We start from the raw sequence: 71,570 nt of genomic DNA on the forward strand, positions 1-71,570 counted from the left end.
CCCAAAAGTCGGGAAAATCGGGACCTGTTAGAACGTCGTAAGGCGTGGCTGCTATGGGGTTTTTCGGGGTGCTGATCACGAATATTATGTCAGTTTTGATCACAAAGATGTCGTCATGCATTTAGGCCAGGTGGGGTCAGGACGGGTCAGGTCAACCAGTAGGGGTCCTGCCAGGTATTCGTATTAGGTGTCAACCGCCTCTGACAGCTTCGTGACATGTTATGAAGGCACCAAAACTACTTCGTAAATGTTCATATGGTTGTTAAATTCGAATTCAGCTCCAAAACCTAGCCTGGAAACATGTAAAACTAAAAAAAAGTGAACCGAGGTCATCGAAGGTCAATGGTCATCAAAGGTCAATGACCAGACCTGACCTTCACGTGACCTTGACACCCACCCTAATGCATGGGAGCAACATCTTATCACATGTTTGAGCGCTTGAAACCACGAAAAGACTGCAAACGCGCGGCTAATGCGAGCCGACATACGCCAAATCGCGATTTCGGCCAAACATGGTCTCGAAAAGTAGGTCACAGGTCAAACTGGTCATTTGGGTCAGGGTCATGAAATTTCAAGGGTACCTAGGTGTAAAATTGATCAACGCGAGGGCACTACTTAAAGTTTCGTCGTGATCGGCCGCTTTTTATGCGAGTTATTCGCGAAAAACCGAGGGGGGATCCGTAACCGTTCGACCCCCCAACGTATACGGGCGAAGGTTAAAGCTCTGGGCACCACTAACCATTTTCACAAATCGACACCCCTGTCCGGCACAGTGGTGCCGTGGCGGCCCTGGTGGCCGCTTCCAGGGCCCTCTAGCGCCGTTAAAGGGACTATCCCACCTTCTAAAATGTTGTTAAAACCAGTTAAATTGTGCCCGACTTTATAGATTGGATGACCAGGAGCACGGTTCTGGCATTTATTTTTCATTAAACATCTTAGGCTTCCCATATTCCAAATACAAACTTTCAAATATGTGACGTCACAGCCCAAAATTACCTCCTTCCCCAGCCCACATTACTGTCATAAAGCTGATTCCTTTTACTCTGTAGGCACCACAACAAAGTTCAGACCAAGTTTTAAGCGATTTTTCAACGAACAAACCCATTTAAATCAGAATGACTAAACGAGGTGACGTCACACGAACGGTCGCTCCATGTTGAAGATAGAGCCTTGCACAAGGCCCATTTTCAAATGAAGGGAACGAATTTCTTCAACACCAAGAGGCCACGGGGGTTGCAACCTAGATAGATAGTGGTTTCTGAACCTCGCCGCAAACTTGGCTATCTCAACTCAAACCCCATGTTAAAGGTGGGATAGTCCCTTTAAAGCTACGTCGCTGGGACTACCCGCGACCGGAGGGAAACAACAACAACAACAGAGGAACACGACGCTGCAAAAAGTAATGTCGTTGCTCTCTTGAGTCAAAAGTTATTGACGAAAAACAGTTTTCGTGAAAACGGCTATTTTTACAGTTTTTGCCCTCTGGAGGCTAAGCCGTTGAACTGAGGTCAAATCTGAGAACCTCACTCAAGAAAGATCTGCAAAAGGGCTACCGTGTTCAAATACCCTCCTCAGCAGGGCGCGGGTTAAATGACAAAAACGATTTCCCTCGCCCCCCCCCCCACCACCACCTCAGACGATCACCCAGCTGGCCTGAGCACGGAGGCAGCTGGTTGCGGTACGTACCGGCGCGGGTGGCGTTAACAGTAGTGCTGAGTTGATGGCCACCCTGGTGGGCTGCATTAGAATACAGAGCCAGGAGGCCACGTGAGGACACGCAGCCGTGAGTAGCGTGGCCAGCGGCGAGCGGCAGAGCAGACACGTCCACGTCTGGGGAGAAAAGGCTGCCGTTACGACTTACGGGCTGGCGGTGAAAGCGACACACTGACAACACTCAACAACAAACAACCTCTTATGGCCTTCGGAACAACGCCCTCGAAGGTCGAGATAAGACCAGCTTCCTTCACCCGCGCCCTGGTCAGAGGGCGGGTTCAGTAGGCCATCGATCCCATTTTGTCGAAAAATAACCATCGCTAACAAAACACGGTCGTATGCTTGAGTCATTTTCTCAAAAGTCTACTGACTTTTCCATAATATTTTCCGTGGATATTGGTCAGAAAAGAGTGCGCTTTCCGAATATGTAGGTTTCATAGCCAATATATCAACGTTTTCAATACGTTTTGATGTTGTAAAGGACATCGCGCATCAAATTTTCAAACCTAAAAGTGACCAGCGCACACTGCAAAGCTGTCACAGCGATTAAGTCGACGTGTTTTCCACGATCACTGCCCGTCATGCCTGTTGCCAACGATACAGTTGAGGGTGCCTGCTTTGTCGGGAACATTTTTCTGTGCATGGTGATGGGCGCTCTTGATACCCCTGAATTCCCTCTGTCGTGGGAAGTCAAACTGCTGCAGATCGCTGCTCCAGTGTGGTTCTTTTTGAGCGGGTTGGATGCCACATTTAGAATGGGGAGATGTCACTGCGGACTTCAAAACTCCCAAGTGGCTTTATTAAGCGGAGTACGTGGATTTATTAGGCTGATTTATTAACTACGGAGATCTATGGATAAATTCCGTGAACAGCTCAAGCGGCCAATATAAGCGGCTGGATTCATTATCCGTGGATTTATTAAGCGGATTCCACTGTACTTTCAAGAGAGACTATACAATGGTAGCAAGCGTATCCGGTGGAGGCGCGTGCCTACTGTGGCCAAAACCACTTAGTAAGCCGGTGCAGCGCCGCACAACGTCATCCACATATGCCGAAAAAGTCATATTTCGGTCGAAAACTACGCCAAGGTTTTTGGCCGTGAGAGACCCGGTAATCGTAGCACCCATGAACTGAGCCCGTGTCGGAGGCATCGAGCGGAGATTTTGACCTGTTACGATGACGAGCAGCTTTGTTTTGTTGGCGTTAAGCTTAAGTCCATTTTTACGAAACCATAGTGACAACAGTTAAAGGTTGCGCTCTAGACCAGGGACGTCACTGTCACTGGGCCTTCCAAACACTACCAGTTGCACATCGTCAGCACTCAGCATACTGTACGAGACACATACTGTATGGCAGCATGGCCAATATAAATCCGGATGCCACCCCCAAAGGTGAGAAGGGCCACCCTTATCATGTACGAAGTGCCGACCTCGTTAGTTTTACCGACCCAGTGAAAATCCCTTATGGCACCATGGCAGCCGTGACAGAATCACTACCTACCTTAACTAGCAGATCTACGATGTCATCGTGGCTTTCCACCACGGCCCGCTGGAAAGTGAACCTCAGAGCGGCCTCGATCAGCTGTGGAGACCATGCATCCAGATCCTAAAACAACAATCATGCAGTTGTGGGTCTATGGGTAATGATGGGCGTGTTCGGAGGAAAGGAATTTACCCACAATGAAAGAACGAAATAAACAGCAAAGCGGAGGTTCAGATGGGAAAACTGGGTGAAAAACGTGAGAAATAAAACTAGGAACTCGTCGCGATACTCAGTCTCTCTGACACTCTGCGTACAAAACTAAATTGTTATATTTATACTGAGAACACGTGGTAAATCGGCCGAGACAAGAAACAGAACAGGAAAATCAACGGGGGCGGAACTACAATGCCAGAAATGAGAACTACTTTTTGTACATGATCAAAACGAATCGAGTGTATGGAAACAGCGGAAAGTCAATCTAGAAATTACAACATATTAAAGACAGATATTAAATATGATTGAAACAGGTAAAGCAGATGTGATGTTCATAACAAATTTACAACAATACACAGCAGGAAAACAAACGCTCTTGATTCATGGCGCGTGGCGACAATTGGCGGCGCAAAGAGCGGCTGGAATGAGAGGACACGCCGCAGCTAAATAGTCGGCGGCGCCACACAGTCATACGGAATGTTAGAAAAAAAAAAACAGTTTATTTTCGCATTACGAGAAAACAATTGCCTAAGGCACGACGATAATGACATGAGCAAAAAGAGTAGACTTCAAAGCAGTGGTTCCCAACCTTTTTTTGGTCAATTCCCAACTTGTCAAACTTTAATGTCCGCATCCCCCTCCCCCCGGTCCATCAGGGATGCGGAGCCGTGGAAATTTCAGACGGCTCCGGCTCCGGCTCCGGCTCCGGAGAAAAAAATCGGCTCCGGCTCCGGCTCCGGCTCCGGGTGAAATGTTATGGCGGCTCCGGCTCCGGCTCCGGCTCCGAGTAAAATGGTCCGGCTCCGGCTCCGGCGGCTCCGGCTCCGACTCAGTACATCCCCTATGCAATCAATTAAATACGGGTGGAAGAAAAATTGGATTGGTTATACGCGTTACTCTTTGCCAGGACCGGCTCACCGCGTCCCCGCGCAAACGCACCTCGGAGAGAACTGGCAGAACAAAGGACTAGGAAGCGATGGCATTGGAAACGCAGTCGCCGCGAATCGGAGTTCACTGAACCATCGTAAGCTGACGCCCGTCTCGGCTGCATTGGGGGGTGGGGGTGGGGGTGGGGGGTGGGAAGAGACGGTGCTGGGAGTTGCAGTCCACTGCACTGGCTTGAAAACAATGGCCGTCACCTGATGACCGGTCCTCATGTTCTGGGGATGCAGAAGACGTGGGGGGGGGGGGGGGAGGAGCAGACAGGCAGTTTATTGCGTACTGTGGGATACTGGGGATATTCGGCTTTTTTCATTCACTTGATGGCCCATGACGTAAGTACCATTATACCATATGTTTTACTGCCTTGTACTGTCAAACCGAACTAGGTCAATTATTTTTTTTTCCTCTTCAAAAAATAAAAAGGAGTCGGAGTCGCCCCCTTTTTGGGCGGCTCCGGCTCCGGCTCCGGCTCCGGGCTATATTGTTTCACGGCTCCGGCTCCGGCTCCGGCTCCGGGCAAAATATGCCGGCTCCGGCGGCTCCGGCTCCGACTCCGGCTCCGGCTCCGCATCCCTGCGGTCCATCATTGCAATTTGCAAGTCCGACCAAATTCACCAAAACAAACACACAAACAATGAAGGCGTCGGGCTTATAACCGTACGTCTCGTGGCGGTTACCAGGTGGGTACTGGGTGACAGCACGTGATCGGCTGAGGCGATGGGGGTAAACATATTTTCGTCATTTAATGCTCAATGCAATGGCTGCGACTTTTTACAAGACCTCCTCGTCGTTATTTCTTGCTTTCAACTATCGGTCCCCGAATGATGACTATCCTCTCGCAAGATAGGATGAATGAAGCTAGCAGTTAAAGCCCCAAAAACATATCGAGAATGTTACAAAACACGTCTTTTGAAGGAGATGACTTGAATGGTTTTGTAGCCTCACAAAACATGTTTCAGATATGACGCGCCACACAAACTGACGCATAAAGACTGTGTTAAAAAGTGTGAGCGGCAGCTCTGCAAGCACTTGTTGACGAGTAAAAAGTTTATACACTGCCCGGTTGCCCTAGCAACAAGTAAACGTCAAAAATTTCGAACACTTATCCGAGTGCGCCGAGTTCGACTACACCAAGGACGATGGGTGATGGTTGCCAGCTGATAAAATCAGCTAATGAAAAGCGAATAAATTAAAGTTTTGTTTGATATTGTGAGCGAAAACATGTTTTTCACATTTATTTCGTTCATATACGCACATATGATGTATAGGTACACTTGCATCGTGAATCACATGTCATTCATGTATATGGATGCACATTGCACATATTGGGCATGTACCAATGCGAGCGCAACAAACGTTCACAAACCTCGCCCTGTTATGGTCGGTAGTGGCGATTAGCACGGCGATATCTCTGGTGCGGCACTGGGCGACCGAAACACGATGGCGGCGACCATGGAACTGTTTATTGTTTCTGTGCTTCCATATGACCGGGGGGTGATACCAAATGAAGGGAAGGGAAAACGTGCCCCATTACAACACCCCCCCCCCCTCAAGACGCATGCGTCGGTACAAGATACGCATTGCGTCTACACATAAACAAAAATGTACACCATACACGGTGTGGACGCACGAACTCAGTCGTACGTCTGGTCCGCCCAGCGCACGGTCAGTCGGGCAGGACGGCGACGGCGGCGCGTCCCACGGCGCACTGAGCTGGGGTCGTCGGCGCTGTTCCGCAGCACCGGTGGTGCCGGCTGTCCGCCCGCCGGCGCAGCGGCGGCGGTCTCCTCCGTGCCGTCGGGTGCCGAGCTCGGAGCGGGCTGCTGCCGGCGCCCGGGTGCAGGTGTGGCGGCGCCCTCCGAGATGAGGGATCTCTGGGGTCGCAGATAGCGCCGGTTCCGCAAGTAGACTCGGCCACTGGGCAGCCAGACCAGGTAGTCGCGCCGCTGTCCGACCGCCGTGCTGACGCCGACGCGGTCCCACAGCCCCGACCGCGGGTCTTGGACGAGCACGCGCTGACCCATGGTGAGAGCGCTGTGCTGTCGGGCTGTCCCGTCGTAACGCTCGGCTGTTTTCTGTTGCTGCGCCGCGGCTCTGGCGTCACAGTCGTCCGCCGCCCGCTGCCAGCAGTCGGCGAAGGCCCGGTGGTGCGCCGGCACTGCCGATCTCAGCGGGTGGCCGAACAGGACCTGAGCCGGAAAGCGGCCGTCGGCGCGCGGCGTGTTGCGCAGTTCCAGCAGTCCCTGCGCGTAGGCGTCCGTGTCGAGCTCACCGCTGCTGGTCGCCTTCTGGATGAGCCGTTTGGCGGCCTTGACCGCCGACTCGGCGTGCCCATTAGACTGAGGGTAGTGGGGCGTGGAGATTTGGTGCTCCACTCCCCAGCGGCGCAGAAACTCGCGGGTGAGCCGGGCGGTGAACTGGGGTCCACCGTCTGTCCGGAGGGTGGTGGGCACGCCGGTGGCCGCGAACATCTGGCGCAGGCTGCAGACCAGGTCTCTGGCAGTCGCCTCGCCGGCCACGTGCGACACAAACGGCCACCCGGACAGCCGGTCCGCGTATACCAGGAACGTGCGGCCGGCCCAGGCGAAGTAGTCAGCGGAGACAGCCTCAAACACTCGTGACGGCGTCTTTTCCGGCATCAGCGGCTCCTTCTGCTGACTGGGCAGGTACCGCTGGCAGGCCGGGCACGCTCCGACATGGTTCGCAATGTCACTGTCCAGGAACGGCCAGTAGACCACCTGCCGTGCGCGCCGTTTGGTGCGCTCGACGCCCTGGTGACTGGCGTGCAGGCGCTCGAGCGTGGCGCGCCGGAGACTGGGCGGTATCACGAGCCGCTGGCCGCACACCACCAGGCCGTCGTCCACGGCCAGCCGGTCCCGAACTCCCCAGTACGGTCGGAGGCGCGGGTCCAGCTGTGACCGGTGCTCTGGAAATCCGTCCAGGATCAGGTCAGTGAGTGCGATGAGCTCCGGATCGGCGGCGGCGGCGGCGCGCACTTCTGTCAGCGCCGCGTCTTTGAACGGGCTGGGACCGTCGTCCGCCCCGTCGGTGGCCAGCCGTGAGAGCACGCTGGCGAGTTGATGGCTGGCGTCCCTCTCGGCTTCCTCGTCCTCAGGCGCCGGGTCATCCACCGGCGCGCGCGACAGCGCGTCCGGGATGGCGTGCAGCTTGCCTTGCCGCCAGGTGGCGAGCAGGTTGAACGGCGTCAGCCGTTCTCGTAGCCGCTGGAGCCGCGGATTTTCGATCTCCGCGAGGCTCTTACTGTTGAGGATCGGGATGAGCGGCCGGTGATCGGTCAGGACTTCAAACCGCTGCATCCCGCTGAGATAGATGCTGCATTTCTTGCAGGCCCAGGCCAGGGCCAGCAGCTCCAGCTCGATCACGGCGTACCGCGACTCGGCGTCCGATAGGAAGCGTGAGCCGCACTGGATCAGTCGCCACCGGCCTGCGGCGTCTTGCTGCAGCAGGCAGTAGCCCAGGCCGCCGGAGCGAGCGGCGTCAGTCTCGAGGACTGTGCGGCGGCGAGGGTCGAAGAAGTCGAGCACGGGAGGCGACGTGAGTGCCATCTTCACCGCGCTGAACGCCTGCTCGTGCGCTGGCGTCCACAGCCACGCGTTCCGCGGCCGCAGCAGCTGTCTCAGCGGCTCGGCGGCGGCGGCGACCTCTGGGGAGAAGGCGCCGAGCTGGGTCACCAGGCCGAGAAACGACCGTAGGTCGGTGATGTTGCCCGGCCTGGGGAAGGCCTGGATTGCACGGACTTTCTTGCCGTCGGCGGTATAGCCAGCTGAATTGATGCGGAAGCCGCAGAATTCCACTTCATCTTCCGCGAACTGACACTTGTCCGAGTTGAGTGTGATGCCGTGCTGGTCACATCTCTTCAGCATCTGCCGCACGTGCTGCAGGTGGGCGGCGTAGTCAGCATCATAGGCCAGGACGTCGTCCACGACCTTACACGTGCGCGGGATGTCGCCGAGCGCGGCGTCACCGCGCTGGTTGTACACGTCGCCAGAGCTGACGATTCCCATTGGAGCCCTCAGGTAGCGGTAGCGGCCCCACGGCGTGATAAAACACGTCAGGTCTCTGTCTTCTGGCCGGATCGGGACCTGGTGGTACTCCGCCTTGCTGTCCAGCTTGGTGAAGTACGCAGCGCCGGGTGAGACGGAGGCGACTGCGTCTTGAGGCGAGCGGACCGGGTACGTCGGTCGCTTCACGAACCGGTTCAGTTTCGTGAAGTCCACGGTCAGCCGGCAGCCGGACACTGTGCCGTCTGATGACCGTTTGGCAACAGGAACGATCGGATGACACCAGTCTGTGGGGTGCTCCACCGGCTCGATGATGTCCTTTTCCATCAGCTCGTCGAGCTGCAGTCGCACGTCCTCTCGCCAACAGAACGGGATATTCCGGGCCGTGGTCACAGCGTGAGGGACGGCGTCTTATTCGATTAATTCTTAGAATTAATTAATTAAAGAATTAATCTTATTCGATTAATTCTTAGCGAGTAGCGACCGGTGCCATCAGGTAGATCGCCTCCGAGAGCCCATACACTGAACTTTTTACGAAGATTGAACGATTCGTCTAGGCCCCAATAAAGATGTCTCGATTCGCGGCCAGCCATGCAAAACAAAGCCCGGAGAACGACCGCTCCGGTTGTTTTTCAATAGAAAAACACAATTCTAACGAATAATGTTTGTCTAATGAAACAACAACCTGCGGTTACCGGTTGTTTTTCAATAGAAAAACACAATTCTAACGAATAGTGTTTGTCTAATGAAACAACAACCTGCGGTTATATGGAATCGCACGTGCCACGCGCAAAAGAATTCTTAGCGAGTAGCGACCGGTGCCATCAGGTAGATCGCCTCCGAGAGCCCATACACTGAACTTTTTACGAAGATTGAACGATTCGTCTAGGCCCCAATCAAGATGTCTCGATTCGCGCCCAGCCATGCAAAACATAGCCCGGAGAACGACCGCTCCGGTTGTTTTTCAATAGAAAAACACAATTCTAACGAATAGTGTTTGTCTAATGAAACAACAACCTGCGGTTATATCGCACCCTTTTGCTTGGCCTTAGGAATCCTATCTTTCACGATAAATAGTGACTTTTTTTTAGAGTTTTTGACGAATGCCCGTCAATTACGTTGTGAGCGCGTAGAAGGCGGGAGATGGGTTCGCTTACTCCTTTCACACAAGGCATGGAGACATGACGAGGGCGGTTGGCGCCGGACGGCTGATTGGTAGGTGGCTGGTCCGACCCCGGTGGCGCTGGCTGACCGGTCCCGGACGGCTGGTTCGACCCCGGTGGCGCTGGCTGACCGGTCCCGGACGGCTGGTCCGACCCCGGTGGCGCTGGCTGACCGGTCCCGGACGGCTGGTCCGACCCCGGTGGCGCTGGCTGACCGGTCCCGGACGGCTGGTTCGACCCCGGTGGCGCTGGCTGACCGGTCCCGGACGGCTGGTCCGACCCCGGTGGCGCTGGCTGACCGGTCCCGGACGGCTGGTCCGACCCCGGTGGCGCTGGCTGACCGGTCCCGGACGGCTGGTCCGACCCCGGTGGCGCTGGCTGACCGGTCCCGGACGGCTGGTCCGACCCCGTTGGCGCTGGCTGACCGGTCCCGGACGGCTGGTCCGACCCCGGTGGCGCTGGCTGACCGGTCCCGGACGGCTGGTCCGACCCCGGTGGCGCTGGCTGACCGGTCCCGGACGGCTGGTCCGACCCCGGTGGCGCTGGCTGACCGGTCCCGGACGGCTGGTCCGACCCCGGTGGCGCTGGCTGACCGGTCCCGGACGGCTGGTCCGACCCCGGTGGCGCTGGCTGACCGGTCCCGGACGGCTGGTCCGACCCCGGTGGCGCTGGCTGACCGGTCCCGGACGGCTGGTCCGACCCCGGTGGCGCTGGCTGACCGGTCCCGGACGGCTGGTCCGACCCCGGTGGCGCTGGCTGACCGGTCCCGGACGGCTGGTCCGACCCTGGCGGCGCTGGCGGATCAGCCGAACATCTTCACAAAGAAGAAAAGACACTGCACGACATATTCGCCTTGAACGGCTACCGAGGTGACTTCATACGAAGATGTTCGGCTGATCCGCCAGCGCCGCCAGGGTCGGACCAGCCGTCCGGGACCGGTCGGCCAGCGCACAGTAGGCGATCCAGTATGAGTACGAAAAATCAGGCTTCTAGCTTTAAAAAATGTTTAGTGCAGAACAGAAAAACTACCTGGGGGAGGTCGCACCCCCCCCGGTCAAGTTACGCATTAGCCTGGGGGGATAATGCGTATGGGGGATAATGCGCAAAAACGCATTTGGACGCCCCCCCCCTCATGTGCGGGCGAGGGTTAAAATCTACAGAGACACCACGTGGCGCTACGGTCGGGGTAGGGCGAGTCCAAACCAAATCCCAAGGGGAGTGAGGCCACCGGTCATTTTGGGGGGGAAGGAGGCAGGGGAGTGACGCGCTATCGCGGCGTGGAGCGTGCGTAACGCCGAGAGTGGGCCGCCCGCCACTGCGCCGCGGCTGAGGGGAGGGGATGCTGGTTGCGGATGCGCTCACTCAGGTATGGTGGTATCCCGTACAAGTGGAGCCAGCAAGAATGCAACTGAAGGGAGTAATCATCTCAATCAAACGACAGCAGAGCTTGGCAGTCAGGCAGTGGCCTACCTGTGTGCCGACGAGCTGACTCAGTGTCTTCACTGCCGACCGGCGCACATTGGAGCTGGGGTGGCCCAGGAACGGCCATAGTCGCGGCACAACGTCCGGCAGCCACGTCCTGTCGGCAGGGAGAGTGAGAGTGAGAGTGAGAGTGAGAGTGATAGTGAGAGTGAGGGAGAGAGAGAGAAAGTAAGTGAGTGAGTGAGTTAGTTCGTGAGTAGTTAGGCTAATGCGCAACTTAACTTGCGCCCCGCTGGGGGGGGGGAGAATCTGCCCCCCTCCCGTTTTTTTTCACCAGTAACTTCTAAAAGCGTTACGCCAGTGACGTAAAACTTTCAGTACCTTATCATACATCAATTTAACACGATCCCTGAAAATTTGAGCGAAATCCGTCAGATTTTTTTTTGAAAATAACGTTTAAGTGACGTCATGTCACGCCATTTTCGCCTCAACAACGACAAAACTCCAAACGCCGCTAACATCTTTATTTCTAAAGGAATCAAGACGTAACAAAAAGATTATACGTGATTCTACTTTGTCTATCAAATGGCTATCTCGGTGTTTTGAAAATTCTGGATTTTGGCCGTTCTTTTCTTTAAATACTGACTTTTTTGGGAAAATCATTATAAAATCCAAAATTGTCAGTGTATCGAAAAAACCGGAAGATATCGACACCTTTTTTTTAAACCCCACATCTGTTCTCCGGTGAATTTCCGGGAAGTACGAAAGATCTCTTTTTAAACGTGTCCAATCGTCCGATCCTGATCAAATTTGTGTGTTCGTGAGCTTGCTCTGGCATTGCTTGATCTGCCAAGGCAGACAAACTTGAGAAAAATCGAGTGACTGTACCTTTTTGGAAGGTTTCTAAACAACTTATCTGAACTTCACGGGAGAACAAATGTGGGGTTTAAAAAAAAGGTGTCGATATATGGCAGAGAAGTGGTCTATGTGCACCTACATGCCAATTTTTAGAAGAATCGGTTCAAAAATGTGGGAGTTCTTCAAATTTTTATGACATCACGACCCACAATTAAAAAAAAAAAACAGATTTTTTGGAAGTTCGAGACCTCGTAGAGAACCAAAAATAGGACCATTCGACTCGCCGTGAAAAGCTGCATAAGATATAGGGTGTTCACTAAAAATTGACACAAACTTTGAATAACTGCACACCAAAAGCGAAGCAAGCTATTTCGATACAACTTTCCATAGAGATAAAAGGAACATTTCTCATCATATCGAGCATAAAATTTCACGGATATATGATCAAATCAGTCGCATAGGAGGTCGCATTAAATAAGGACCACCGGAAGCCTATTGGCAGGCTTTCCCAAAATAGTGCGTCAATGGGAGAGTCTCGGACGTACTAATGAAAACTTATAATGTCGAACTTAGTTACATACCGCAAGGTGGAAAGAAAGTTCTATGTGGGTGTGGGAGTCCGAAAAAGCTGAAGTAGTGTTATTGTGAAGATATTGACCTGAGGAAAGGTCGGCGCCCCGAAAATGCACGTGGAGGGGCTTTTTGGCACCTCACGGCGCAATGCTGCTGATCAGTAGGGTATCAGCTGTACCAACACGAAGAAGATAAACACACCTGAGGCTAGGCTGAGTAACAAACGGCGTAAATGATTTCTCGAAGCGACCGGGAACAGCATTAGGCAATAGACGTAAATATGCAATGGTCAAGAAAGGGCCAAAAAGTTCAGAAAAGGTCGAACTATTTAAAGAAGAAAAGTTATGTTTTTAGTTAAAGGGCGACAATTAACTAGACAATGAAGTGTTCTGTAGTGATGCTATCGATGACACAAGAGCTAACGTCCATTTAAGTGTCAGTATGCAAGCTAACGCTGGATGCTATGGTGTATGTGTCATTTTAAAGCATATCAACAGTTCGACTTCATTCATCCAGGCTGGTCCTATATAATATGATATTTTCGGAGCCAAGTGTATTATTTAGTACTGGAAGTTCACGCAGAACAACATATGTAACCAGAAGGTAGTCTTCTGGTCTGACCTCACGCCAGCACACTAACCAAGGGGCGCCTTGAGGACCCCGGCCGATGTAAAAATTCCACTTGGAACGAGGCCCAATAAGCCGTTTGCCGCGCCTGAAATTTAAGAAATGAGTATTAAATGTGTTTTGCCGAAGGCTATAACGTATGTTGGTGTCTTTAAATTTCATAGAAAATATCAACTGTTTGTTCCAGGCACGTACCCAGGATTTCGCCCAGGAGGGGGCCACCTGCTTTCGAAGGGGCCCCCCACAGTGTATAGGGCCCCCCAGGTTCCCCGGGGGCCCCCGGGAGTCATGAAGAACCTTTCGATGGTGGGGGGGGGGGGGCATAGTGGGTCCGGTCTCTCCTGCAGACGTAGGTGAGAAAACGCCACGTGTGTGGGAAAACGCAATTCAGTTCTTTACAACCTAATGTAGCATTTGGTTGTGATTTCTCGCGTTCAACTTCATCAAAGTCAATTAAAACGGTCTCTGTAACGGTCTAAGCCTTGAGAAAATGTGGAAATTTGGAAAGTAAAAATATTTTTGCTTGAGGAGTGTGCATGAAACGCACGGCATTTTATGAGCGAGCGCCTCAATTACTGAACATCCTCCAATCCGGATATGTAGGTATATAATATAATAGTGGGGAATAAATGTCTCGTTATCGGAATTCCACTATCTGGCAACAAGCCCTATGTAAACGCGGCTATTATATGTTTCACTAGGAATCGAGCGCAATTGTACTTTTAGCCAGAAAATAAATGTTTGGGTAATTCTGGGACACTGTATTAATTGGAGGAATAGGACTTAGGAGGAAATGCGATTGCAAATCGACCCACATCCCTGTGTTAGCCAATGACGCCTTTGGGGCCAAGGTTGGGGGGTAGCCTTTTTGTTTTTCTGTGATATCTCCGGCACCGTGAAAGATATTGGCTCCTTCAGATGAGTGCCTACTCCAGTCACTACTTATATCCAGCAGCCAGTAGCCACTCAGATGATTTGGGATCAATCAGGTGATAAGCGTACTTTCAGACGACCAGGGGCCCCCAGTCGACCAAGGGTTCCCAGGCGACCAGGTCCTCCAGATGACTAGGTGCCCCACTGCCCCAGGCGACCAGGGCCCTCGAGGCGACCAAGGGCCAATGCGATCAGGTCCCCAAAGCGATCAGGGGCCCCCAGGCGACCAGGGGGCCCCCATGCGACCAGGGGGTCCCATGCGACCAGGCCCCCGGCTACCAGGGGCCCCCAGGCGACCAGGGGCCCTCTAGTTGACCAGCGGCCCTCAGGCGATCAGGGGCCCCCAGGCGACCAGGGGATCCCAGGCTACCAGGGGCCCAAGGCGACTAGGGGCGACCGGGGGCCCCAGGCAACCAGGGGCCCCCATGCGACCAGGCCCCCCGGCTACCAGGGGCCCCCTGGGCGACTAGGTACCCCCAGGCGATCAGGGTCCTCAATATCATGCAACCAGAGGCCCCCCATGCGACTAGGGCCCCCTAGGCGACTAGGGGCCACAGACTATCAGGGGCCCATACGACCAGGCCCCGGGCTATCAGGGCCCCTAGGCAACTAGGGGCCCCCAGTCGATCAGGGGCCTCATGCGACCAGAGGCCCCCTATGCGACCAGGGCCCCCTAGGCGACTAGGGGCCACAGGCTATCAGGGGCCCCATGAGACCAGGCCCCCGGCTACCAGAGGCCCCCTAGGCGACCAGGGGCCCAGGAAACTGGGGGCCCTTGGATGACTGCAGGGGCCCCTCGGGTACCCAGGGCACATAAATGAAACTTAAATATCAATTTTTCTTCTGAGTAAAAGACGTTTTATCCAGTGTTTAAAAAAATATCCTGGGGCCTGAGGGGCCCCCCCCTTGGGTACGTCACTGGTTTGTTCGTTACCGCCATGAATTGGCCAAATTCACGGCCCACTGGTGCCAGAGAATGTGAAAACACAAGCAAACGTCCAAAAAGAGACATATGGGGATCAGGCAAATCTGTTGACGCTCTACAGCTTGCAGCAGGTGCAATGCGCTTTACAATAATGCCTCGTTTGTTTAAATCGGTACATTTTTACTGAAGATACAGTCCGCTAAATTTTGTCTCAATTTTTAGTGAACACATATTAGACACCTTTTTAGGGCTTAACAACCAACTCCAAAATTAGACCTCACTTGACCTGACCTTGAACTGGCCTTGACCAGAAATTCATCCAGATGTGGTCCATATCACTTATTGAGTGTGCCTATTGAATTCTATGAATAAAATGACCCATAAAACATGTGTCACGCATGCCTTTTCTATATTCCGTTTTTGGTGACCTGACCTGACCTTGACCTTGATCTTTTCATGATATAATATGCAACGAATATGGTCTTGGTAGCCTAAGAACACGTTTTGGGCAATCAGTCTCAGTCCAATCTTCGGCAACCACGGTGCAAGGCCGATACTGCAGAAACTTGCATTTTGTACCCTTGACCTGACCTTGAACTGACCTCTCACCTACTCAAGCAAAAAAAAACGGCTCTTTAGATCCGCCTTGTTTAGCTTTCGATTGCCGTTTTCCCCGTCTTTCTACGACCATAATTTCGGAAGTTAGACAGGGGGATCTGCCCCCCCCCCCCAGCAGGGCGCGGGTTAATTTGTGTTTCTTTGGTGCAAGAAAGCAAGAGTCGGGTCAACTGAGGTCAAATGCGGTCAAACTATGTTTTTGCTAGTAACTCGGCATAAAGCAGGGGTACAGCTTCAACAATGACGTCATTGTATCCCTTTCAATCAGCCGAGTCGAATGACTGCAGCATTAATAATTAAGGTGAAATTAAGAGCTTCAGAACTCGTAAAACAAATGTGAATATTTTGAGAACCACTTGACGGCGTGAAATAAGAACATGATTTTCGCGCAATCAGGAGCTCAAAATCTATAAGTTGCACAATTTTGAGCCAAATCTGAGGGGTCCGGGAATGTGCACGCGAATCTGAATGTGAACATAATGCAACTTTATGCACGTGCTTAACCCGGCGGCCGCTGGGCCTCCGCCCCACCCGCCGGCCGCTGGGGGGGGGGGGGGGCATATAGTTGCCCCCCTTTACTTCCGCGACGATATCGTCGCAACGCGAAGAGATAGAGAAGCGAAACTTTGCACACATCTTCCTGAATACCTAGCCGAGGTTGTGTCCAAATTTGGTGTCGATCCCATTTGAAATGACGTCACAGTGACGTCAGAAGTGAAATTATAGATTTGCGACTCTCATATTCCTCACCATACATCAGATATATGGGACCGAATATAAAGGGTCGATTATTGGTCAGAAACCAGATGGAAGTGTAGTTAGATGTTTTAGGATGACAGCAGGTGCTGTTTAGTTCATTTACAGCTGAGGTTCATGCTCAGCGTCATCAGAAACGGTCCATATCGAAAAACGACAAAACTTTATGACGTCACTGTGACGTCATCTTAGTTGATACAACCACCAAACTTTCCTCAAACATTGCCTAGGTATTCATTTGAAGCTATTCCAAGTTTCGCCTTCGTAGCTCATCAGGTTTCGGAGATATTTCACAAAACGTAAAGGGGGGCAACTTTATGCCCCCCCCCCCCCAGCGGCTCGTGGGTTAATTAAAGAGGGAATCGAGAGGCAGGAGAAAATTCTGTCAAATTATGCAATGTGAATTTTCGGGCATTTCATGCACACAATTTATTGTTTTTACAGTAATGTTTTGAGCATCTGCCAGAGGCGATGCCGGGGTCCAGGGTGAGCGATACGAGCATGACCTCTGGCCGGCCTCCAGACTGTTTTTGTCCAGTTGTCAGACACCGGTGCCTCCGTCATACGGCAGTTTTACTCCTGATGGTGGCATAGGACCCGATTGTCCTCCCCGTGGCCTAGTGGATAAGACGTCCGTCTCCTAACTCGGTGGCAGCGAGTTCGCGGCCGGGGAAAAATAGGATTTTGCTACAGCGTGCATCTTATGATACAGGACATGACCGTACTGCAGAGGCCCTAAACTGAATGGAAAGTTTCGCCGAACTGGACCACTGATGCCCATGCACAAGTAAATATTTTAAAGAATTAGACTATACATGTGTTCCGAAATTAAACATGTTGATAGGCTAATGTTATGCAAAATATCAATGGAGTTTTACAATGAAAATAGTTGTGGTGAATAGTAAATCCGAGAGTGTTAACCCGCGCCCCACTGAGGTCTGCGTATAGCGCGTCCTACTGGGGGGGGGGGCTCTTCATAGCTCCCCCCTCTTAACTCCGAAACTACTAGCCGATCTTCAAAATTTAAACGGCGTCTGATAGCCCCGGAAAAAAACTGTCGAAAGAAACCTTATTTAATTGACCTCGAGGTCAACAATGACGTCACAGGTCAGGTCAAAGTAAAAATTATTAGCATTTTGGCTTGTTCACATTTTGGGCTCTGGCTGCGGTCTTACAAGTCAGATCAGGCTCATTTTTGGTTCACACACTGGTGAACAGATGCTTTAGATCCCCTAAGGGTACCAAACTTGTACTCGTACTTTGATTTTCCGGTCAGCGTCAGGTCATCACAGGTTACGGAAATATTATATCATGCATCGGTCACGTGACACATGTTTATGGTCCATTTAGGCCATAGATCTCAAACTTCATGTCGTTTGTGTCATTTGAGGTCATTTTGAGTTTAATTTAGCTTAGGTCAGGTCATTTACAGGTAAAAAGGTCAAATTTTGAAGTTAAATTTTTTTCAGCAAAAAATGTGCATTTGATGGAGTTTGAGCTCAGGAACACGATGGTGCTATTTATATTGGTGTACATTTTCGAACAAGTACTGAAAAATTGATTTCAAAAATTTATAATTGTGAATTTTTTGCAATAATGCGTATAACTTGGCCATTTTTGAAGATTTTTAGCTAAAACTTGCTTAAGTTATAAGCATGTGTTCTAGGTATCACATATATTCCGTTTTTTTTTTCGAAAAGTCAAAAGGTTTTTGAAAAAAATAAAAATTTAAATTTTGAATTGTATTCTACTATTATCTACTATTAAAAATCTTAAAAAGTCCGCCGCCCACGCCGCCCACGCCGACGTCGGGGTTACTCCCAAAAACGCTCATTGCAAAGCCGTCGATTGACGCAGGAGGGTGAAAATTTTACCACTCGTGGGTCACGTAAATGAACAGGTCGTATTAAATTTTGGGCACGATGTGGCCGGGGGTGCGCCCGTGGCGCGTGCTCATGTGCGGCATAGGTTTAGCATTAGAATCGGCAAAAACAGGCTATTGCTCGGAAACGGTAATGGCTACGGGGGTGAAATTTCCATGCCAAGTCGAGCGCGTGCATTCATTTGTCGTATTAAATTTTCGAGGATGTGGGTTCAGCGGTGTGCACGTGGTGGGGCCGCGACCGGTGCCGAGCAGAGGGCACGTGCTTTAGGCTCAGTTGTTCGCTTAAAAAAAACTGAGTCAAAAGCATCAGAGCCGGGAGGTCGTTGACCTTTGACAACGAAGGCCGACGCAAGGCACCGCTCGCCAAGGGGATTCGCCAGTAAATACAATCAATTTGTTTTTGTAATATCTCAGCCGTTTCTGGGCCGATTTAGCTGAAACTTAAGCACTGTCGGTGGTAGTGCAGGGTAGGGTAGGGTAGGGTAGGGTAAGGTAGGGTAGGGTAGGGTAGGGTAGGGTAGTGTAGGGGTAGGGTAGGGTAGGGTAGGGTAGGGTAGGGTAGGGTAGGGTAGTGTAGGGGTTGGGTAGGGTAGGGTAGGGTAGGGGTAGGGTAGGGTAGGGGTAGGGTAGGGTAGGGTAGGGTAGTGTATAGAGATAGGGTAGGGTAGGGTAGTGTAAGGGTGGGGTAGGGTAGGGTAGGGTAGGGTAGGGTAGGGTAGGGGTAGGGTAGGGTAGGGTAGTGTATAGAGATAGGGTAGGGTAGGGTAGTGTAAGGGTGGGGTAGGGTAGGGTAGGGTAGGGTAGGGTAGGGGTAAGGTAGGGTAGGGTAGGGTAGGGTAGGGTAGGGTAGGGTAGGGTAGGGTAGTGTAAGGGTAGGGTAGGGTAGGGTAGGGTAGGGTAGGGTAGGGGTAGGGTAGGGTAGGGAAGTGTAGGGGTAGGGGTTGGGGTAGGGTAGGGTAGGGGTAGGGTAGGGTAGGGGTAGGGTAGGGTAGAGTAGGTTAGGGTAGTGTAGGGGTAGGGGTAGGGTAGGGTAGGGTAGGGTAGTGTAAGGGTAGGGTAGGGTAGGGTAGTGTAAGGGTAGGGTAGGGTAGGGTAGGGTAGGGTAGGGTAGGGTATTGTAGGGGTAGGGGTAGGGTAGGGTAGGGTAGGGTTGAATTGAGTAACACCCTAACTTACAAAGGGCTCGAACAACTCACATGCATCACCATCATACTTTACAGTTCAATTAAAAGCAGTTACCCAGTTCTTCACAAATAATACCAATAAAAATGCAAGTTTCTACACCCAAACTAATGCATCCGTTAATCATACATATCGAAACATACAGTTATCGCGTAAACCTGTACCTCTAGTAAATCTTAAAAAGTCCGCCGCCGCCGGCGGGGTTACTCCCTAAAAGGCTTATTACGGCGCCGTCGATTGACGCAGAAGGGTGAAATTTTGACGACTCGTGGGTCACGTCATTCAACAGGTCGTATTAAATTTTGGGCACGATGCGGCAAGGGGGTGCGCCCGTGGCGCGTGCTCATGTGCGCCATAGGGTTAGCATTAGGGCCGCGACCGGCGCCGAGCAGAGGGCACGTGCTTTAGGCTCAGTTGTTCGCTTAAAAAACTGAGTGGAAATAATCAGAGCCGGCAGGTCATTGACCTTTGACAACGAAGGCCGACACAAGGCACCGCTCGCCAAGGGGATTCGCCAGTAAATACAATTAATTTGTTTTTGCAATATCTCAGCCGTTTCTGGGCCGATTTAGCTGAAACTTGGACCGTCGGTGGTAGGGTAGGGTAGGGTAGGGTAGGGTAGGGTAGGGTAGGGGTAGGGTAGGGTAGGGTAGGGTAGGGTAAGGTAGGGTAGGTTAGTGCAGGAGTAGGGTAGTAGGGTAGGGTAGGGTAGGGACTAGGGTAGGGACTAGGGTAGGGTAGGGTAGGGTAGGGTAGGGTAGGGTAGGGTAGGGTAGTGTAGGGTAGTAGGGTAGGGTAGGGTAGGGTTGTAGGGTAGTTAGGTAGGGTAGGGTAGGGTAGTAGGGTAGGTTAGGGTAGTAGGGTAGGGTAGGGTAGGGTAGGGTAGGGTAGGGTAGGGCAGAGTAGGGTAGGGAAGTAGGGTAGGGTAGGGTAGGGTAGGGTAGGGTAGGGTAGGGTAGGGTAGGGTAGGGTAGGGTAGGGTAGGGTAGGGTAGGGTAGGGTAGGGTAGGGTAGAGTAGGGTAGGGTAGTAGGGTAGAGTAGGGTAGGGTAGGGTAGGGTAGAGTAGGGAAGGGTAGGGGTAGGGTAGGGTAGGGTAGGGGTAGGGTAGGGTAGGGTAGGGTTAAATTGAGTAACATCCTAACTTACAAAGGGCTCGAACAACTCGCATGCATCACCATCATACTTTACAGTTCAATTAAAAGCAGTTAGCCAGTTCTACACAAATAATACCAATAAAAATGCAAGTTTCTACACCCAAACTAATGCATCCGTTAAATACGTATCACCAGTATAACGCCTTTTGGGGCGACTAACGGAGCGAGCGAGAGGGTGAGCCTTGCACGTGCGAAATTTCGACGGGGTACCTCCAGCTGACTTGTGCACGGCACCCTACTAACCGGTCTCTAGCGATGTGCCAAATTTGAGCACAATCGGCCCAGCCGTTCTCGAGATCTGGAAGCGGCACCCTGCACGTGCGCACGTGCAAAATGGGTCCCAACTGACTCTTGCACGGCACCCTACTAACCGGTCCCTAACCATGTGCCAAATTTGAGCTCAATCGGTCCAGCCATTCTCGAGATCTGGAATCGACCCCTGCACGTGCGCACGTGCAGCAGCACCCCAATTCTGGCACATGGATATGCATTGCCTAGTGGGTGCCTACCTACATGCCAACTTTCAGTGCAATCGGCCAAGTAGTTACCGAGATATTGCAACAATTACAAAACTGACACCTCTTTGTTTTGCACGTGGCACGTGCATAAGGGGTCACCCACATGCATCGGGAATAGTCCAATACTTGGTAGAAGGAATGAAGATACCTTACAAAAATTACCGCGTGTAAATCGGTCAAGTGGTTGCTGAGATATAAGCGTCGCAGAATCGTGACCACGGCCGGCCGGCCGCTCATACTCAGAAATTTCCGTTAATCTAAGGAAAGACTACGCTCGCTTCGCTCGCTCCGTAAAAACATACAGTTATCGCGTAAACCTGTACATCTAGTCTACTATTATAAATCTTAAAAAGTCCGCCGCCGCCCACGCCGCCGCCGTCGGGGTTACTCCCAAAAACGCTTATTGCGGCGCCCGCGTCGATGGACGCAGGAGGGTGACATTTTTGCCACTCGTGGGTCACGTAATAAAACAGGTCGTATTAAACTTTGGGCACGATGCGGCCGGGGGTGCGCCCGTGGCGCGTGCTCATGTGCGCCATAGCCCATAGGGTTAGCATTAGAATCGGCAAAAACAGGCTATTGCTCGGGAACGGTAAGGGCTACGGGGGTGAAATTTTCATGCCAAGTCGAGCGCGTGCATTCATTTGTCGTATTAAATTTTCGAGGGTGTGGGTTCAGCGGTGTGCACGTGGTGGGGCCGCGACCGGTGCCGAGCAGAGGGCACGTGCTTTAGGCTCAGTTGTTCGCTTAAAAAACTGAGTCAAAAGCATCAGAGCCGGGAGGTCGTTGACCTTTGACAACGAAGGCCGACACAAGGCACCGCTCGCCAAGGGGATTCGCCAGTGAATACAATCAATTTGTTTTTGTAATATCTCAGCCGTTTCTGTGCCGATTTAGCTGAAACTTGGACTGTCGGTGGTAGTGCAGGGTAGGGTAGGGTAGGGTAAGGTAAGGTAGGGTAGGGTAGGGTAGGGTAGGGTAGGGTAGGGTAGGGTAGGGTAGGGTAGGGTAGGGTAGTGTAGGGTAGGGTAGGGTAGGGTAGGGTAGGGTTAGTGTATAGGTAGTGTATTTTTAACGCCCGACACTGAGGAAGTCAAATAAGAAATGGGCGCGATATAGCCTCGCAGCTGGTGCGCCCTGTCACTCCAAATCATCATCGGTAGTGTAAGGGTGGGGTAGGGTAGGGTAGGGTAGGGTAGGGTAGGGTAGGGTAGGGTAGGGTAGGGTAGTGTATAGGGATAGTGTAGGGTAGGGTAGTGTAAGGGTGGGGTAGGGTAGGGTAGGGTAGGGTAGGGTGGGGTAGGGTAGGGTAGGGTAGGGTAGTGTAAGGGTGGGGTAGGGTAGGGTAGGGTAGGGTAGGGTAGGGTAGAGTAGGGTAGGGTAGGGTAGGGTAGTGTAAGGGTAGGGTAGGGTAGGGTAGGGTAGGGGTAGGGGTAGGGGTAGGGTAGGGTAGTGTAGGGGTAGGGGTAGGATATGGTAGGGGTAGGGGTAGGGTAGGGGTAGGGTAGGGTAGGTTAGGGTAGTGTAGGGGTAGGGTAGGGTAGGGTAGGGTAGGGTAGGGTAGGGTAGGGTAGGGTAGGGTAGGGTAGGGTAGGGTAGGGTAGGGTAGGGTAGGGTAGGGTATTGTAGGGGTAGGGGTAGGGTAGGGTAGGGTAGGGTAGGGTAGGGTAGGGTTGAATTGAGTAACATCCTAACTTACAAAGGGCTCGAACAACTCGCATGCATCACCATCATACTTTACAGTTCAATTAAAAGCAGTTACCCAGTTCTTCACAATTAATACCAATAAAAATGCAAGTTTCTACACCCAATCTAATGCATCCGTTAATCATACATATCAAAACATACAGTTATCGCGTAAACCTGTACCTCTAGTAAATCTTAAAAAGTCCGCCGCCGCCGTCGGGGTTACTCCCTAAAAGGCTTATTACGGCGCCGTCGATTGACGCAGAAGGGTGAAATTTTGACGACTCGTGGGTCACGTCATTCAACAGGTCGTATTAAATTTTGGGCACGATGCGGCCGGGGGTGCGCCCGTGGCGCGTGCTCATGTGCGCCATAGGGTTAGCATTAGGGCCGCGACCGGCGCCGAGCAGAGGGCACGTGCTTTAGGCTCAGTTGTTCGCTTAAAAAACTGAGTGGAAATAATCAGAGCCGGCAGGTCATTGACCTTTGACAACGAAGGCCGACAAAAGGCACCGCTCGCCAAGGGGATTCGCCAGTAAATACAATTAATTTGTTTTTTAATATCTCAGCCGTTTCTGGGCCGATTTAGCTGAAACTTGGACCGTCGGTGGTAGGGTAGGGTAGGGTAGGGTAGGGTAGGGTAGGGTAGGATAGGGTAGGGTAAGGTAGGGTAGGTTAGTGCAGGAGTAGGGTAGTAGGGTAAGGCAGGGTAGGGACTAGGGTAGGGTAGGGTAGGGTAGGGTAGGGTAGGGTAGGGTAGTAGGGTAGGGTAGGGTAGATGTTGTGTTGGTCACTGACCTTTTATGTCAGAGGTCACTAACCTCATAAGAGGTATCCGTGTTTTAACTGTACGTGCCGAGAACGCGATATTTTATCTGAGGAAATTTGAACGTTCTCTCGGCACAAACTGAGTGGTGTTATAATTTGGTCTTGAATATGTAAGGCACTCGAATACAGGAATTAAACTAAACGAACTCTAAGTTACAACATAATGGCGACAAGGATGATGAATTAATTAAGTAGAGTAACGTAACGTCAGATATCGAGTGTTACCATGATAATTTTTTATTTGAGAGAAGATTGGTGCAAAGTAACTTAACAGACGTTTGATTGAGTTGGAGTGAGGCTGAACGGTGAACTGGGTCGCGACTGTTGCATATAATTGTGGATATCACTGTGGACCCGGAACAGGCCACAGCAAGTAAATATGGCGCTCAGTCTCAGCACTCCAGAGAAGTTCCATGAAGGTGAAGACTTCGATATATGGCTAGATGGATTTGAAGTGTACCTGTGTGCTTTAGGCATAGAAGAAGTGACTCGGAAGAGAGCACTGCTGCTTCATTTACTGGGCACTGACATCCAACAGAAACTAAAGGATATGGCTGAAATTGAATCCGATTCAGCACTGCCAAATGACTATGAACGCACCAAAGCAAAGCTGAGACGTATTCTTAAACCCCAGGTCCGAACTCTGTACGAAAGGAACATATTCCACAACATTACCATGATGGACCGAGATGAAAATATTAGAGATTTTGTGGGGCGCTTGAAGAAACAGGCAGAGAAGTGTGACTTTACTCGGGAGCAGAAAACTGAGCTCATTCGTGATATGATATTCTCACGGTGTCCGCACTCTTCGCTGCAAGTCAGAATGCTTGAGGCACAGCACCTGACGGCAGAAGATGCAATCAAAATGTGGGAGTCGTTTCTGCAGGTCCGAGTACAGGCAAAGAAACTTCAAGAGATGAATCTGACAAAAGAAGTCAATCCGAGTCCGGAGCAGGAGCCGAAGAAAGAAGGAGAGTCGGCCTACCGAGTCGTCGGTGAAAAGGGCCAGAAAAGTCCGTTCCAACACGGCGACAGAAAAGGCGGACAGAGTCGAGGCCCATGCTACCGATGCGGAAGGAGTTCGCACAAAGCGAGTGACTGTTTAGTCACCAGAGGGAAAACGTGCAACAAGTGCGGAGGCAAGAACCATTTTGCCAAGATGTGCAAAAGCCGCCAAGATGATGGACCGAGCTACAAGCGGCGAGTGAATGCCACAAGAGACGAAGTCGAAGCAGATCGGACAGTGAGTGATTTCGACGACTTTGCGTTCACGTCCGAGAGCAGCAGCGCTGAAGGACGTGGCACACTGACCTCAGTGCAGCTAAACGGTCAGATTGTGAGGGTTTTGGTTGACACAGGAGCCTCAGCAGATATTATAACAAGAAAGGACTTCAAAACACTGGTCGGTTTCAAGACAGTGAAGACCAACCGGCGTCTGCTGCCGTATGGCTCGAAGATCCCTCTGAAGCTGGATGGTCAGTTCTTGGCGACAACGGCGGTGAACGGCAGAGAGGTCCAGAGCTGCTGGCTGATCGCGGCCCACGGCCAAGTTTCGCTTCTGAGTGGAGTAACGGCAGAGCTGCTCGGACTGATATCCACCGGGAAACACGTCAATCAAGTAGCGGAGAACGGCAGCCAGCGCCTATCACTCGAAGCGATTCTGAAGGAGAACAAGGATGTGTTTGAAGACAAGTTAGGACAACTGGCTGACGTAAAGGCCCATTTGAGGCTAAAGGAAACGGCAGAGCCCGTTTTCAAGGGAGTCAGAACGGTCCCATACGCCCTGCAAGACCAAGTTGAGAGCGAGCTGAAGAAATGGGAAGACAGTGGAATTGCTGAGAAGATCGAATATTCTGAATGGGGAACGCCACTGGTGGTGGTTCCGAAGCCCGGAGGAGGCATCAGGATTTGCGGTGACTACAAGTGCACTGTGAACCCTCAGCTTGAGGTTCCGAAACATCCAATGCCAACCTTAGAAGACATTCTGGCAAAGCTGCCAGATATGAAGTTGTTCTGCAAGTTGGACCTCAGCACAGCGTATTTGCAGATGACGCTGGACGAAGAGAGCCAGAAGATGACGGTGCTGAACACTCCGAGGGAACTGCTGAAGATGAAGCGGTTACCATACGGGATAGCAGCCTCTCCAGCTATATTCCAAAGCACGATGGAGAAGGTGCTTGAAGGCCTTCCAGGAGTGACATGCTTCCAAGATGACGTCCTTGTAGCGGGACCAACAGAGGCTGAAACATTAGAGCGGTTAAGTGAAACGCTGAAGCGACTGAAGAAGTGGAAGCTCGTCCTAAAAAGGAAAAAGTGCGAGTTCATGATGAAGTCGATTCGGTATCTTGGAGTGGAACTCAGCGGTGACGGCGTGAAACCAGTGAAGGAGAAGGTGACCCCGGTGTTGGACGCTCCCAGACCTCGGAACACGGGCGAGTTGAGAAGCTTCCTGGGAGCTGTGACCTTCTACGCCAGATTTGTGGCTGCTATGTCGAAAGTGGCAGCGCCGCTGCACAGACTGCTGAAGAAGGGCCAAAAGTGGAAATGGACGGCGACTGAAGAAGCCAGCTTCAACGAGCTGAAGAAGAGGCCCACTCAAGCACCCGTCTTGGCACATTATGACGGACGGAAGCCAATGCGTTTGATCACGGACGCCAGTCCGTATGGCTTAGGAGCCGTTCTCGTGCAGGTGGACGGAGACGGGAACGAGAGGCCTGTCAGATTTGCCTCCAGAAGCCTATCCACAGCCGAGAAGAATTATGCCCAGGTCGAACGGGAAGGGCTGGCCGTTATCTTCGGTGTGAAACGGTTCCGCCAGTACCTGTGGGGCAGAAAGTTCTCATTAGTGACTGATAACAAGCCACTGACAACGATGCTGGGACCAAAGACGCCAGGCCCTGCTCTAGCAGCTGCCCGAATGCAAAGATGGGCGTTGATTCTGGCAGAGTATACCTATGATGTGGAGTACAGAAAAGCAGCAGACATTCCCATGGCTGACTTCTTGTCTCGTTTGCCAGTTCCGGAAGCAGAGGAGACTGACAGGATCACAGATGAAGCTTCAGTGTGCTTCCTGGAGCAGTGGGACAGGATGGCGCCACTCACCTGTGAACACGTCAAGAGGGCCACTGGTCGAGACAGAGTTCTATCAAAGGTGGCACAGTACCTCCTCAGCGGCTGGCCGGAAAGGATCCCATCCGAGCTGCAACCGTTTGTCGCGGCAGCTGACCGGACCCGTCGCAGTCGGACACACAGCGCATCCGGCCGTCACTGTATTCCGAAAACCACTGACTCCGGCCGCCCGGCTCGCGGCCGACCCGAGCACCACGTGACCGGCCCAGGCCAAGGTCACCTGAAAGGCGCCGCATCAACAGGCGCGCCCTCGACATTTCCCCCCTTTTCAAAAAAACGAAAACGTTTTCTACACAGCACAACAAAATATGATGCAGTCACACATAAGTACAACAGAACAGTTGGCGCACATAAACACCCTGTTTTCGACGTTTCCGGTTTCACACAGGACACTCAAACACACGCTTCATATTTCGCATGTGCGTACGACGAATGCGACCCCGATCATCCTGTACGTCTACATGGCGACGGCCCACACGTTGCACCACAACATAAGGTCCCAGCCAAGGATCATCCATCTTTGACCTGGCTCCAAATTTTTACACAACACGCGGTCACCAGGTCGATATTCTACATCCTTAGCTCGGTGCCGCCGATCATAATAATGTTTGTATTCACACATTCGCTCAGCCTGCCGCTCCCGAGCCCGCTGGAATACCTCCGATAACAACCGCAACCTTTCAGAAATGAAATCATCTGAGTACTTTCGCACTGGACGAGTAGCTAAATCAGAAATAGGGCTATGAGGGTATCGTAAAAAGTACAAGAAAAATGGGCTGAATCCGTGTGTCCGGCATGGCTCATTGTTCAACGAAAACAGGATTCCCGGAAGGAGCAGCTCCCAATCGGCTCCATTGGAAGACGACAGTGCTCTGAGACGCCGTTTAATGTCTAAATGTCGCCGTTCAATTTTGCCCACTGCCTGATGGCAATAGCCCACACTGACTCTGGTCTGAACCCCAAAGAAGGTACACATTTCTTTAACCCTGTTATTTTTCAAAAGGTTCGAACCAGCATCGCATTCAGTGCGCTCAGGCGGACCAAACGTCAGAAAGTGATGAGCTAGTGCATCAGCTACACAGTCCGCCGAACCCGTTTCTAACGGGTATGCACTAACAGATCCTGAAAATTTGTCAATACAAGTAAGCAACTGACATTTTGATGAAATGGTACTACGAGGCATAGAAACGATATCTATGACTAGGACCGCATTTGGGCAATCAGCCCCCTGTGGTATCAAAGGCGGATTTTGAGGGCGTGTGTCCTTTTTCTTGCTGCAGCGTCTACAGCTACGGACGTATTCCTCACAAAGACGTTTCATACCTGGCAGCCACACCCGGCGGCGAAGTACCTCGCACATCTTACCCGCACCGCAGTGCGCCGCTGTGCTCACGTCGTGATGACAGCGCAGAAGCTCGAACCGTTTGGCCGCCGGCCACACGATCACAGGCGTCGTCTCAAACTCGCGCTGATATCTGACAAGCACCCCGTTCTGCAGCGAGAATTCCGCTATACATTCCCGTCTAAGCGCCACGGGAGTGGATCGAGGCCATTTACCATGCCGCAGACGGTGAGCAATGGATCTGCAGTCCCTATCATGTTTTTGGTACCAAATCAGCGATTCTCTGGTAAGCGACAACTGCGATAGAAAATCTTCAGAAATCAGGTTAATTTCCCCTGATTCTGAATCCTCGTAGGCTTTGCCACGACGATCTGCTTCAACAGGAGTTGCAAAACCAGCACCTCCGTCGCCCACAGACGCCTCTTCCCTCGCCGGCTGAGGATCCGGTGCTGTCGGCCCGCACCGGCCTGAAACACCGCTCTCTGTGGCGGCACCATCCGCTGCAGCCGGACCCGCCGCGCTGCCGCGCCCAGACGCCCGTCTATCGCCGCCGGAGGCGCCACAGCCGCGCTCCGGCCGGCTCAGCGGCCGCCTTGATGCACCGCCCTTGTCAACTCCCTCCGGGGGGAGTGAACCGAGTCCTCGTCTGACACATCCTCATCTGACACAGACATTTTCCCGTCAGTCCGCTCATGAAAACGCGAAATTGCGTCCACATGTTGCATTTGCGATGCAGGCCTATGCTCGGTTTCGAAGTGAAATTGACTCAAAAATGCTCTCCATCGAATCAACCTCGGGTTCACGCAATCCTTGTTTTTTTCAAAATTTGTAGGGCGCTTTTACAATCACAAAGCCACTTAAACTCCGCGTCGGCTAGATACTTGTACCACTTTTTAACCCCTTGAATAAAAGAAAAAAGTTCCAACTCGAAAATGGTCCACTTCCGTTGAGCCCGGCTATACCTGTTTCCACTGAAAGCGATCACCCGCTCTCTGCCATCAGGGAAAATCTGTGCGAGCATTTGACCAGACCCAGTGGACGAAGAGTCCGTATATAGGAGAAAGGGGTAGCCCCTCTTTGGATAGCTCAATATTCTATTTTCGCACAGCTCTGCTCTTAGATTACCAAAACACCGAGTTAATTCATCATCCCAATAATACTTCTCGGCGTTGCATAATTTTACCAGCGGCTCGGCTATACTTGAAAACGAGGGGACATATTTTCTAAACCAAGAAATTAAAACCAAAAATTCTCTTCGCTTCTCTTAACGATTCGGGGCGCGGCATGTCCCGGATCACGCGAATCCTTTCCGGATCCATCCCGATCCCATCTGGGGTAATCAAATGGCCCAGATACTTAAGAGATGTCTGAAATAATTTGCATTTCTCAGGCGCTACTTTCAATCCTGCTGACTGTAGCCGCTCAAACACAGTATGAAGTAACTTAAAATGGTCTTCTACGGTCTCAGACACCAATAGGATATCGTCACTGTAAAGGTAACATCCTTCAATGTCCCCCAACACTTTTCGCATTGCAAGGTGCAAGAAGTACGAAGACTGCATACACCCCATGGGCATTCTCCGAGGGTAGTACGTCTTACCGAGTGCGTGGAATGCGCAAATCTTGCTCGACTCGTGTGACAACTGAAGACACCAAAAGGCGTGGCGCAAATCTAGTGATGAAGCCACTTTCCAACCTCCCAGAGAAAAGACGAAATCATCTATTTCAGGAAAAACAAATCGCTTTGGTAGCAAGCATTTATTCAGCGCCCTTAAATCCTGTACAATGCGATATTCATTCGAACCCTTTGGAATCAATAAAATAGGACTGTTCCAGTCCGCCGGCTCACCTTCCTCTAACACCCCGCAGGACTGTAATTCATCAAGCTGAGATTTTAACTGCTCCTCCCGAGACCAAGGAATAGGATAGGGCTTGACAAATTGAGGGCTTGTTCCTCAAAGTCAAAGTCAAAGTCATTTATTAGAATTCTTCCACGGGGTGGGTATTAAGAATCCGGTCAGGAATGTGACATGGTGACATAGGAGCTAAGTGAGACCCAATTAAAAATATATGATGCTGATACAATGGCAAAAGCTACGTTAAAACACATCGACGATTACATTAAAACACTCGCGAACGCATCATCCGCATGTAAGAAGTTGACATCAGCAGGTTGACATTCTAAAATCAGGTGCCTATGGCGGTGCCCTTCGCATTCCACGATGCTGCCGCTCTATATGCAAACTCCCGCTGAGTTCTTGCGAGCCGCCACTTCGGGAGCTGCAACTTCCCGGCTGCTACCGCGCGAGTGTCACGTGACGACACTTCGGCCCGGCGGGTGAACATGGCCGACATCGCTGGGGGACATTGGTCATTATACAGGGCTCTCTGGACGTGAACATGATCATGGCGGCGCAGCATCACATCCACCCTCTCCCAACTAAGCGACTCCAACGCCGGCGATATATGCTCGGACCGTCGTGTCCCGGTCACAAGTCTGGCGGCGAAAGTTCATCGTCTTTTGGACGCGCTGCATTTGACACTTGGCGGCTCCTCCCCAGACGGACAGGCAATACTGAATGTGTGGGAACACGTGGGCTTGGACTAAGAGTTTAAGGACGTCAGGTGTGAGGTGGTGCCGGATTTTGTGGAGGGATGCGAGGATGGAGTTGCAGCGACGCACAACCATGGTTATGTGGGGATCCCACGTCAGGTGTCGGTCGAGCAGCACACCCAAAATTTTGACGGTCTGACTTGGCCGAATGTCGTTACCGGAGAGTGAGACGTAGAATGACTCAGTCTTTTTTAGAGTTTGCTGGGTTCCGATGAGAGTGATAAAGGTTTTGTTTTGGTTCATTTTTAGACTGTTGGCCTGGAACCACAGCTGCAAATCGAAGATTGACTGCTCGACACGACATCTGAGCTGAGAGAGATCTGGGGTTGTTGGAAGTGAGTGGTCGAGGAGTTGGGTGTCGTCTGCGTAGGAGAGGAGTCGGCCATGGGTGAGGAAACAGGGAAGGTCGTTGATGAGGATGAGGAAGAGGATTGGGCCGAGGATGGACCCCTGGGCCACGCCATGGGTCAGCGGGAGGGGATCGGAGGAGCCGCCGGTCACTACCTGTCTCCGATCGTGCAGGTAGCTCCGATCGTTCCTGGCTGTCATTCTAAATTTACATCATCACCCCTAAACTTGCCAATGTCAGCATAGCCGCGAGAAAATACCTCCGGGAATGTAGCTAGTAAGGCAGCGAGTTTGTCCCTTTGTGTGCCTGTTATCGGGTCACCTATCACAAATTCCGACAAAATTTCGTCTGTGTCCTTGCCAACAAACCGCCCATCATCCGCCGAAACCGAGTTCACCTCAATGTTGGGCTCATCGGCAGGCTCGCAGCCATCAGGAGCGGCAGCGGCGTCACCCTCACACATATCAACATCTGCGACTGCTTCCGCATACCCAATCACACTCCGCCTGTGCATTGTAATCATCTGATTAGTGCGATTCCTAATGTATATTGGAATCACGTTGTCGGAGAGGGGTTTCAACAAAGCATCAGCCACTTCTACGTTACTGGACCGCTGTCCAACGAAAAGATATTCCGCATCCGACAACGTCCGATCTATCTTAACCTCTAGGCACACCGCTGAACGAGGGGGAACATTGACAGCCTTTTTCAGTCTTAACTTAATCTTAGCACTTTGAGAAGGGGAACAATTAAGAACAACATGGTTATCAGACAAAAACCGCCACCCGAGCACAACATCATGAGTCAGGTTGTGCACAACAACAAAATCAACACCTGTCAATGTGTCACCATACCCCAGCACGTCTACTCTACACTGAGACGACAGGTTCCCAGCGTGTTCAGACTGTGTCCAGAAGCAGACACTAATGGGACGGGCGGCTCCAGTTTCGCGTTAGGGGCGAGGACACTGAAAACTCTACTGTCAATGAGATTTTCTGTCGCCCCGGTGTCTAGAAGGCAATCACTCACCGCAAAACCGTTGATGTTCACTTTGGTGATAGGAAGGTTTACCACCGTCCGCCCCGGCGCACGTTTGGGCAGTCGCGTTTGAGATGCCCGAAGCCTCTGCACGCATAGCATTGCGGCGGACGTCTGCGCTGGTGCTGTTCGTCCTCTGGTGAGGACGAATCCCGCCTGTCGACCGAGGACCGGCCCCCGGCCCGCCGGCCCGGCGAAGATCGCGGTGACGGGGCGCCCGAAGCGCCGCCGCCCGGTGACCGGCCACGTGAGTCACCGCGGCTCCGCCACTCGTCACCAAAGGGCCGCCGCCCCGGGGAGCGGCCGGGAGACCGGCCACCTCGACCCAGCGGCGGGCCTGGTGATCGTCGTCGGAACCCACATCCGTCGCGCCCCGGAGGCACGTTGTAGCGTCGAGAAGTCGTCACCCGGTCCACGCTTTGACGCCGATCCTCCCGGGCTCGAGGCGGCTCCGGCCGGCCGTCGGCCGCGTCCACAGCATCACACTCGGCCCAGTGAACTCTGGGCCCCTCGGCCCTAACACCGCCGTCCTGAAGAGCTTCCTCTCGCAACAACTCGTCGACAGCTGCCTGAAACGTCGCAACACCCTGGCGAGAGAGGAGGAGCTTCTCCTGGTCACTGAGGCCCACCAGCAGATGTCGGTAGAGAGCCGCCTGATAACTGGTGCCACAACAGTTTTTCACTTTCCCTGTCGCGTCGAAAAACTCGGGACATGCCAGCCGTATCATTCTCTTCACTTCCACAGAATACTCGAGGGCCGACATGCTGCCCTTCTTGAGGCCGCTCAGCTGCGTGGCAGCGGCCGCTGTAGAGGTAGTAGAAAAGGCGTGACGAAGGGCTGTCGTCACCTCTGCCCCAGCGGCTGCGCCCTCGACGACTCGCTGTGCCAGTCCGCGGCATCTGGCTGCGATTATACTCGGCAGCTGCGACACCGGAATACCACCCAAGTGAGATAAGCGCTCACACTGTTGAAGAAACGACTCCAGAGACGTTGAGCCGTCAAACAGCGAAAAATCCCCAAGTGCCACTCGCATCACCGGCTGGCTGCCGGCGTCGGTTGCTTCGTCCGGGTTCCCCATGGCCGAATATCACCGAGAGACTGTCTAATAGTCACAGAAAGCGGCCACACCGACTAACAAGACCGATCCCACCGCTGCCACCATGTCGCGGCAGCTGACCGGACCCGTCGCCGTCGGACACACAGCGCATCCGGCCGTCACTGTATTCCGAAAACCACTGACTCCGGCCGCCCGGCTCGCGGCCGACCCGAGCACCACGTGACCGGCCCAGGCCAAGGTCACCTGAAAGGCGCCGCATCAACAGGTGCGCCCTCGACACCGTTTGAAGCAAAGAGGAGTGAACTGTCGCTCACCTGTGGCTGTATTCTCTGGGGTAACAGAGTCGTGGTACCGGAGAATCTGCGAGCCGAGGTGCTCAGTGAACTTCATAGCAGCCACCCGGGCATCAGCAAGATGAAGATGTTGGCACGAAGTTATGTTTGGTGGCCAAAGATCGATGAAGATGTGACAGAAGCTGTAAGAGGCTGTGCAGGATGTCAAGCTGGACAAAACGAGAGACCAGCGGTGTTTCTACATCCGTGGGAACATACGAAGAACCCGTGGGAGCGGATCCATCTGGATTACGCAGGACCTTTCAGAGGTCAACATTACCTAGTCGTAGTAGACAGTCATACCAAGTGGCCAGAGATAGTCACCATGAAGACAGTCACAGCAGAAGCAACAATCAGTGAGCTCTCCAAGATATTTGCAAGGTGGGGAATTCCGGTGCAAGTTGTGACGGATAACGGAGCGCAGCTGACCTCGAGAGAGTTTGAGGAGTTTATGACAAAGCTGGGGATAAAACATATCCGAATCGCACCATATCGACCTCAGTCTAACGGACTGGCTGAAAGAATGGTGCAAACAGTCAAGCAGAAGCTCAAAGCATGTCTTCTGAGCGGAGATGACCGTCCGCTGGAACTACAGCTGTCATCGTTCCTGATGATGTACCGAAACACCCAGCACAGCACCACTGGAGTCGCCCCGGCAGAAGCTATGATGGGGAGAGTGATGCGTACCAAACTCGACCTGCTGAAGCCAAGGCCCGCCGACAAGGTGCTAAATGCACAGGCGAAACAGATGGAAAACGGCAGCAAAAGATTTCCAGAATACCAGTCTGGAGACAAGGTGCTGGTACGCAACTATGCAGGCGGACCAAAATGGAAGGAGGGCCATGTTATTGGCCGAACAGGACCAGTGTCCTATCAGGTGGCAGTAGACGGACTGACATGGTCCCGTCACGCAGGACAGCTGCTTCCGCTGGGACATGCCAGCAAGCCAGCCTCGAGAGCAGCCGATCCACGAGCAGGCTCATCCGAGACACGAATGCTTGGAACTGAAACGGAGTCAAGGAGGAACAATTCACCGCTTCGTCAGCGAGTAACCGAGATGTCCTCCCGCCCAGTGACACGACAATCGGTTCCAGGTGAACCGCGACCACAAGAGGTCAGCACGAGCAACCCAACTGATGACGACAGGGTCCCTGATACGGGCACGACGCTCTCGGGAGCCGGGTCATCTGTTGAACATTCAAATGACGCTGAAAGGAGCACAGAAGGGAAAGATACAGCAGAAGATGGACACAGCGATGGAAACACGTCCTCTGGCCAGGATGTTACTACATACTCTGGCCGAACGAGGATATTCACTAGAAGTGGCCGAGAAGTACGCAGGCCTCTCCGTTTTCAAGCAGGGGAACCATAAAGGTCACAAGCGGAGTGGGGTCACATTTTAGGGGGTGTGAGTTGTTGTGTTGGTCACTGACCTTTTATGTCAGAGGTCACTAACCTCATAAGAGGTATCCGTGTTTTAACTGTACGTGCCGAGAACGCGATATTTTATCTGAGGAAATTTGAACGTTCTCTCGGCACAAACTGAGTGGTGTTATAATTTGGTCTTGAATATGTAAGGCACTCGAATACAGGAATTAAACTAAACGAACTCTAAGTTACAACAGTAGGGTTGTAGGGTAGTTAGGTAGGGTAGGGTAGGGTAGTAGGGTAGGTTAGGGTAGTAGGGTAGGGTAGGGTAGGGTAGGGTAGTAGGGTAGGGTAGGGTAGGGTAGGGTAGGGTAGGGCAGAGTAGGGTAGGGAAGTAGGGTAGGGTAGGGTAGGGTAGGGTAGGGTAGGGTAGGGTAGAGTAGGGTAGTAGGGTAGGGTAGGGTAGGGTAGAGTAGGGAAGGGTAGGGGTAGGGTAAGGTAGGGTTGGGTAGGGGTAGGGTAGGGTAGGGGTAGGGTAGGGTAGGGTTAAATTGAGTAACATCCTAACTTACAAAGGGCTCGAACAACTCGCATGCATCACCATCATACTTTACAGTTCAATTAAAAGCAGTTACCCAGTTCTACACAAAAAATACCAATAAAAATGCAAGTTTCTACACCCAAACTAATGCATCCGTTAAATACGTATCAAAACATACAGTTATCGCGTAAACCTGTACATCTAGTCTACTATTATAAACCTTAAAAAGTCTGCCGCCGCCCACGCCGCCGCCGTCGGGGTTACTCCCAAAAACGCTTATTGCGGCGCCCGCGTCGATGGACGCAGGAGGGTGAAATTTTTGCCACTCGTGGGTCACGTAATTGAACAGGTCATATTAAACTTTGGGCACGATGCGGCCGGGGGTGCGCCCGTGGCGCGTGCTCATGTGCGCCATAGCCCATAGGGTTAGCATTAGAATCGGCAAAAACAGGCTATTGCTCGGGAACGGTAAGGGCTACGTGGGTGAAATTTTCATGCCAAGTCGAGCGCGTGCATTCATTTGTCGTATTAAATTTTCGAGGGTGTGGGTTCAGCGGTGTGCACGTGGTGGGGCCGCGACCGGCGCCGAGCAGAGTGCACGTGCTTTAGGCTCAGTTGTTCGCTTGCAAAACTGAGTCAAAAGCATCAGAGCCGGGAGGTCGTTGACCTTTGACAACGAAGGCCGACATAAGGCACCGCTCGCCAAGGGGATTCGCCAGTAAATACAATTAATTTGTTTTTGCAATATCTCAGCCGTTTCTGGGCCGATTTAGCTGAAACTTGGACTGTCGGTAGTGTAGGGTAGGGTAGGGTAGTGTAGGGGTAGGGTAGGGTAGGGTAGGGGTAGGGTAGGGTAGGGTAGGGTAGGGTAGGGTAGGGTAGTGTAGTGTAAGGGTAGGGCAGGGTAGGGTAGTGAAAGGGTAGGGTAGGGTAGGGTAGGGTGGGGTAGTGTAAGGGTTGGGTAGGGTAGGGTAGGGTAGGGGTAGGGTAGGGGTAGGGTAGGGTAGGGTAGGGTAGGGTAGTGTATAGAGATAGGGTAGGGTAGGGTAGGGTAGTGTAAGGGTGGGGTAGGGTAGGGTAGGGTAGGGTAGGGGTAGGGTAGGGTAGGGTAGTGTATAGAGATAGGGTAGGGTAGGGTAGTGTAAGGGTGGGGTAGGGTAGGGTAGGGTAGGGTAGGGTATGGGTAAGGTAGGGTAGGGTAGGGTAGGGTAGGGTAGGGTAGGGTAGGGTAGGGTAGGGTAGGGTAGTGTAAGGGTAGGGTAGGGTAGGGTAGGGTAGGGTAGGGGTAGGGTAGGGTAGGGAAGTGTAGGGGTAGGGGTAGGGGTAGGGTAGGGTAGGGGTAGGGGTAGGGGTAGGGTAGGGTAGAGTAGGTTAGGGTAGTGTAGGGGTAGGGTAGGGTAGTGTAAGGGTAGGGTAGATGGTAGGTGTGGGATAGGGTAGGGTGTGGTGCTAGGAGGCGATTATGTGGAGTAGTGGGTGCTGTTATTTATTGTGTTATATGTATTGTTTTTATGAAAATATAGCAACTTACATTATTTTATTCGTGTAGCCATAACACTTGGCCACTGAGCCCTGGTGATCTCGCCCTGGCGCACGACTTTGGCCATTGTCAGGCTCCTTTTTTGTCGTGCGCCGAAGGTTTGGGTGGTCTCTTCATGGAAAAACATCGATAGCTCAGAGTAAAATGCAGCTAAAGACATCTGGTCTTCACCAGGGGCCAGGGGGCGTCGAAGTCTAGTAGGAATATCTGGCAATCCCCGGCGTGACGTAACGTCGGGGATGACCGACGGCACCTTGCACTGAAAGATACGGCAGAACGGCTATTTTTGAAAAATGATTAAAAATACTTATGTGCTGTTATGACACATAAAACGCTTATCAGCATGTTCCTCATCATGTGATAAAGCCATATCCGTCGTCGAAAATAGCTGAGCCCCTCCCAATTTCCAACCACCGACCTCATAAGCAAAGGATGTAAGCGTAATCCTTAACCCTCGCCCGCACATGGGGGGGGGGTGGTTGCCACCCCCCCCCCCCAGGCAGTCTTTCTGCTCTGCACTCAACATTTTTAAAGCTAGAAGGCTGATTTTTCGTATAGCTGCTCGTCTATCCTTTCTTGATGTCCCCTGAAAATTTCAAGTTTCTGTGATTTTTGGTTTCGGAGATATGACCTTGTTTTTCAGGTCATGTCATGACCCAAATGGCCAATTCTCAACATCTTGCGTTTGCCATGGGCCTTGTGAGCTTTTGACACCCTGATTTCGGCCTTTTTTGCCAGTCTTACCTCCCACCTATCATGGAACATGTTGTTCGACGATGTACAGGGGTCAAGGTCAGGGTCAAGGTCAACCTAGGTCATCTAAGATAATTGCGTTTTAGGCAAGCTGAATTTACTTTTTGTGAAGTTTTTTGACTGCATTTTTGGTAAAAGCTTCTCAGATCATGATTTCATGTGATATGGACCCAAAAACAATCGGTGCACACATCAGTATACACACAGACACACACAGACATACAAACACATATAATTGACCTTGACCTAACTTGACCTGAAATGACCTCAGCAGCAAAATTATGGTCGGATAGTGTGACAAAGAGGTTCTAGCTGGCTTGGCACCAGAAAATAGCATCGTCATCGGTATTTGATAAGCAGCGCACTTGATATCCAACGGTGACCCAAAACAGCAACATTTTTTAGTTTGACCTGACCTGGAAGGTCAATGACTGACCTGAGAAGGTAAAACTGGGTATCATTGGATTCGCCTCTTCCCAAAGAATCTTTTTGGTCTTTACTGCTAAGCTCTATCTCCAACAGGAACGAAATGGCGCGGGGGGGGGGGGTGGCTACCACCCCCCCATGTGCGTTCTAGGATGGGAAAATGGCATGTGCGGGCGAGGGTTAAGGGCGACTTTCCAATACATATCCGTACATATGCGTCCTTATGGAAATCGGTAGTGTGGCGATTGGCGACGCGCGCGACATCTGTGTGGCGACAAAGTGGCGACTGTGGCGACACCTGGTGGCTGCTTTTCTGCTGTATGTAGGCATTGGGGTTTTGCCAGATATGGTTCCTACTGCTACACAACTATGTTGACCCAATACTAGAAAGTTATTTTGCCAGTAAAAGGCAAGCAAATTGAAAGTCAATTTATAAAATCGCTTATAAATGATAACGAGAAAATAATAAAGAAGTTTTGATTGAATAGTTATTAAAATATTCAACCGTGAAACTATATTCTGGTAGATTAAGTAGAAATTAGTCCGTGCAACCTTGTATTTAGGGCCTTGGTCTTCACTATTGGATAGAAAAAAGATCGGCGCACGTGATGACACCAAAAAATGTGTGCACGTGCAAAAACTTTGAATTGCTAGAGGCACTTCCATTACTAAATAGTCGACCTAGTATATCTGGCTGGCCAGATGCAGACGTAGCGATGGACTCGACGCTATCAATGTACGAAAATGATCCACCTGTCTGCAGCTGTCTGTCACTGCAGACAACCCACCTGTCTGCAGCCAGTTCGGCCCGGCAGCTGAGCGTCGCCAGCAGCCACTGCAGACAACCCACCTGTATGCAGCCAGTTCGGCCCGGCAGCTGAGCGTCGCCAGCAGCCACTGCAAACAACCCACCTGTCTGCAGCCAGTTCGGCCCGGCAGCTGAGCGTCGCCAGCAGCTGCAGCACTGACGGCGTCGAGGTCATCAGTTCATCCAGCTCTGTGAGAGAGTGCCACAATGTGTGCACAAGAGCGGCCACGGCCGACGCTGGAAGGAGGCGCACCAGCCACTCCGTTGAGGCCACCAGGCAGCAGGCAGCCACCGCAGACACGTCGTCACACACGTCACCCAGCCCTGGCGGCGGAGCAAGCACCACAGTAGCATCAGGGTCGTAGCCAGGATTTTACGAGCATACCGCACTCTCCGACAGGGACATCACTCATTTAAGTCTTCGTTCAATGCAAGTACAGGGTCCGGGAAAAAGTTTTGTCCTCTACCTATGACAACACTTGCCGGTCCCTAATCGTTTCAACCCTAAAGGGATGACGGTTCTGGCCGCACCAACGCAGTGAACAGTCCATGACCGCGGGACATAAGATCGCCAACAGACCTCGGGTCATGAGTAGGTACATACCTACCGAGCTACGGAGAGTTTTACAAAGATTGTCCACAGTGTCGCAAAAAGGTCAGAAATTTCTTTCTCGGGAAGCTGAACCAGACAGTCGCCATGCTAGTGAGGCTGAAATGACAAAGCGTGTCATTCCTGATCAGTTGGGACATCTCCCTGCACAGTCCGGCGCTGGTGGGATAAGCACCAGCGCCGGACTGGGACGATCTGGGACGATCAGCAACGCTCCTGGCAGCGTTGCTGATCGTCCCAGATCGGGCGTTCGCCCACCATTTCGACCGTGACAAAAATCGCATTGAAAAATGCGGCCGGAAATAAGGGCCGGTTGGTGAAAACATTGGCCAGGCGGCTAACGCGCAAGCCGCATTATTGCATTATTGCATCTTGCATTATTTATTGCATTACAAAGAGGACATGCCTATGCCTGTTAACGCTGAAGTTTATTTCTTACATTCGTTGCTATTCGTGGGTGATGGGAAGTTGGGAACACCAACGGACGCAAGAATCCGTATTGTACATATACCATTTGCTCGGTTGGTTTGCCTTGAGTCAATGTGGATTCAAATGTCTGCAAATATCTACAAGTCAAAGTATCAAATTTAGCAAGTAGCAGGGGCAATATGGCCGGTGAAGTTTACTCAGAACTTCACGAAACTCTGAACTCCATATACAAGATACAAAGTAAGCCGTGAGCGTTACACGCTAAGGGCATGCTCACAAAAAAATAATAATTATTGTCAGGTTGATTCGAGCATAGGCGGCGGAACGGGGAGGGCACCGGAGCACCATGCCCCCCTTTGATTTGGGAATTTTAACACTAGCCCTATGGGCGTTGCATGGAAAGAATGGGACCAAAAGTCGGCAGTGCCCCCCACCCCCCTTAATTGAAGGTGTCCCGCCGCTACTGGATTCGAGCTAAGGTAAACGGGTCCGCACGTGCGCACTAGCAGACCGCTGCCCTCGTCAACATTTGGAAGCTTCATAACTGCAAGGCGATACCTTGGCTTAACCCTCGCCCGCACATGGGGGGGGGGGGGGTGGTTGCCACCCCCCCAGGCAGTCTTTCTGCTCTGCACTCAACATTTTTAGAGCTAGAAGGCTGATTTTTCGTATAGCTGCTCGTCTATCCTTTCTTGATGTCCACTGAAAATTTCAAGTTTCTGTGACTTTTGGTTTCGGAGATATGACCTTGTTTTTCAGGTCATGTCATGACCCAAATGGCCAATTCTCAACATCTTGCGTTTGCCATGGGCCTTGTGAGCTTTTGACACCCTGATTTCGGCCTTTTTTGCCAGTCTAACCTCCCACCTATCATGGAACATGTTGTTCGACGATGTACAGGGGTCAAGGTCAGGGTCAAGGTCAACCTAGGTCATCTAAGATAATTGCGTTTTAGGCAAGCTGAATTTACTTTTTGTGAAGTTTTTTTGACTGCATTTTTGGTAAAAGCTTCTCAGATCATGATTTGATGTGATATGGACCCAAAAACAATCGGTGCACACATCAGTATACACATAGACACACACAGACATACAAACACATATAATTGACCTTGACCTAACTTGACCTGAAATGACCTCAGCAGCAAAATTCTGGTCGGATAGTGTGACAAAGAGGTTCTAGCTGGCTTGGCACCAGAAAACAGCATCGTCATCGGTATTTGATAAGCAGCGCACTTGATATCCAACGGTGACCCAAAACAGCAACATTTTTTAGTTTGACCTGACCTGGAAGGTCAATGAGTGACCTGAGAAGGTGAAACTGGGTATCATTGGATTCGTCTCTTCCCAAAGAATCTTTTTGGTCTTTACTGCTAAGCTCTATCTCCAACAGGAACGAAATGGCGCGGGGGGGGGGGGTGGCAACCACCCCCCCCCCCCATGTGCGTTCTAGGATGGGAAAATGGCATGTGCGGGCGAGGGTTAAAGGGACTATCCCACCTTTAACATGGGGTTTGAGTTGAGATAGCCAAGTCTGCGGCGAGGTTCAGAAACCACTATCTATCTAGGTTGCAACCCCCGCGGCCTCTTGGTGTTGAAGAAATTCGTTCCCTTCATTTGAAAATGGGCCTTGTACAAGGCCCTATCTTCAACATGGAGCGACCGTTAGTGTGACGTCACCTCGTTTAGTCATTCTGATTTAAATGGGTTTGTTCGTTGAAAAATCGCTTAAAACTTGGTCTGAACTTTGTTGTGGTGCCTACAGAGTAAAAAGAATCAGCTTTATGGCAGTAATGTGGCCTGGGGAAGGAGGTAATTTTGGGCTGTGACGTCACATATTTGAAAGTTTGTGTTTGGAATATGGGAAGCCTAAGATGTTTAATGAAAAATGAATGCCAGAACCGTGTTCCTGGTCATCCAATCTATAAAGTCGGGCACAATTTAACTGGTTTTAACAACATTTTAGAAGGTGGGATAGTCCCTTTAACCTACCCAAGATGCAATCCAAAGCAATCGGAACATGTCATTAAAAAGGGTAAGCACGCGCACGTGTGCAGACCAATACCCTCGCTGACTTGTGAAGTCTACTAATATGCAGGCGCGCACACAGGATTTTTGAATGGGGGGGGGGCACGACCTTCGAACTGGGCCCCCCATGCCGAAGGGCCCCCCCTCCCCAAAAAAAAAACGGTCCGCGGGGCTATATTTCGGTTGGTTTAAAGCTTGAGCAATTGGTTTGTCAATGCATGGTAAAACAATTATTTCGGTACCAGCTTAATTTTCAAAACATATATATTTTTACGCTAGCATGTTTTTTTTTCTCAAATGCGACTCAGAGCCGGTACATATACCTAATCATCTAATTTATTACGTAAAACATTTCATTAATAAACATTTTTGCAAGTCCCTTAGAAATCAGCCCCGGGCAGCGACTGACTGCCGGCCGGCCGGCCGACCGGCCACGGGTGGCTAACTGGCTTGAAGCACTGTTTGGCCGGCCACTGTTTGGCCCGGATGTGTAGGAGCGGGAGCAGCACTCCTTTTTCATGTATATTCGCATATTTTTTAGGCACATCGACATGAAATGTCATTATATCTGATACGATGCGGGATCACAGACTAGAGATCCAGCTTATAACTTATATTTAATGTTTAACCAATGAATCAAATCAACTGTACGATGCATGTCGGACACGTACCCAGAATTTCGCCCAAGAGGGGGTCACCTGCTGGTCACCTGACCCCGGGCCCGCGAGTCACCCGGGGGCCCGGGGTAAGCTCAGGCAAGGATGTATCCAGGGCCTTTCGATGAGAGGAGGGAGGCACGGTGGGTCCAGTCTCACTGGCAGACGGGTCTCTTTAAAACGGTCTTTGCATGAGAAAATGTGGAAAATTGGCAAGCAAAAGTATCATTTATGCCCGAGGAGTGTGCTTATGTAAACTAATGCCTAATTTACATGGTATTTTACGAGCGAGCGAAGCGAGCGAGCTCCTCAGAGTCACCGGTGTGTGGCGCGCTCAGAGGTGCCAGTGAAAGGCCGTCAGATGCGCTGGTGTTGGGTCCTCACAGGCGCCGTTGCGGGGTCTTAGGGCTTAGAGACACTGGTGGGGCCATCATTGGCATGTGTGTGGCCCTGCAAAATGGCCTGCAAGTGGAAAGTGGCCAGTCATAGGCTGGCAAGGACACTCAGAGGCTGGTAAGAGGCCCTCAGAGTCACTGGTACGTGGCCCTCAGAGGCGTCGGTGTGGGGACTCTCAGAGCCGCCGATGTAGGCCCTTAAGACGCGCTGGTGGGGGTCCCTTGGAGGTGGGGCGAGGGGCCTCGCAGTTGCCGTTGTGGGTGCCTTTAGAAACACTGGTGTGGACCGTGTGTCTATCACAGACGGATGTGGAGCCATAGCAGGCAATCCCTCGTTGGCCGTTACTAGGGCCCTGAGCGGCCGGCGAGGTCTCTCAGAAACCGGTATTGGGCCTTTATGAAGATAATTGTGGCTACATAGGAGCCAATAACGTCCCCCCACAAGCCCTGGCCCTGTGGTGTCCTTCCGAGTTGAAGTGCGGCCAGCGCGAACCCTCTGCTACCAACTGGCGCCGCAGGGACCCTCGGTTTCGAAGGAACCCTAAACCCGAGAACGGGCACGTACCCCCTCGCTCCCTTGCTATGTCACTGAATCCAAGTGATTAGGGACCCTTTAGGTAATCAGGGGCGCTTCAGATGACCAGGGGTTTTCAATTGATCAGGGGCCCACCAGGTGACCATGGGCCAACTTCCTTCCGAGTTGAAGTGCGGCCAGCGCGAACCCTCTGCTACCAACTGGCGCCGCAGGGACCCTCGGTTTCGAAGGAACCCTAAACCCGAGAACGGGCACGTACCCCCTCGCTCCCTTGCTATGTCACTGAATCCAAGTGATTAGGGACCCTTTAGGTAATCAGGGGCGCTTCAGATGACCAGGGGTTTTCAATTGATCAGGGGCCCACCAGGTGACCATGGGCCCCTCTGGTAACCAGGCGCCCCTCAAGTAACCAGGGACCCCATCAATAACCAGGGCCCCTCAGTAAACGGGGGCCACTCAGGTAAGTGTAGGAGTCCCGCAGATAACCAGGGCCGGCAAGGTTTCTCAGGTCCGTTTTTTGACAAGGCTCTTATTGACTCAGGTGCGAGCCCTTTGCCATCAGCAGAGGGCCCTTTCAAGCCTTTTGAGGGCCGTTTAACGTCTCTTGAGTTCCCATTGAGGCCTTCTAAGGGCCCTTTGAGCAGTCGAGGGGCCTTTGAGGCCTTTTGAGGGCCTCTTGACGTCAGCTGAGGACCGTTGGACGCCAGCTGAGGATCGTTTTTGGGCCTTCTGATGGCCATTAGACGCCAATGGATGATCCCCTCTGACACCAACTGGGGCCCTCTGACACCAGCTAAGGGCACTTTAAGTTTGACGCTAGCTCAGGGCCCTCTGACATTAGCTGGGGGGGGGCCTCTGACGCTAGCTCAAGGCCTTTTGACGCTCTTTAAGGCCTTCTGAGGGCCCCTTGAGGTCTTCTAAGGGCCATTTGAGGCTTTCTAAGGGCCCCTTGAGGCTTTTTGAGGGCCGTTTGACGCCAGCTGAGGACCGTTTGACTCCAGCTGAGGACCGTTGGACTCAAGCTGAGGACCGTTTAAGGCCTTCTGATGGCCATTTGGCGCCAGCTGGGGGCCATCTGGCACCAGCTGGGGGCCCTCTGACATCAGCTAAGGACCCTTTAGAGCCTTCGGAGAGCCGTTTGACGCAAGGGCATGGCCCTCTGACGCCAGCTCAGGGACCTTTGACACCCCTTAAGGCCTTCTAACGTCCGTTTGACGTTAGCTGAGGGCCCTTTAAGGCCATCTGAGAACCCTTTGAGGTCATCTGAGGGCCCCTTAAGGCCATCTGAGGGCTCTTGACACCATCTAAATTCTAAGGGCCCTTTGACACCAGATGAGTGCCCTATGACGCTAACTGAGGGCCCTATGACGCTAACTGAGGGCCCTTTGAGGTCATCTGAGGGCCCTTTGAGGCCAACTGAGGGCATTTTGAGACCATCTGAGGGCCCTTTAAGGCCATTTGAGGGCCCTTTGTACACGGTCTTCGGTGGTCTAAGGATTAGTTAGAGGCCCATTTGAAATGGGCCCCTATTCCTTCGAGTTGGGCCCCCAACTCGAATGGGGGGGGGGCACGGGCCCGTGTGCCCCCCCTTGTGTGCGCCCTTGCTAATATGCATGGTGTTATTCAGCATGCTTAATATAAGCTCTATCGGCCCAGCCGATCTGCGGATATGGAAAAAGGGTGCGCACGTGCGCACGTGCTAGCCTATACCTTCGCTGACCAGTACAATCTGCAGGTCAACATGGTGTCATTCGGCATACTTAATATTAGCGTTATCGGTCCAGCGGCTCCCCAGATATGGAGAAGGGGTACGCACGTGCGCACGTGCAAATCAATGTCTTTGCCAACCCGTGCAATCTGCTTATAAACATGGCGTTATTCAGCATACGAAATATGAGTGCTATCGGCCCAGCCGATCCAGAGATATGAAAAAGGGGTACGCACGTGCGCACGTGCAAATCAATGTCTTTGCCAGCCCGTGCAATCTGCTTAAAAACATAAAACTTTTCACCATACTTAATATGAGCGCTATCGGACCAGCCGATCCCCACATACTAAAAAGGGGTACGCACGTGCGCACGTGCATACTAATGCCTTCGCCAATCTGTGCGATATTCATATTTACATGGTGTCCTCTAGCATACAAAATATGAGCGCTATCGGCCCAGCAGATCCCGAGATATTAACCCTCGCCCGTATAGGAGGGGGGGGGGGGGGGTCGAACGGACCCCGCCATGGTTTTTCGCGAATAACTCGCGTAAAAAGCGGCCGATCGCGACGAAACTCTCAGTAACCCCGCGTTCATCAATTTCACACCCACCCTGAAAATTTCATGACCCTGACCCAAATGACCTTTGACCTGTGACCTACTTTTCGAGACCATGTTTGGCTGGAATCGCGATTCGGCGTATGTCGGCTCGCATTAGCCGCGCGTTTGTAGTCTTTTCGTGGTTTCAAGCGTTCAAACATGTGCTATGATGTTGCCCCCACGCATTAGGGTGGGTGTCAAGGTCACCTGAAGGCCAGGTCAGGTCATTGACCTTTGATGACCTCGGTTCACTTTTTCGAGTTTTACATGTTTATAGGCCAGTTTTTGGAGCTGAATTCGAATTTAGTAACCATATGAACATTTACGAAGTAGTTTTGGTGCCTTCGTAACATGTTACGAAGCTGTCAGAGGCGGTTGCCACCTACTACGAATACCCTCACTGGTTGACCTGACCTGATCTGACCCGACCTGGCCTAAATACATGAAGACATCATCTGTGATCAAAGCTAACATGATATTCGTGATCAGCACCCCGAAAAACCCATAGCAGCCACACTTTACGACGTTCTAACAGGTCCCGATTTTCCCGCCTTGGGGTCATTGACCTGACCTGCAAGGTCAACCAATGACCTAGGACCTTAAAATTAGGTATCATCGGCTTCCTCTCGTCACGGGCAACACGCTCGTTTTTTCCGCGAAGCTCTAGCTCGATCAGGGGCGAAACGGCAAGGGGGGGGGGTTCAACGGACCCCCCCCCCTTATACGTTCGCGGCTGGAAAAACACCAATACGGGCGAGGGTTAAAAAAGAGGTGTGCACGTGCGCACGCGCTGAAGGAATTCAAAACCGTCCAAAGGTCACCGGATGTGTAGTGTGCACCCAGCCAAAACAACAAACAAATTTTGAGCTGTATCGCTTCAGCCTCCGTCTTCCGCCAGACGTCTTCCCGTTGACCACCACTCACTGCTCTCTCCCACAGAGGTAAGACTCGAACCACCGCAGGGCAGAACCGGAAAGATGATAGGAGTGACGAAGTTTGTGCAGGAGAAGAGGCTGAACTCCATCCATGGGATCACCTTAGATCGTGTATCTGTGATGCGCGATCTGGGTGTGCTCATGGACTCAAAATTAACCCTCGCACGACCAGGCCATTTCTCATAACACGAACGACCAGGGGGGGTTGTTACGACCCCCCCCCCCTGGCGTTTCGAAACGGAAGGTCTTAGAGCTTAGCGGAAAAAAACCAACGGATTGCTCTCAACGAGATCTCGCGATTGGTGGTATATTTTTTGGTCCTAGGTCAACATTTGACCTACTTTTGACCGGTCAAAGGTCAAATTTTCGGAAAAATAGACTTTTTTCAACTTTCGGCGGCGATTGCGGCAAAACGGTGGGAGATATCGACTTGAAACCTTCACTATCGTGTTCCTTGATCAATTCTCTATCGTTTGGTATGTATTTCGTTTCCCTAGCTCTAAAAATGGCGCGTTGGGAGCGCCGGAAGTCGGCAAGGTCACAGTCGGCGGCAGAAATTCGAAAAATCAAAATTTAAATTTTTGAAATCTGATTGTATTTTTGGATTTGGGAGGTCCATTTGCTCCCTATAGAAGCTAATATTGCTGCATATTCCCATTGAGGTGACAAGAATTAGCAAAATAGTGGTTCGGGCGCTTTTCAAAAATAGTACCGGACGCTGTTCCTCTTGTGACGTCATAGCTCCGTGACCTGACCTGACCCGGTCAAATTTCTTATACCATATGATAGCCAATACTTGCCCCAACATGCATGGGAAGTTTCATCACGATCCATCAACCGATGTCCGTACCACCGGCAGGAAACCTCGGGCGTTGGCACTCAGTTTGTGAAAATCCGGCCGGAGGCTGTACCTCTTATGACGTCATAACTCCGTGACCTGACATGACCCGATCAATTTTTTTTTCGGCAAAAGCTGCGCAAAGGTTGCCCCAGAGGGTATTGAAAATTTCAGCCCGCTACGACAAGCCGTTTAGCGTGCACTTCGAAAAAACCTCAGGGGGGGTTGATACAACCCTCCCTAGGCGTTCTAGGGTTAACTTTTGGGCCTCACGTCGACGGCGTCGTCAGGAGTGCGAACCGGGCGCTTGGCGTGTACCATGCGTCCCAATAAAAAGTTTACTCGGCTAAATGCCAATAACTTCTGCATTGGTCATTTGACAAACTCGAGTGACACACCATTCAACTCCTCGTGACATGGCAAAACTAATGACACCAAACATAGTTCCCGCCTGCAGTCGACTCTCCTCAGAGGAGGTGCTCGAAATAACAGCCCGTGCGCCACATCGGTGTGGAAAGATGCACGCTATCCTGGTGCTTTGCATTGCTTGTGAAATGTGAAATATGGCTAATTTCAGTCATGACTTCGCAGTTCTTCAGTGCTGCGTGATTTTTGTGCGGGTGAGGGATATTATCGTCCTAATGTGAGGGGTAGCAGGCGGGCCATGACCCCTTGAAGACCCGATTATCAGTCCACTGCACCAATGCAAGCGTATGGAAACAAATTACCGTATGACACTCAATTTGAGCGATTACCCTTTACCCATCCAGCCCAACTAAACAAAGAATAATAGGCGTAGTCCTTTTTTTAATTTCTTTCTTAAGGAATATCGTGGACTGAGGCCCTGAGGCGGACGCAGGGCGTCTAGTCGACATTTGATTTTTAAGCTGACCAGCTTCCCATGAGGAGACCTTAATGGTGACATTTTTTAGTGCTGTGTGACTCATTTCAGCCCCTGCAGGAATCATTTTGGTCATTTATTCTTGTTTCAAGTGCTTTTGAAATGTGAACCATAGATATAATTTTTAGTCCGATGATGATCGAGTTCCGTTTGAACCACAGACTGTGAGAAGCGGCTGTGAAATGTGTCCAAACTGGATGTCTTTTGTTTGTCAAAACGTTTTCCCAAAGATGTTTTATATCCTGAATGATCGCTATTATGTTTTTCGTGTTTGTCATGTTTTTGGCTACAAACACGCCAATTTTTATTCGAATCAGATTAAAAACCAACAACTGCGAAGGAATTGTCTGGGTAAACTTTTTTGGGACCCGGTACTTGCGCTCGCTGCAGACCTCTCGTGCTGCGAGGGGGAGACGGTTTCGACCTGAGCCTCTTATCACTGCTTTTAATGCCCACGTTCGCTCTGTGATAGAATTCGGTAGCATAGTATGGGCTGGGGCCTCAAAAACACATATACAGCGTCTGGAACGGATCCAGCATAAGATGCTCATCTGGCTGGCAACTCATTCCATACGGCCCTCTCAGTCTCTCGATTACCATCAGCTGCTGTCTCATTTTGGTGTGAGTTGTATTCGGACAAGGTTGGTGCAGCGCGATCTCACTTTTCTTCCTTCGGTGTTCTCTGGTCGCATTAGGTCCACCGATATTGTTGGGATGTTTGGATTGTGTGTTCCATGTAGGCGGACTCGAGGACGGGCGATACTGCACGAACCCACCGCAAGGGTGGAAACGATAAGGGCCGGAATGTTTTGTCGCTTACCGAGACAAGTGAACGGCATGTACGAACATGTGGCATCTGCGGACCTATTCGCCAGTCGAGGAACTTTTATGAAGTCTCTTAGAGCCTTCTTAATCTCTCTGACATGACTATACGTACCTATATTTGACAACCCATGAGCACATGTATTTATAGGTTTTAGTATCGGACTGCGTCTGTAAATGGGTGTCATACCTGTGGGCGTTCAAATAAATACATACATACATACATACATACATACATACATACAGCCGTTACCGAGTTATGAAATGACGAGCTCTTCTGGAACCTCTCGCGTCGCACGTGGCACGCGCTTTAACAGGCACTCAGGAGTTTTATGGATAGCACAGTTCCATGAAGAAAAGATACATTCCCTCTCCAAAGAAGACCGCTCATCAAACAGTCAAACCGTTTTGGAGATACATGTCAACAAAAATCATTACGGCGGTCGGTCGGGCCGAAAAGTTCAATTTTCCCAACTCCTGTTCCGTAACGAGTACGGTGGACGCTGCCAGTTTACGGCGGCTGGTTGCCACATTTCAACTTCATCTAGAAAAGTCGCAATGCTTGGGGAATCTTGAGAAATCTCTAGCTCATTACGGCCGTAACGGTTACGGCGTCATTACGGATCCGGTGTGAACCACGCATTAGTCGGCTAGCATTCAGACCTAATCCTGATCCGGGGAACTTTGGGCTATCGTCCAGCAGGACCTGGACAAACAGAAGCCGGCAGCCAGCCTCGGCGCCCTGCAGTTACAGCCAGGAGGCGCCCTGCAGTTACAGCCAGGATCTCGGAGTCGGAGTCCGAGTCGCCCGGAGTCGTGGCAAACAGCCAAGAGTCGGAGTCGGAGTCGGCCACGGACCAAGTTGCCTCGACTCTGTATTGGTTAAATGTGACATAGGGTGGCACTCACCCTTTAGAGTGGCATGACGCGCTGCTCTGAATAATTTAGTAGCCACGTGGCGCCCGCGCCAACTGTCTGCTACATTGTTTACGGTTGGCAGTTGAGCTGAGCGCGCCGCCGTGAGCGGTCGCGAGCGCTGCTCGCTCCTCCCCCGTCTCTCCTCGGCCTGCCTCGTTCCCAGCGATTGTGTGGGAGTGGAGCTGAAAGTTTGAAAGGATTGCAAGTGAGCGGGAACCTTGGAACGTGCGAATCAGTGCGAGAGTGGACAGTGCAACTGAGTGTGCGTCCCGACTAGGTGTGAAGTGTAATGTACGGCTCTCCAGTAAAACAGTGGTTGGTTTTGCTTTTTAGGCTATATCTGGTCTTATATCAAGTGCAAATGCATAAGTATTAACCCGATTTGTGCGTATGCACATTTGCCACGACACTGTGAAATTTCATCGTCGTAAGACAAATACTTTCTGAGATATTTAGCAAAAACCTCATTTTCTGCCGTTTGGGGCATTCTGGCCGCAGTCTTCCTGGGATCGCCTATGACATCCGTGGTGTCACCTAGCGAGAGGGACGAGGAAACACAGAATCATGAATGAATCGAGCGCGTAGTAAACGGAGCATGAAAGGGAGACTCAGCAGAGGCTATCCGGGTGGCCGGCGCGCGGAGCGCCCTCAGGCACCGGCTGACCCTTCGGACCGCGTGGGGTCAGAGGTCGCGCTCGGGAAGTCTCAGCTCTGGGTCTTAGCGCTGTGAAGCCAGGAAGGGAGGGGAGGATAGCGCTAGCCCGACTGACTTGTAGCTCGGCTGATGTGCGTGGAGCGGAAGGCGAGCACAGAACGGGATGGTGGATAGTGCGTATAGCGGAAACTGCCTTCACATTGCCTTCACAACCTGTGATATAATATTCGTGATTATGTTAGGACTTACAAAAAGGGAAAGGACGCTCTGCCGAGAGAAGGGACGGGTGCCGTTCCGGGGGGGGGGGGAGGGGCGATGGTCTTTATCTAGATTTTTTTAACGCGCTGCCGATAGCGAGATAAAAGTTGGCACTGCCGACCTTTGATTAGGTCAGATCTTATGACACAAAGCCCTATTTTCAGGCCAGACCAGGGCCCAATCTTACCAAATGCCGTGAATGCACATTGCACATTCACGCATAGGCGCGGGAACCGGGGGGGGGGGGGCAGTGGGGGCAGCCTGCCCCCCCCAACTCTGGGGCCGTGGGGGCGGTGCCCCCACAACTTTGAGACGGAAAATCGCACTTTTTTGCAAATGTTTTCTTTCTTTGTTGAAAAAGCCAAGGGATGAAAAATAAATGGCCTAAAACCGGTGAGAAAACTAGATTTGGGGGTACCCCAGGTTGATCTCTATTATGGTGTGCCCCCCAGTCTGAAAGTAGTTCCCACGCCCCTGCATTCACGGCATTTGGTAGCACTCGGAACTATTCCACATTCACTTAGGGAGAGAGTGGGGTAATTTGGCCGGTGGTGTAAATTGGCCGCCCCCACCTGTACGAAAGCTGATAAAAGTGAAAGAAATAACTTTAGTCTCTATTCATTTGTCATCGGCAGAACTGACTCGAGAACAAATGTCAAAACTTTCCCCCTCTTAGTTTTATTCAAAATTAATAAAAGGTGAATTTAGTTAGAAAATGGTAACTTTTACTTCCGTTTAAAAATTTGTATACCTTACATGTAGTATTTGGGCTGTAAACGAATTCCAACATTATAGCGCCATTTTTGAGGGTGTTCAGCGGTTCCAAGAGCAATTTCATTTAGTTCTGCACAGCCATGACGACTTTATAGACAAAAATTTTCAGAATGGCAATGTGGGGTTATTTGGCCGGGACTAGCGGGGCAACTTGGCCGGTGCGCTCAGAGTCACTATGCTGGGACGGCCGAGTTGTCATGGTCAATTATACCATAACCCGCGCCCTGCTGGGGGGGTGTTTGTTCACCCCCCCTTGTGGTTTTTCGCGAATATCTCAAAAACGGCGGCGCGGAGCGCCGCCGTTTTTGGTATACCTTATCATACATCAATTCTACACATGTTGTGAAAATTTCAGACCAAGGTCATTCAAGGTCAGGTCACCAGGTCACTTGAAGTGGCCTCACCTCATAAAAAGTTTCAATGTCTGTCGTAGCTAGACCGAGTGACCGATCGCTTTGAAACTTTCAGCGATTGCTAAGAGCAATAGCATGTACAAAACGTATACACTGTAAAAACCCATGTCAAAAGCCAGCACCCTGTACCTGCTTATTTTAAGCACGCTAACTGGGTGCTAAATTTTAGCACCCTTTTCGAAAAATAGCTCCCTGTGCCGGCTTATTTTAAGCACCCTAAATGGTTGCAGCCATTTAGGGTGCTTAAGATAAGCCGGCACAGGGAGCTATTTTTCGAAAAGGGTGCTAAAATTTATCACCCATTTAGCCTGCTTAAAATAAGCAGGTATAGGGTGCTGGTTTTTGACATGGGTGCTAAACTTTTTTTACAGTGTATCTCAGAATTTTGATATCGATGACCTAAGGTCAGGTCAATTTTGCGACCTCCCCATTAAAAGTCAATGGGAGAAAATTGAAATGCGCCTCTTTCGGACGAAAGACATTATAAACAATCCCAAACACTGTTCATTCGATGCGTCTTGACGAGAGGAACACGATGCCCGTAAAAGTAAGCTCGTACAAGGCTTGGGTCAAAAGTTATTGCAGAAAAACTGTTTCCGAAAAAATCGGCTATTTTTGCAGTTTTTGCCCCCTGCAGGCAAAACCGTTGACGTTAGGTCAAATCTGAGAGAATTACTCAGAAAGGGCGCTAATAGGGCTATCGAATGCGCTTTTCCGCGGCGCTGTAGCTCTATTGGTTCCCGAGTTATGCGTTGGCTTCTTGGAAATTGTCGACATTCGACCTGGAAATCGGCGAAATTTTGCCTTCAATGACCTCTGGTGACCTGACCTTTGACCTGACCAAAAAATTGAACGAAGTGATTTCCTCATTATTTTTGACGCTCTTTCGAACACCGCCTTCCGCGTATCGCTACGTGGCCCAGGAGCCGAGTTAGAAGGGGGGTGTTCAAACACCCCCCCCCCCCCCAGCAGGGCGTGGAAATCCAGGACCCCCAGCCGGGCGCGGGATAAAGGACATAATTCATAACCAACTTTGACTACCTTGATGCCATATTTCCTATTGGACAGTTGTAAGAGCACGTGACGTCAGCAAAGGTTACCTAACGCTTTTTTGCTAATAAATACTTACAGAAAAAAGATACAGCCGCAAAAATGGTCTCATTGTGTTCAGCTCGTCAAGGCGCATCGAATGATATACATGATGACCTTGAACTCACGTAACCTTGAGGTCAAGCGACCTGAGTTAACCTGACCTGAAGCCAACCTTTGACCTTGACCTCTCGAGGTCAACACATACATGTTTCGATGCGGAATGACGAGAGAATTACGATGGTACTTTTATTTTTGCCCTAGCTTGATTACTTCAAAATCTATTCGTAAAAAACTGTCATCGCATCTAGAGTCGCTATTTTGACTTTTTTTCGACCCCTGTGACGGCTGGGTCAACCTCCAAAATGCTTCAAATGCGTCGTAGGACACGCGTCATTGCTGAATGTGAAGCTGACTCGCCTATAACAAAAATCATGGCCTCAAGCTAACACCGGCCAAATTGCCCCACACCCCCGGCCAAATAACCCTGCTAGTGGGGCAATTTGGCCGCTTTGCAGACCTTTGTAATACATCACAATGTCCATATAAGTAGGTAGTTACTCTATCATTTCAAGTTTACTGTCCAAGAAAGTAAAATGTATGCCACACCTGTCAGCGTTGAAAAAATGCAGAAATGTGTTGTCGATTTTTAGTTACATCGTTTTCTAAAAAAAGCGGCCAAATTACCCCACTCTCCCCTATTCATTCATTCAGGCAACATTCATAATCATTCACGCTATCAAAATCATTGGACAAGATCAGCTGGATGTAAATAAAAAGGATATTTTTGATATCAGTGCCGTAAACTCCGGCCAGTGCTGCCAAATCCTATTTACGGCATTGGTAAGATTGGGCCCAGGTCACTGACCGACGTAAGTTAGACCAGGGTATATTGACTTACAGGGTATGGTCATTTGGCAGCCCAGGATTTGTGACGGATAATGCGCAGCAAAGGCATCTCTGGCGCATGCTTTTAGCATGATGATTCTTTTTACAATATATGACGTATTTATTATTTTATCACAGTTTTGTGATGATTTTTTTTTAACTTTTTAACCTTTATATATTTATTATTTTTTATTTCCAAATATTCCATGTTGTTGTCAATGCTGTGGATATCTTTAAAAAAGAATTAACGTCATCAAAGATTGAGTGAAACAATTTACTACTTTCACGTAAACTTGACCTTGTTGGTAATGGGAAAAATGTAATGTAAACATATCAGTCTCTGTGCTAATGTTGATTTGTGGTAATGGTAAAAGCTAGTTATTTCTTTGAATTGTGGTGGAGTTTTGGTGCAGTAGGTATGATATGTAAATTAACCACCCGCTGAAATTCAATGCAAGCAATTTTGAGCTGAAATTTCTGCATCATTTGCGCTGAAAGCTGGGGTCGTGCTGTGAAACATCAAAGAACTCACCTTTTCAACTCACCTGTTTGGGGTTCCCTGCCTTTAAGAGTACAACATAGAGACGCAAATGTAAGCCCCAATAAAACAAGCCCCTGGCCGGAAGTTCAGACCCTCTTCAGACCCGCTCGCAGGATGAGTCTGCTGCTAGATTTACCAGCGTGCTGAAAAATTTGGTGACCACCATTCCCAGTAAAATTCTGCTGCAGCCGTGCACCGAAAAATTCAGCGGCCACCATGCGCTGAATTTGGCGCATGCGAAATTACGCCAGGCTGCGACTTGTGCTGAAATTTTTGACGCAATTCTGCCATTACTCCGAACATATTTGGCATGTGTATTTTTTTTCAGTCTGGGCGTGGCGCAGCCAGAGCAGCTCTGCGCTCCAAGGTCCTGTGGTGGTGAGCGTCTCGCCTCACCAGAGGTGGACTGGCGATGGATGCCAAGATGCCAGCTTTCAAACACCAGGTCCCAGAATCAATGTGTAAGTATGTACATTTACCTTTCCAGACTTAGCTTTGCCTTAATAATGCTGTGATTGTTTGGAAGACTAATAAATCTTGCATGCTTTGTACACAGGAAGACTAGACCATTAGGCAAAACATTTTACCTGCATTAAAATTGTGCTAGTGAGTGGTGACCAATATGCATGTTGCTTTCTTGTCCATAAACCATTTTTTGGAAGAATTGATTCAATGCAACTTGAATAAAAATATGTACAGTTGTCAGTTACACATAAGCAAATACCATTTTACTTATTAAATTTAGAGTTGCTCAGTGATTGCACAGTTTCTGAAAGAAAGATGGGTATCATGATGCCTGTTGTTCTCGATTATTTGTTTTATAGGGGTGCTGCAGCGTCAACAGGCTCATGATACTTACTACCCTTTTATTATGCCCTTTGTCCACGCCATTGACAATATTGTTCTGCAAGAAAAAGTATAAATTAAGTGTTTTTGCTGGATAAAGGATGGGATTTCTTTGTTTGTTTCTTTTTGTAACTACACGCTCTGCGGCTGAACCTCTACCTGTATGGAGTGTGCCATGTCATGCTGCGCCGCATAAAAACGCATTATGTTATGCCGTCCTAATTGCCTCGCATCGTATCCTTTAAAGACAATAATTTAAGCGTGAGCGTAACGTGAAAGGCCACAACATCGAGAAACTCCGACACATTTTTTCCCTATTTGTTGTCAGGTCTCCGGAATGGCACGACAGAAAGTCCGACCCGCCTACGAGCTGCTGTCTGCTTCGTGCGGTCTGGCCGCACAGACGTACTCGGTGCATGCCCGGAAAGGAGAAAGAGACAGCCTTCCTCTTCACCATTGACAGCGGCATGGACGTCCTCAACAGCGGCCATCCGAGGGACGCCAAAACACTGCGGAGAGGCTGCTCCGGCACTCCCGGGCAGGAGGACGCCCTCTCTAAGCTGGTGGAAGAGGTGGAGGGACTGCGCTTCGGCTCAGCTGGTCACCTCCTCCCGTTCCAGAAGGGTCTAGTAGTGACAGTGAAGGTGGAGCGGGGTCTGCTCGCTGACGTGCAGCAGCGTTTTGGCCCGGACTGCTAACTGCTACTCCGCCACGTCACCCAGAACCGGCTTTAGGGCTCGTTCAGCCACATCCGCGGCTCTGGCGGCGGAAGCCCCAACCCCACGACGACAGAGGTGAAGGGGCGCCTCCGCCTGTTCACTCTGATCCAGCTTGCGCGTCACGGGCCCACGGCGTGCAGATTAAGAGTCGCTCACCCGCGGCGCTCCCGGTACCAGCGGCGGAGGCGGAGGCGGGGGCAGAGCCGGGGGCAGAGCCGGAGGCAGACGAGGACCAAGCCGACCAGGCGCAGATGGTGTGCTGGAGGCGGTATGCCCTGAGCCGCCCCAAGAAGTTCCTGAGGGGACGGAGAGCCTGGAGCCCGTTCCTGACGAGCCAGCCCCGGACGCAGAGGAGGAGGCGGAGCAGGAGAGGGCGCAGCTACTGCGAAAGGCCGAGACAGTGCATATACCGCCTGCGCCCTCAGCGGCGTTGGACGCTGAGATTGGTGTGCCGGCCACCGAAGGTGCAATGGCGCATCTGGCCGGCTACATCGCCAGAAAATGCGGCCCCAGCTTCGGCGCGCTGGCGATGGCATCTGAGGACGCGCCAGTTCAGACGCTCTGGACTCGACTGCGCAGCGCGGCCGGCGGACTCACGATCCCCTCCCAGCCCTGCTTAGACCTGTTTAATCAGCTCGAGGCGGAGTTCATATATGTTTCACGTGTTCGCTGAAGTGTCTTGAAAATGCTTAAATGTGTGCCATTCGTGATTTGCCTGATGATGCAGTACAAGTACTGTGAAACGCGTTGCAGTTAATATAGCTGATGATATGTAAATGCAGTCTACATCCATATCGTGCTCAAATAATGTAGCGCACAAGCTACCCTGAGGTAGGCTTTGAATTCACCGAATTTTCCAGTCGACTGTTCAGATGGAAATCAACTTAAGTACCCTGGTATGCTGAATATGTTTTCGTATTGTTACATAGCGTACCGTCGGACAGAATGGAGTGCTATGCTGCTGTGACATTCATCGAACCTCCCGTTTGTGCATGTGTGCACTTTCACATATCGTGCTATCTGAAATTGAATCGACCTATGCCGCTGTGCCGCTGCCTGGGTTGCCGGCGACAGCGGCGGGGCGCATCTGATCGGCACAATGTTACAGATCAGGATCCGTCCTGTCTGGAGGTAGTCGGACCGGTGTTTGTCTAGCCAGATGTACTCCATCGTATCACTGATGTTCATCTGTAAGGCTGTGTTCTTGCCTAATGCTGCTTCCACCCATTCAGTCAGTTTTGAATTGTAATAGAGGAAGCCAGATGTCATAGATGTCTTCGTTTAAGGGATTGTTTTCGCATGTCATGCATCGGAAATACAATCAAAATAGAATTAATTGATGATCAGCTATGCAACCGCAAATCAGCAGCATCGAATCTATGTACAGCATTGTTATGCACTTCTACAACCGAAGTGATCCGACGAAACACCAGCGACCATCAGCCAAAATATAACTTTTATGCCCTGGAACCACAAGTGTTTGCTAATTCGATGCACATGAATACCGCGACTTTTCATGGAAATCAACAGTTATTATCACCGGTTACCAAAAACGTTATTGCAAGACATTCATTTAAATGATAGCAACACAGCAACGCTAGTCAATGGGATGTAGAACTTCTTTCGGTGGCATATTTTGCATACTTCTCTACTTTTCTTCAGTAAAACTGACCCGGGATGCATAAGGTAATCCATTTAGCTTTGAAATGACATTAGAAGTTTTGATTTGAGTTCCATAGTTCCTGAGATAATGCGGCTAGAAAAATGGCTAAAATCAGGGATTTTCCCATAGCTCAACATAAGTGAAGGAAAAACTTCAAGCTCTGGTGACGTCACGTGAGGAGGAAGCTGCCAATGACAATGACCGGGGGCCGAGTTAGACCATGGATGATATAACACTGGATTGATGTCTCGTGGAAATTAACATTGGGATCCGCGACATTGGGATCAGGGGCCGTATTCACGTCGACTTCGTAAGTCGATTTTCTTTCGTAAGTATAATTTGGTATTCACATCGACACTTCTTAAGTTTTTATCAACGGAATTCACGTGATTTAAAAAATTTACTTAAGAAGTAGGTCAAACTTAAGAAAATTCTTACGAAAATGATCGACGTGAATACGGCCCCAGGCCTGCCATCTAGCGAGAAAATTATCGTAAGTAAGGAGCAAGCCGAGTGAACGCCATCGCTCAGCATTATGACACACGTGGGTGTGGTGTGTTAGTTGGCTTGAAGTGCAGATTCCCACGAGTTGGAGGTAATCTTACTGGACCTGAGACGACAAAAAATGTCTTTAATGCTTGAAAGCCAAAAACGTCAAGCAGCCTTTAGGTAATAACGAAAATAAAATGCGTGAGACGGTGTGTATTGAACGCCCAGTCCCATCGGCTTGTACGGCCTTTTATATGGTCATTTACTCGCAATGGTACAGCAGTTTGACAATATGTCATGCATATTTGGTAGGCTTATTCCTTCTTCTCCGAATTTCGCCCGACTTTCTACATCTTAGTTAATGTTACGGCACGTGCCACGCGCCTTACTTAGGGGTGTCGAAATTGTTCCACATAAAATAACCCCGCAATGGCTAGGCCCATTACAGTAACACTTCGTCAATAGTTAGGCACCCAGTGGCCAATGCATTTCCATGTGTCACCATGGGGGTGCTACTGCACATGCGAAGTGCCGCTTCCATATCTCAAGAACGGCTGGGCGGATAATACTCAAACTTGGTACACAAATGTCACATCGATGCTCGTACCGCATTGATCAGTACTTTCATTGGTGTAGAGTCGTTAGGAAAACGATGAAATGAGATGGGTGGTGTTTCAGCTTTTCTGTTCCAGCAGTTGATTGATCCGCAACAGTAGACCCTTGTTTGTGTAGGCTTCATCTTCCTTTTCCACGCCTTGTTTAAAATAACATTAACAGTGCATACGAAGAAGATCACACATCAAAGTTGTTTTAGGCGGCTATGTTGGGCCAGGGCTGCGGAGTTGTAGTCAGAGCCAGCGGATCTGTTCCGACTCGGAGTCGGTTGATTTTTAAAAGCTGTAGTCGGAGTAGAGTCGAACGTGACCGAAAAGTCATCGACTCCACATGGACTTACCAGGGCTGCAGAGTCGGAGTCTGTCTGAATCGACAGTTCTGGCCGGAGGAGTCGGAGTCGATATTTGGATACCGGAATCGGAGTTGGAGTCAAATTCACTGAAATTTCGTCGACTACGCAGCACTGGTTGGGTCCTTTTCATAGAGCGTCTTGAATGACACATTGAGCGGTAATGACGTTAGCAATGCCGTTAAACTTTTTCATTAGACTTATAGATAGTACTTATGTACGTTCGTTTTGTTCTTTGATCGGATAATTTGTTTAATTTAGGCCATTGACATATAATAAGTATAGACGAACTACTCGCGTCTTTGCGGCGTTCCTCGTCGACTAAAGAAGCAAATTGTTTTCTGAATTTACAGCGCAGGACAAGGGCAATCCTAACCTTTAAGCACGGACGTAGAAATAAAAGTTTGCTAAATATTTAACGTTAATTTTATTTTAAAATGTGTAACAGAACGCTAACATTTACTACAAAACATTTATTTAAACGTTTAAGGTTTGAAGTCAAGCCTCACGAAATCGTCTCCATGGTAACGGAATAAACAAAGTCATCGCCATCATTTATTGTTGCCGCATTGCAAATTGCGTAAGGTGTGTTGACAGTCCTGTGCACATTAAACAAGAAAAGATAATTTGTCACCAATAAAGAGCACAAACAAATGTCAAGCACATATTGCACGTGATAAGTGAATCATTTCAAGGCGATAAAATTGACTTACGTTATTACAGCAAGCATTTCAAGCAGTGTCTTCTGGGATATTTGGTATTTATGTAATTAAAGCATTTTATTTCATTTTCTTTAGATTTATCCTGTTTATCTGCTAGAGCAGTCAGGCACTGATAATTTTATCATAATGGCTAGAGTCAAGAGAAGAAAAAATCTGAGAGACACTTGCAATCTTCACAAATGTCATAAGAAACGGCTTGGAAGAGGTCTACCCAAGGTCTACCTAAGAAGGCACATGCCTATTAGGGCGGGTCGATGGAAAAAGTTTCCATGTGAAGAGCGATTTTCCTACGGGCTGATCCATAAAACGGTTAAAACATATTTTTTGCGAATTTTTGAAAAGGAACTGGGCGCGCCGTCAACGAGACCACTTTTGCTAATTTTTCTCGTTGTTTGCAAAATGTAGTGAGAAAAATTCAAGAAAGGTACTATATTTACCACTTTCCTAGTTCTACATGCTTACCCCCGCCTCTTCACAAAGTTTGGAAACCCCAGTGGCAGAATCGTGCTCAGAATAGCGATTAGCATCGGCGCTCTGAGCGCAACGAAACCAGCGCCATCTATTGAGCGAGTTTGGCATAACATTGATTTTGACGGCTTTCCGACCGTTAAAAGCTGACGCAGCCGCTGCCACGTCGGGTATATGGTGTTCTTTGGTGTTCCTAGGTGTCTGGTGTTCCTTATTTGACACTAGGTGAGTTGTACCCATTCGATCCGAAATACTTCAGGAATCATAAATTGCTCCGGAAGCTATACCTATAGTGATATCGCCAAGAAAACAGCGAGATGCTTAACTTTGATACCTATATGTTTATCAGTTAAATTAAGTTTTGCAGACAGATAACATCAGTCCAAACCGTATGTTCATTTTTTGAATGCAATGTAGCCAGCCACCTAACCGTCCTAGGACAGAAAATCACACTTCGATAATTGATTCAAACGCCGGCATGAGAGCGTTGCATTGCGTCCTGATGGCACACGTGATGTAACCGAGACGTGCTCTCTTAATAACAGCAACGTATGCTGCCTAAGTTAGGAACCGGACGGCTCGCTCCACTGCCTGAGTAGTGAGTATGGTATGCACTGGATCGAAATTAATTTGTTAAGCAGCGGGTCGAAGGTCACCCTCTTCCAGCGAGATTGCTATTGGTGACTCTGTAACGCGTTCTTTGGACCGATCTATGAGCTGCATGTAGTGCATGACTTGTTTATTGCAAAATGCTGATAGAATCGCATACCTTTATGTCTCCTGCCTCATTCGCTTCCTATACTTTTTTGCCATAAGTGTCTCGAGTCTTTTTATCACCATTCCTTAGTTCAGCAAGCATCGCAGTGTATGCACTGTTTGCTGGCTGTCTGTATCGGCCAGTACAGCCCAAAAAAGTTTCGTATAGTGAGCCCGGTACTTATTCCTGTCGATCACTGGGCGAATAACACAGACCGGTGAGCTGAGAGGTCTCGCAATAGCTGGATGCTTTGGAGTAATCCGTCTCTGCAATGTTTACTCCGTAATTTCGGACCACATTGGGACATAGTGAACAACATTGAACTCGGTGATAGTTCGAAGCTGGTCAATATATGTTGTATGATGGGCGATCGCGACGGAATACGTAACTTGCAAGCTGCCAACGTAAGCCATTTTACCAAATTCAAGGGCTCAAGCTTCCTTACTGACAGCTACCTCAGGATTTGTCAAGAGCGTGACGCCTGCTTCCGGGCTGTTCAGAAGTACTTTCACAGGGAGATGAAACTTACAGGATGTAGTATCATCCAGAGGTCTCACAACTTGTACATATATCTCGGATTTTCCCTAAAAATCACATGAGGTCAGGTCGGCCACGTGACCTCACCATTAGGTATAAGTCAATGGGAAAAATGAAAACTGCTATGTTAGCGCCGAGAACTATCTCAAACTGTCTCCAGCACATGGAATCGTGATTTCTTTCACGCCTTGCAAGGTCCGATGCTTCACTTTTGCATTGTTGACATTGCGTGGCGTCATTTATGGTCACTTGGGTCATTGTTAAAGAAAGCGCGGTTTTGAGGCTCATGATTACATATATAACTGCAATGAAAACCGTAAGACGGTTTGACAAAAGTCAGTTTGTCAGTTTGCCCAGCATGTCTTATTTTCTTGGCCCTATTTTTAATATAATTATTAGCATGAGGCTTACGGTTTTCATTGCAGTTATATACTTGGGTCATTAGAGTTTTTCATCAATAACTCCCCATCAAATTGAGTTAGCGAGTCGGGAAATCCACCAATAAACTCAGGAAGACCTGCCGATTCGAGTAATATGTAACATGACCTCTGTCAACCAGCTTCGTGATCTGGGGGAGCTGACCTGCCCTTGACCCGAGGTCAACACCTCAAGTTGACCTCACCCGAACAAAAAGTATACCATTCGACGCGCCTGAGCGAGGCGAACACGATGATGCCAAAATCGCGGCTCTCCGACCGTTTTTTTGCGAAGTTATGAAAACTGAACCCTGGCCCTTGGTCACTTGACCTGACCTCAAGAGACCTTAAAATCGGGTACCAGTACCTGCGTCTTGTAACGGCGCTCACGCTTGTTTTTTCCGCGACGCTCTAGCTTCATCAGGGGGGGGGGGGGCGAAACGGCGAGGGAAATCGTACCAACCAACCCCCCCCCCCCCCCCGGCCGGCGCGTATGTAGAAAACCAATAGGTCCGGCGAATTGAATGGGAACATGCAACATATGTATATTTGAGCTTGCACCGTGCTCAGAAAGGTTCAGAACAGCCGTTTTCACGACGGTTGACCGAAAGCGCCAAACTTGACCAAATCTCAAGGAACCTACCCTGAAAATTCCATGAGCCTGACCCAAATGACCTTAGACCTGTAACCTTTTTTTGGAGGACCATGTCAGGGGGGCCATAAAACATGCATCGCACAACCCTAGTAAAGAGTAAAGTTGGTTCATGTGCTGACCCTTGGTGACCTGACCTGTGACCTGACATGGTATTATCAGTGACCTCTAATAGCAACATATATACTAGGCAACGTACGCCCTATTTTTGACGTACGTGAAACATTTTATCTTTGACCTGACCTGTGACGTCATCGGTGACCCCGAGGTCAATGAAATTGGAGTTCCATCGACAAATTTGACAGGGCTATCGAACATCGTTTGAATGTTACGGATCCGTCCAGTAGTTTCGGAGATACGGGAGGGGGGCAAAAAATGCCCCCCCCCCCCCCCACCGCGCGGAAGGTGGCCGGGAGGTCCACCGCCTGCCGGGTTGATGAGAGCCTGAATGAGAGAGAATGCTTTTAGGCGAGCTTTTAAGGAATTCAATAAAAACACAAAATGAAATCATGCTACAAATTTCATTGCTTACCTCAGGAATGAAATCAGCCAGGAAAGATCAGCAACATTTTTAACCAGTAAAACGCCTTTTGGGGCGACCAACGGAGCGAGCAAGAGGGTGGGCCTTGGACAAGCGAATTTGCAAGGGACACCTCCAACTAACTTGTGCACTGCACCCTACTAACCGGTCCCTAGCGATGTGCCAAATTTGAGCGCAATCGGCCTAGCCGTTCTCGAGATCTGGAAGCTGCACGTGCACACGTGCAAAATGGGTCACAACTGACTTTTGCACGGCACCCTACTAACTGGTCCCTAACCATGTACCAAATTTCAGCACAATCGGTTCAGCCGTTCTCGAGATCTGGAATCGACCCCTGCACGTGCGCACGTGCAGCAGCACCCCAACTGTGGCACATGGATATGCATTGCCTAGTGGGTGCCTACCTACATACCAACTTTCAGCGCAATCGGCCAAGTAGTTACCAAGATATTGCAACAATTGCAAAACTGACACCTCTTCGTTTTGCACGTGGCACGTGCATAAGCGGTCACCCACATGCATCGAGAATAGTCCAATACTTGGTAAAAGGAATGAAGCTACCCTAGAAAAATCATCGAATGTAAATCGGTCAAGTGGTTGCTGAGATATAAGCCTCGCAAAAGCGTAACCACGGCCGGCCGGCCGCTCATACTCAGAAATTTTCGTTAATCTACGAAAGACTACGCTTCCTTCGCTCGCTACGTAATAATTTCTTCAGACTAACAATGCCTCAGCCATATTGGCACGCTACTGGCTGAAAATAAGTTGCTTAAAAAGACCCACTGAATCGCCACGGTTTTAAGTGCATGTCATCTCTATGTATATAAGATCTCTATGGGCACCATGGCCACAGTTAAAGAGATACAGCCAACAGACTTGCAGGATAGGTTGAGGAATAGCTGAAGTTTCGAGGTATATATTTGAAAATAATTAATCATTTGATATTTGTGCTCAAAACTCGCGTGCAGTGAAAATGTAGCTAAAAACCCGGTTGATTAATTGGCTGCGGCGACCCGCAACCTCAACCAAAAAAATTGAAAAAATTCACACAGTCTCCTTGTGACATGCTCCGTAGGAATTTCGGTCTTCATTATGTGTCCTCGAAAAAAAGTTCTCGGATGACCCGCCCTAATGCCTATGTTCCTGTTGCTAGAAGGCTTCTGGTGTGTGCTGAAATTCATCTGCCAACTGAACCAGACATAGCCCGACTTATGGCCAACATATAAAGTAAAAAAGATTGACGAACTTCAGTTGTAAGTTGCTACTGCAATTAAACATGATGGAGGCTGGCGCCGTCAAGAAAACTGAATGGAAGCTCAGCAAGACTGCAACAGTCGAAATGTCTTCCAAGTGTGACCTGCTAATGACTGGCTTAATTATTTCTTACGTGGCTCAACATAAGTGCTCAAGAGCAGAAGGCCCCTCATTTACTTGTGTGTGCGCTGATTTGTGGAACGTTGTTAAAATCGAAAACCAGAATTCGTGAACTTTTGGTGATCACCAGTGACCTTTAGCGATGGCCTGGTCGAAAAATGGTCTAGACGATTCTCAAAGTTCTTATAACGAGCCACTTACTGCCCTTTCCGCATCTTTCTACCTTTCTTCCTTTGCGAGATAATATGGTGTGGACAAATACGTCCCCCCTCCCATCACTATGGCGAAGCTGGCTGAAAGGCCCACCCGGGCGCGGGTTAAAGAGGCTCATGTGATGGGTGAATAAAATCATGTATCATTATGTGCACTCAGATTGGTATGAGTATATCGCCACTCATCCCACAGTCTCTACTACCATGAACATTATTTTCACGTCTTCATATGCTTTGACTATGCTTTGATGATGTCATGAATGTTACTGCTGAGCTTCATCTTAAATACACAATACATAATGTTTAATCAACTAACAAACTGTATTAATCGAATTCGCAATCATGAAGAGAAACGCGCATGAGAACTGGAAAACTACGTGATAGTGAAGCCGAATGCTCCTTTAACGGAACAAGAAATGATGATTCTGAGCGCAATGGCAAAGCCGCTCATTCGAGATGTGAAAGTGGCCCCGCTCGTGTGCACGTGCAAAATGGACCCAAATGCACTTGAGCACGGCACCCTCCTAAACGGTCGCTACCGGTGTACAAAATTTGAGCACAATCTGCCCAGCCACTCTCGAGATGTGGAAGCGACCCCTCGCACGTGCGCACGTGCAGCTGGACCCAAACTGACTTGTGCACGGCACCCTGCCAAACGGTCCCTAACGGTGTACCAAATTTGAGCACAATCTGCCCAGCCACTCTCGAGATGTGGAAGCGACCCCCCGCACGTGCGCACGTGCAAGCTGGACCCAAACTGACATACGCCAGGCACCCTGTCAAACAGTCCCTAACGACGTACCAAATTTGAGCGCAATCAGCCCAGCCGTTCTCGAGATCTGGAAGCGTACCCTGCGCGTGCGCACGTGCAGCAGCACCCAAACCGTGACACGTGGAAATGCATTATCATTTGCATGTCCACCGACATGCTAAGTTTCAGCTCATTCAACCCAGTGGTTGTAAAGTTATTGTTGATCGAACAAATTTGTCACCACTTAGTTGGCACGTGGCGCGTGCCGTGTCCCTCACCTTATGACTTTGTGCTATGTTCAAGTGATTAAGCTTGGACGCTCCTACATTGTAGACGCAGTCTCGTTCCGTTCGGTCGTGTTATTTACGAGAAAGAAGTTGATAAACTTTCGCGTTTTTCCCATAGACGTAGTCTGTCTATACTTATAGGTCAATGATTTAGGCCAAGTAAAGACTCATGTAAAATAGCGAAAATGACACGTGCTGGCGAAGTCTCCAATAACTCCCTGTTTCACGATTTAAAGAGGAAATAACAGAGAACCGCTTATCTTATTACTGACTCTGCACATAAATTTATTAATTTCTTGGCTTTTATTGACATATAAAGACATACCCTTTTGAAAAATTGCACAACAAGCCTGCTACTACACCACACTCCCGTGTGTCACAATGCTAAGCAACGGCGTTCACTCGGCTTGCTCCTAACTTACGATCATTCCCCCGCTAGATGGCAGGCCTGAGCTCAATGTCGCCAAAAAATGCGAAGAGACCAATCCATTATTATCTCATCCATGGTTAGACTTAGCAAGATCTTAAAATGCCGCAGCTTTGAAAGCCTCCTATACTAGAGGATCATTTACAAGGAAATAAATCTCACAGGATTTAGTAGGAATCTAAGGTCTCAAAACCTTTAATTCTTGCATTTTCCTTAAAGGTCAGCTGAGATCAGGTCGATCACGTAACTTCAACGCTATAAGTCAATGGGGAAATAAGGGAACTGTAATTTTGGCTGCGGAAGTATTTGCCGAATCGAAAGATATTCTTTAGGGCGTAAATCGCCCAATTTGGTGACCTAAGTGGGTTCAACCTGCCCTTGACCGAAGGTAAGCAATCTTAGTTGACTTCAACTAAACAAAAAGTATCTCATACGGCGGTCTAAGCATGACGAACACGATGATACCAAAATTGGGACGCTGCAACCATTTTTCATCCCAACCTTAGAGCACTTCACCTGACCTCAGAGGTCCCCGGTTGACTTAAGACCTTAAATACCGTTCCTATATCCCCCTTACCCGTTGACTTCAAATCGTGATGTCGCGTGACCGACCTGACGTCAGACGACCCTTAGGAAAAACCGGATATATATAGGCCTCTGGAAGATGCGAAGTCCTGCAAGTTTTACTCTCCTGTGAAAACTCATCTGGCACCGAGAGCAGTTGTGACATTTTATGACCCTGCAGAGATTCACTTTTAGAGTTAAAGGTCAGTAACCTGACATGATGAACATGCGGTTGGTCACATAAGATACGGCTTGAATTAACCCTCGCCGTGCTTGGGGAAATGGGTCGCAATGCTTGGGGAATCTTGAGAAATCTCTAGCTCATTACGGCCGTAACGGTTACGGCGTCATTACGGATCCGGTGTGAACCACGCATTAGTCGGCTAGCATTCAGACCTAATCCTGATCCGGGGAACTTTGGGCTATCGTCCAGCAGGACCTGGACAAACAGAAGCCGGCAGCCAGCCTCGGCGCCCTGCAGTTACAGCCAGGAGGCGCCCTGCAGTTACAGCCAGGATCTCGGAGTCGGAGTCCGAGTCGCCCGGAGTCGTGGCAAACAGCCAAGAGTCGGAGTCGGAGTCGGCCACGGACCAAGTTGCCTCGACTCTGTATTGGTTAAATGTGACATAGGGTGGCACTCACCCTTTAGAGTGGCATGACGCGCTGCTCTGAATAATTTAGTAGCCACGTGGCGCCCGCGCCAACTGTCTGCTACATTGTTTACGGTTGGCAGTTGAGCTGAGCGCGCCGCCGTGAGCGGTCGCGAGCGCTGCTCGCTCCTCCCCCGTCTCTCCTCGGCCTGCCTCGTTCCCAGCGATTGTGTGGGAGTGGAGCTGAAAGTTTGAAAGGATTGCAAGTGAGCGGGAACCTTGGAACGTGCGAATCAGTGCGAGAGTGGACAGTGCAACTGAGTGTGCGTCCCGACTAGGTGTGAAGTGTAATGTACGGCTCTCCAGTAAAACAGTGGTTGGTTTTGCTTTTTAGGCTATATCTGGTCTTATATCAAGTGCAAATGCATAAGTATTAACCCGATTTGTGCGTATGCACATTTGCCACGACACTGTGAAATTTCATCGTCGTAAGACAAATACTTTCTGAGATATTTAGCAAAAACCTCATTTTCTGCCGTTTGGGGCATTCTGGCCGCAGTCTTCCTGGGATCGCCTATGACATCCGTGGTGTCACCTAGCGAGAGGGACGAGGAAACACAGAATCATGAATGAATCGAGCGCGTAGTAAACGGAGCATGAAAGGGAGACTCAGCAGAGGCTATCCGGGTGGCCGGCGCGCGGAGCGCCCTCAGGCACCGGCTGACCCTTCGGACCGCGTGGGGTCAGAGGTCGCGCTCGGGAAGTCTCAGCTCTGGGTCTTAGCGCTGTGAAGCCAGGAAGGGAGGGGAGGATAGCGCTAGCCCGACTGACTTGTAGCTCGGCTGATGTGCGTGGAGCGGAAGGCGAGCACAGAACGGGATGGTGGATAGTGCGTATAGCGGAAACTGCCTTCACATTGCCTTCACAACCTGTGATATAATATTCGTGATTATGTTAGGACTTACAAAAAGGGAAAGGACGCTCTGCCGAGAGAAGGGACGGGTGCCGTTCCGGGGGGGGGGAGGGGCGATGGTCTTTATCTAGATTTTTTTAACGCGCTGCCGATAGCGAGATAAAAGTTGGCACTGCCGACCTTTGATTAGGTCAGATCTTATGACACAAAGCCCTATTTTCAGGCCAGACCAGGGCCCAATCTTACCAAATGCCGTGAATGCACATTGCACATTCACGCATAGGCGCGGGAACCGGGGGGGGGGGGGGCAGTGGGGGCAGCCTGCCCCCCCCAACTCTGGGGCCGTGGGGGCGGTGCCCCCACAACTTTGAGACGGAAAATCGCACTTTTTTGCAAATGTTTTCTTTCTTTGTTGAAAAAGCCAAGGGATGAAAAATAAATGGCCTAAAACCGGTGAGAAAACTAGATTTGGGGGTACCCCAGGTTGATCTCTATTATGGTGTGCCCCCCAGTCTGAAAGTAGTTCCCACGCCCCTGCATTCACGGCATTTGGTAGCACTCGGAACTATTCCACATTCACTTAGGGAGAGAGTGGGGTAATTTGGCCGGTGGTGTAAATTGGCCGCCCCCACCTGTACGAAAGCTGATAAAAGTGAAAGAAATAACTTTAGTCTCTATTCATTTGTCATCGGCAGAACTGACTCGAGAACAAATGTCAAAACTTTCCCCCTCTTAGTTTTATTCAAAATTAATAAAAGGTGAATTTAGTTAGAAAATGGTAACTTTTACTTCCGTTTAAAAATTTGTATACCTTACATGTAGTATTTGGGCTGTAAACGAATTCCAACATTATAGCGCCATTTTTGAGGGTGTTCAGCGGTTCCAAGAGCAATTTCATTTAGTTCTGCACAGCCATGACGACTTTATAGACAAAAATTTTCAGAATGGCAATGTGGGGTTATTTGGCCGGGACTAGCGGGGCAACTTGGCCGGTGCGCTCAGAGTCACTATGCTGGGACGGCCGAGTTGTCATGGTCAATTATACCATAACCCGCGCCCTGCTGGGGGGGTGTTTGTTCACCCCCCCTTGTGGTTTTTCGCGAATATCTCAAAAACGGCGGCGCGGAGCGCCGCCGTTTTTGGTATACCTTATCATACATCAATTCTACACATGTTGTGAAAATTTCAGACCAAGGTCATTCAAGGTCAGGTCACCAGGTCACTTGAAGTGGCCTCACCTCATAAAAAGTTTCAATGTCTGTCGTAGCTAGACCGAGTGACCGATCGCTTTGAAACTTTCAGCGATTGCTAAGAGCAATAGCATGTACAAAACGTATACACTGTAAAAACCCATGTCAAAAGCCAGCACCCTGTACCTGCTTATTTTAAGCACGCTAACTGGGTGCTAAATTTTAGCACCCTTTTCGAAAAATAGCTCCCTGTGCCGGCTTATTTTAAGCACCCTAAATGGTTGCAGCCATTTAGGGTGCTTAAGATAAGCCGGCACAGGGAGCTATTTTTCGAAAAGGGTGCTAAAATTTATCACCCATTTAGCCTGCTTAAAATAAGCAGGTATAGGGTGCTGGTTTTTGACATGGGTGCTAAACTTTTTTTACAGTGTATCTCAGAATTTTGATATCGATGACCTAAGGTCAGGTCAATTTTGCGACCTCCCCATTAAAAGTCAATGGGAGAAAATTGAAATGCGCCTCTTTCGGACGAAAGACATTATAAACAATCCCAAACACTGTTCATTCGATGCGTCTTGACGAGAGGAACACGATGCCCGTAAAAGTAAGCTCGTACAAGGCTTGGGTCAAAAGTTATTGCAGAAAAACTGTTTCCGAAAAAAATCGGCTATTTTTGCAGTTTTTGCCCCCTGCAGGCAAAACCGTTGACGTTAGGTCAAATCTGAGAGAATTACTCAGAAAGGGCGCTAATAGGGCTATCGAATGCGCTTTTCCGCGGCGCTGTAGCTCTATTGGTTCCCGAGTTATGCGTTGGCTTCTTGGAAATTGTCGACATTCGACCTGGAAATCGGCGAAATTTTGCCTTCAATGACCTCTGGTGACCTGACCTTTGACCTGACCAAAAAATTGAACGAAGTGATTTCCTCATTATTTTTGACGCTCTTTCGAACACCGCCTTCCGCGTATCGCTACGTGGCCCAGGAGCCGAGTTAGAAGGGGGGTGTTCAAACACCCCCCCCCCAGCAGGGCGTGGAAATCCAGGACCCCCAGCCGGGCGCGGGATAAAGGACATAATTCATAACCAACTTTGACTACCTTGATGCCATATTTCCTATTGGACAGTTGTAAGAGCACGTGACGTCAGCAAAGGTTACCTAACGCTTTTTTGCTAATAAATACTTACAGAAAAAAGATACAGCCGCAAAAATGGTCTCATTGTGTTCAGCTCGTCAAGGCGCATCGAATGATATACATGATGACCTTGAACTCACGTAACCTTGAGGTCAAGCGACCTGAGTTAACCTGACCTGAAGCCAACCTTTGACCTTGACCTCTCGAGGTCAACACATACATGTTTCGATGCGGAATGACGAGAGAATTACGATGGTACTTTTATTTTTGCCCTAGCTTGATTACTTCAAAATCTATTCGTAAAAAACTGTCATCGCATCTAGAGTCGCTATTTTGACTTTTTTTCGACCCCTGTGACGGCTGGGTCAACCTCCAAAATGCTTCAAATGCGTCGTAGGACACGCGTCATTGCTGAATGTGAAGCTGACTCGCCTATAACAAAAATCATGGCCTCAAGCTAACACCGGCCAAATTGCCCCACACCCCCGGCCAAATAACCCTGCTAGTGGGGCAATTTGGCCGCTTTGCAGACCTTTGTAATACATCACAATGTCCATATAAGTAGG

General features: G+C 50.2%; 2 protein-coding genes across 4 annotated transcripts; one reads left to right on the forward strand and one right to left on the reverse strand.

Annotated features, from left to right (window-relative positions):
* Positions 1–1,686: 1,686 nt before the first annotated feature.
* On the reverse strand, positions 1,687–39,389 carry LOC122375185 (TATA-binding protein-associated factor 172-like; the record flags this gene model as incomplete). The annotated part of the gene is made up of 5 exons (XM_043354435.1): positions 39,380–39,389; positions 38,904–39,123; positions 11,006–11,114; positions 3,214–3,318; positions 1,687–1,830 (listed from the first exon to the last, which is right to left on the reverse strand). Coding segments are annotated over exons 1-5 (588 nt in total), but the record flags the coding sequence as incomplete, so codon positions are not given.
* Positions 39,390–54,586: 15,197 nt separating this feature from the next.
* On the forward strand, positions 54,587–57,832 carry LOC122375182. 3 transcript variants are annotated; one of them, XM_043354429.1, is made up of 4 exons: positions 54,587–54,666; positions 55,120–55,252; positions 55,966–56,291; positions 56,409–57,832. In XM_043354429.1, exons 1-4 carry the CDS (start codon positions 54,615–54,617, stop codon positions 56,633–56,635), a joined length of 738 nt encoding a protein of 245 aa, XP_043210364.1. In that variant the 5' UTR covers positions 54,587–54,614; the 3' UTR covers positions 56,636–57,832. The 3 variants fall into 3 exon arrangements, with proteins under 3 accessions (XP_043210364.1, XP_043210365.1, XP_043210363.1); XM_043354430.1 differs by having other exon boundaries at positions 54,595–54,611; XM_043354428.1 differs by lacking the exon at positions 54,587–54,666 and having other exon boundaries at positions 54,686–55,252.
* The last annotated feature ends 13,738 nt before the right edge of the window (positions 57,833–71,570 follow it).

This window comes from Amphibalanus amphitrite, unplaced genomic scaffold (assembly GCF_019059575.1).
Source record: "Amphibalanus amphitrite isolate SeventyFive unplaced genomic scaffold, NRLGWU_Aamphi_draft 001791F_arrow, whole genome shotgun sequence".
NCBI lineage: Eukaryota > Metazoa > Arthropoda > Thecostraca > Balanomorpha > Balanidae > Amphibalanus > Amphibalanus amphitrite.

What these genes read in the sequence shown, in the direction of transcription:
- LOC122375182 (XM_043354428.1), top strand. Translation starts at nt 55,026, where the DNA reads ATGCGAAATTACGCCAGGCTGCGACTTGTGCTGAAATTTTTGACGCAA. An exon ending in CCAGGTCCCAGAATCAATGT is followed by an intron (nt 55,253 to 55,965) that starts GTAAGTATGTAC and finishes ATTTGTTGTCAG; the next exon opens with GTCTCCGGAATGGCACGACA. An exon ending in GACAGTGAAGGTGGAGCGGG is followed by an intron (nt 56,292 to 56,408) that starts GTCTGCTCGCTG and finishes CTGGCGGCGGAA; the next exon opens with GCCCCAACCCCACGACGACA.